General features: G+C 37.2%; 28 non-coding genes across 28 annotated transcripts; all 28 read right to left on the reverse strand.

Annotated features, from left to right (window-relative positions):
* Positions 1 to 13,956: 13,956 nt before the first annotated feature.
* TRNAT-AGU lies at positions 13,957 to 14,029 on the reverse strand. Its single transcript has one exon. It is a non-coding gene; the product is annotated as a tRNA-Thr (tRNA).
* Positions 14,030 to 15,292: 1,263 nt separating this feature from the next.
* TRNAT-UGU lies at positions 15,293 to 15,365 on the reverse strand. The gene has a single exon. It is a non-coding gene; the product is annotated as a tRNA-Thr (tRNA).
* Positions 15,366 to 15,930: 565 nt separating this feature from the next.
* On the reverse strand, positions 15,931 to 16,003 carry TRNAT-UGU. Its single transcript has one exon. It is a non-coding gene; the product is annotated as a tRNA-Thr (tRNA).
* A 581-nt stretch (positions 16,004 to 16,584) lies between these two features.
* TRNAT-CGU lies at positions 16,585 to 16,657 on the reverse strand. Its single transcript has one exon. It is a non-coding gene; the product is annotated as a tRNA-Thr (tRNA).
* An 814-nt stretch (positions 16,658 to 17,471) lies between these two features.
* TRNAT-AGU lies at positions 17,472 to 17,544 on the reverse strand. The gene has a single exon. It is a non-coding gene; the product is annotated as a tRNA-Thr (tRNA).
* A 234-nt stretch (positions 17,545 to 17,778) lies between these two features.
* On the reverse strand, positions 17,779 to 17,851 carry TRNAT-AGU. The gene has a single exon. It is a non-coding gene; the product is annotated as a tRNA-Thr (tRNA).
* A 246-nt stretch (positions 17,852 to 18,097) lies between these two features.
* TRNAT-AGU lies at positions 18,098 to 18,170 on the reverse strand. Its single transcript has one exon. It is a non-coding gene; the product is annotated as a tRNA-Thr (tRNA).
* Positions 18,171 to 18,399: 229 nt separating this feature from the next.
* On the reverse strand, positions 18,400 to 18,472 carry TRNAT-UGU. The gene has a single exon. It is a non-coding gene; the product is annotated as a tRNA-Thr (tRNA).
* Positions 18,473 to 19,054: 582 nt separating this feature from the next.
* TRNAT-UGU lies at positions 19,055 to 19,127 on the reverse strand. Its single transcript has one exon. It is a non-coding gene; the product is annotated as a tRNA-Thr (tRNA).
* A 735-nt stretch (positions 19,128 to 19,862) lies between these two features.
* On the reverse strand, positions 19,863 to 19,935 carry TRNAT-AGU. Its single transcript has one exon. It is a non-coding gene; the product is annotated as a tRNA-Thr (tRNA).
* Positions 19,936 to 20,190: 255 nt separating this feature from the next.
* Positions 20,191 to 20,263, reverse strand: TRNAT-UGU. Its single transcript has one exon. It is a non-coding gene; the product is annotated as a tRNA-Thr (tRNA).
* Positions 20,264 to 22,763: 2,500 nt separating this feature from the next.
* Positions 22,764 to 22,835, reverse strand: TRNAT-UGU. Its single transcript has one exon. It is a non-coding gene; the product is annotated as a tRNA-Thr (tRNA).
* A 1,041-nt stretch (positions 22,836 to 23,876) lies between these two features.
* On the reverse strand, positions 23,877 to 23,949 carry TRNAT-AGU. Its single transcript has one exon. It is a non-coding gene; the product is annotated as a tRNA-Thr (tRNA).
* Positions 23,950 to 24,600: 651 nt separating this feature from the next.
* Positions 24,601 to 24,673, reverse strand: TRNAT-UGU. Its single transcript has one exon. It is a non-coding gene; the product is annotated as a tRNA-Thr (tRNA).
* A 428-nt stretch (positions 24,674 to 25,101) lies between these two features.
* Positions 25,102 to 25,174, reverse strand: TRNAT-UGU. The gene has a single exon. It is a non-coding gene; the product is annotated as a tRNA-Thr (tRNA).
* Positions 25,175 to 25,422: 248 nt separating this feature from the next.
* On the reverse strand, positions 25,423 to 25,495 carry TRNAT-UGU. The gene has a single exon. It is a non-coding gene; the product is annotated as a tRNA-Thr (tRNA).
* A 573-nt stretch (positions 25,496 to 26,068) lies between these two features.
* On the reverse strand, positions 26,069 to 26,141 carry TRNAT-AGU. Its single transcript has one exon. It is a non-coding gene; the product is annotated as a tRNA-Thr (tRNA).
* Positions 26,142 to 26,793: 652 nt separating this feature from the next.
* On the reverse strand, positions 26,794 to 26,866 carry TRNAT-AGU. The gene has a single exon. It is a non-coding gene; the product is annotated as a tRNA-Thr (tRNA).
* Positions 26,867 to 27,283: 417 nt separating this feature from the next.
* On the reverse strand, positions 27,284 to 27,356 carry TRNAT-UGU. The gene has a single exon. It is a non-coding gene; the product is annotated as a tRNA-Thr (tRNA).
* Positions 27,357 to 28,133: 777 nt separating this feature from the next.
* On the reverse strand, positions 28,134 to 28,206 carry TRNAT-UGU. The gene has a single exon. It is a non-coding gene; the product is annotated as a tRNA-Thr (tRNA).
* A 253-nt stretch (positions 28,207 to 28,459) lies between these two features.
* On the reverse strand, positions 28,460 to 28,532 carry TRNAT-UGU. Its single transcript has one exon. It is a non-coding gene; the product is annotated as a tRNA-Thr (tRNA).
* A 564-nt stretch (positions 28,533 to 29,096) lies between these two features.
* On the reverse strand, positions 29,097 to 29,169 carry TRNAT-AGU. Its single transcript has one exon. It is a non-coding gene; the product is annotated as a tRNA-Thr (tRNA).
* A 648-nt stretch (positions 29,170 to 29,817) lies between these two features.
* TRNAT-UGU lies at positions 29,818 to 29,890 on the reverse strand. The gene has a single exon. It is a non-coding gene; the product is annotated as a tRNA-Thr (tRNA).
* Positions 29,891 to 30,329: 439 nt separating this feature from the next.
* On the reverse strand, positions 30,330 to 30,402 carry TRNAT-UGU. Its single transcript has one exon. It is a non-coding gene; the product is annotated as a tRNA-Thr (tRNA).
* A 595-nt stretch (positions 30,403 to 30,997) lies between these two features.
* Positions 30,998 to 31,070, reverse strand: TRNAT-UGU. Its single transcript has one exon. It is a non-coding gene; the product is annotated as a tRNA-Thr (tRNA).
* A 233-nt stretch (positions 31,071 to 31,303) lies between these two features.
* On the reverse strand, positions 31,304 to 31,375 carry TRNAT-UGU. The gene has a single exon. It is a non-coding gene; the product is annotated as a tRNA-Thr (tRNA).
* A 344-nt stretch (positions 31,376 to 31,719) lies between these two features.
* TRNAT-UGU lies at positions 31,720 to 31,792 on the reverse strand. Its single transcript has one exon. It is a non-coding gene; the product is annotated as a tRNA-Thr (tRNA).
* A 465-nt stretch (positions 31,793 to 32,257) lies between these two features.
* TRNAT-AGU lies at positions 32,258 to 32,330 on the reverse strand. Its single transcript has one exon. It is a non-coding gene; the product is annotated as a tRNA-Thr (tRNA).
* Between the last annotated feature and the right edge of the window lie 39,759 nt (positions 32,331 to 72,089).

The raw sequence follows: 72,089 nt of genomic DNA on the forward strand, positions 1-72,089 counted from the left end.
AAAATCGTTCGAATTCGAAAATAATAAATAGAATTTCTGAAATCATAACTGAGGATGCAGGATGCAAAATGTTTGCCCAGGTATATGTGATGTGGTCACAATCTGTAAGTATTCGATGCATTTTATTTCATTTTCACGATGAAAAGGGTCCCCCTGTCCCTTCATTCTAGCCATAGGCCCCTTTAGTGCTTCAGCAATTACATAGCGTGTGTGTCTCGATCGGTGATAGCAATAATGAAATGTTTTGTTGTCGGGAGAGTGAGAAGAGAGCCCAAACAAAGGGTTCTTATGATAATTTCTTTAACACCTTCCCCTTTCTTTCACAAAGAGGTGTGAAAAAGCCCAGATCAACTATTTTCCGCATTCAAAAGGAAAAGAATGAGCTACGAAAACAGGGTGTCACCTGACCAACATGGAATGGGGGACCGCGAAGGGTAGGGGAGACTGACCAAATGTTAACCACCCAAATGACCCCGAAATTAAGTATTTTCAAAATTTTAGAAGTACTTATCAACGTAATTATATTTTGATGGGAGATCTATACGGGCACCAGTTTAAAAAAAATGATGTGATGTAATGAGGGGCAATTATTATGTAGAGCAGAGAGAATCAATTATGTCATGTATGTAGAGCAGAGAAGAGGGTGCTCCGTGTTTGTGAAACGGTGAAAATCTCTCGATAATAACAATTCTTTTCTTTTATCCCAGCTCTCTTCTTTCTCCTCCTCTTCCTCCTCGTACTTCTTGGTTATCATGTGTTTTGCTTTGCATTCTTCCCTTTTCCTCTTTCCCTTCTCGTAATTTTTCTTCTCCCTTTTCGTGTTCATTTCTTCGCCATTTAAAATGTCCCCGCAACTAATGTTTACATGATATCTAGGGGTGTTTCACCCCCACGCATGCACATAATCCGATCTTCAGTATATTTCAGGTAACTCTGAAAATATGATTTCTCCACATTTTTATCAAATTATTAACATTTAAAAAGAATATACGGTAGAAGCGGCATATTTGAAAAGTTCATTAGCAATTACTGCCATTTGCCATGTTTGCTATGGAAAGGGAGGGAGCAATCCTTCCACACGCTGTGCAAGTGTGAAAATGAAATCGATGAAATGAATAATGTTTTTAAGAAGCTCGGCAGGATGCCGCACGTAAAGATCAGTCATCGTAAAATGCGATATTAATGAAATAAACCCAGATCAAAACAGTTTGCAATTGTTACAGCCCCAAATAGACCACACCAAGCATCCCATTTCGCGCGACAGTGCTTCGATTGCGAGATTTGGGGGATTCCTTCTTGCTCATTCTCTATTCAAGGAAATAAATTGGCAGCCTGGGGAACATAAATAATTTGTTTAGCTTTAAAGAAGGCGGGTTTTAATCTTCCAGCTTATGTGATTCCACGTCCTTGTGGAGCAAATTAGGAAGAAGGAAATACATAAAGTCTATTTTAGCATAAATTACTTGTGGTCCAGTTCGGCGAGGAAAAGAAGTCCAAAGATCCAATATGACCAACCCGCAATTTTCCCGATTTTCCAAACACTTAAAGGGGAATCCAACCCAAATAAAAACTTGTTTTTATAAGAAAAAGAAAAATCAGACAAGTTGATAGGTGAAAGTTTGAACAATATTGGACAAACGACAAGAAAGTTATGAATTTATAAAAGTTGTAAATATTGGTAATCACTATATTCATGGAGACTTCAAATTTGCCGCATATGGGATGGCATAGTGATGTAAGGCAAGGACTACTCTTCCATGTACTCCAATACATATTATGGCTAAAATGTCATTTTCCCAAAAGTTTTATTTCAAATTATATTTTTCTTTCATGAGGACATAAAACAGTATTACTGCCCCAGGGGAATTGGTACTTAGGAGAAAACCACAAATCCCTGATAATAAAGTACATGGCCTATGGGAAAGTTGTCCTTGCCCCTTGTCATAATTTACTTACCCAGTTGCCAATATTCTGTTTAATTTATTTTTCTCCTTCCCAAAACAACATTTTATGGCCAAGGCTGGATTCCCTTTAATCCTATTTCACACCCTTCCTCTTTTTTTCTCCCCTCCCTCTTCCCGCACTAAAATATGTATATTTTGCCTCTATCATTAAACTTTGCTCTTCTTCTCATCCAATAACGTGAATAAACATATTTCCATTTCTTAATTTTTTCTTATAACCGTCTCTGTTATATCCCTTTCCCTCTTTGAATGATCCGTTTCCTTTAATTCCCTCCATCTTTTTTTTTGTCCTATACGTTCCCTTACAATCTTTCTTTTATTGTTGATTTTAATAAGCCTCAGTTCTCAAATAGCCCCCAAAATGTTCCAGCGCGCGACAGGCCTTCAAAGGCGTCAACTCATTTGAAATCTGATTTCCTTTCTTTCACACCTATATCACAATCGCCACTAATTATTGTTGGGAAAATGCTCATTATTTCGCCAATTGTTAGATGCGTCAATACTACAGGACACTGGTACTGGCATTATGAAAATTATGATCAATTATTGACGAATTAAGCATCATTATAATGATTAGAGACAGACAGAGACAGTGATCAACAGTTGAATTTCTTGAATTTCTTGGGGATCGACAGCCGCTGGTTATCAGATGTTATACACACCATACTAATCATGATCATCATGATCATCATCATCAGTAGCAGCAGCAGCAGCAGCAGCAGCCGCCGCAACAGCGTCAATCGTCATCGACAACATCATAACAACCACACAATCGAAAGTAGCAATAACATCAATTTAATTTCCAACAGAAAAATATAAAAAAAACAATGATGTATTGCATATGACATAATCATTAACCCACCCTCGATATTACAGCTCACAGCTTGTCCTACATATTTTCCTCATTATAAAAATGTCATCATCCTATTCATCAGTATTATCAATGACCGTACGCAGATTTTTTCTTCTGGGTTGGGGGACGCAAATATTTTTCTCGAAGAAACTCGAAAGCGAAGGAGCGAAGCGACCGAGCTTGTCATGCCATTTTAAAAGTGATATTGAAGGATTTCTTGCACACTTTTGGGGGTAAATTTTATTAAAAATTTCTGTAAAAAATGCAAATTTTCAGAATTTCGGAAGGGGGGGAGGGACTTCACGTCACGGCGTAAGACCAAGCCATGATCATGCGTTGATCACCACCATCAGCATCTTCCATCTCCTTCTTTTTGTTTACTCTTCTTCTTTATCTTTCTTCTTCATCTTCTTCTTCTTCTCCTCCTCTTCTTCTTCTTTTTCTTTTTTTTTCTTCTTCTTCTTCTTCATCATCACTAACACAACACATCTTTTTTGACAAACAAAATACAAATTTCTTCTTCAGCACTAATATCATTCCACGCAACACATTTCTCTGACAAACATTGACAAACGAAACAGAAATGAAGTTAATAGGCAATATTATCATTCACAACCTTCAAAAGGATCGGAATTCAATTTGGATTCAGGTCCATAGGGTATTCCTGTGTTTATTTAATGTCATTTATTCGCAAATTAATTCTTGCCGCTCTGTTCGGCCATGTTTTCGGAAACAATTCCAATGAGAATCTAAATACCAAACAAGGACAACACGACGCCGAAGAAGGTTGTCCTTCCTCGCCCCAATCTGCTAAAGAGTAGCCCAATTATTTCTTTGTTCCTCCGGGGAAAACAGATTTAGATGCTATCAACTTTTCTTTGTGACGTGCTATCAAACAGATATCAGAAGCAATATCTTGGAACAATCGTCGCCATGGCAACGTCAATCCATTACGCAATGTGACCTTGGATAACCTCAGCACGAGCGGTGGTCTCGCGGGGAAGTCTGTTAGATTATAGAGCGCGCCACTTTGTTCAGAATAAACAGAATTCTTCATACACTGACAAGCACAGACGAAACATACGGATCACGGAAGATTGCCCATTGGATCAACTCACCCGATGTTTCATTAGATTAAAAAAATTCCAAGGTTTTTAACATTCTTGAATTTCAGATATTGGGGGAGATAAGAGTAACATAATGCCGATTGTTTCTTTCGGCTGATTACAGTCGGGGAGTCTAAACAAAATGTCTTTTGAAACCGGCCTCTTGAGTCGAGTGCGTGAGTCATATCCAATTACTCAGGACGGTGTTTTACACAAGATGTTACGGAATTGTGATATGTATTAATTAGACGGAGTTTTTTTTTTGCATGAAGAATAGTCATTAATATCTCAGTAAATTGTTGGAAACAATTAACAAAGAAATTGCGGTCTTGAAAAGTAATGCAAAGTCAATACTTAGAGAGCATATCCCCGTAGGCCTATGGCACCTTAAAATTTGATTTGACGAATTTTGAAACCACTTTGATATTAATAAGAATTAAAGAATATCATCCAACCCTCGTAAAAAAAATGAAAGGAATAACATCAAACGACCTACCCAGTGTTTCCATAGATCCAAACCATTTTTTCCAAAACTGAATCCCAAATCATATATACTCAAGAAATTTTTTGTCTTTTTGTTATGAACGAAATTTGAGCTCTGAGCGCTAGCAGAAGATTTTGAGCTACATAATTATGAGGCAAACAATTCTTTAAATATAACATGAATATTGAAAGTTGCTACGTTTAATTGTTTAACGGTGTCGGATTACCCGGAATTTCCTGGGTTTTTTCATTTCCCGAAAATTACCTGGAAATGATCCGGATTTCTGGGAATACGGGAAATTTCCATCAAAGTGGAAACACTGAACCTACCAAGGTGTGAAAAAGTTGACTCGATTAAAAATCAATTTCATTAGTTTCTCAAGTTGAACAGTAGGCCTAACCATAACATAAGTGTATCAGTCGTCGATACCTTTATTTCTTCTATTGTTATTTTATTAATATTTTTATTTATGTCTTTATCTTTTTGACTTACGATGCAAAAACTACGGTGTTGATTTAACACCAGTCCGGAATCTATGTCCACACCAGGGAAGTATTGAAACAACACCAGTTTGGAATTAAACCGATGCTGTTTTACTACTAATTGGTGTTGTATGCACACCTATCTGGTGGTAGACCAAAACGAGACTGGTGTTGTTTAACACTTCTCTGCATGGTGTGGACATATATATAGATTCCGGGCTGGTGATAAATCAACACCAGAGTTTTTGCAGTGTACCCCGTGTCTCTTTCTCCGTCTAAACCTTGTATTTTGTCTATATTTCTGTCTCCATTGTGTGTGCAAGTCTCTCACTCTATCTCCCTTTCTTGCCCCCCCGCCCCATTCAAAGGACGTTTGCACCCTCCTCTCACCCCTCTCCCCATTCCGTTCCAAATTCGATTCCTTTCATCCTCTTACACCTGCATACGTGAAGAATCTGTCCAAAGTAGCATTAGAGTAGTGGAAATGAGATAAAGATAATGATATTCTTTTCACTTTTAAAAGAAGTCGTGCACTAATCTCTTATGACTTCTCACATGCTATTATAGCCAGAATATTTCACACCTTCGGTGCTATTTACACACCTTTCTACCCGAGATCGTATATCATTTTCATTCTACCCACTACAAAAAAATATTACAATTAAACAGTGGTTTGGTTTAATGGTACCTTGGCTTTAAATACACAGCTAGATCAACTTTTCTCTACTCTCCCGTGATCTGGCTTGCAAAATAAAGTCGCTTACAATAATCATTATCGACGGAGTCTCGTCGATCGCCTAAATACCTATCAAAGTTATCTCTTTTCTCAATAGTATTTCTTTGATTGGATTAATTGTACTTTTGTGGAGCGATCTTTCACCTCCCTCCTTCTTTTATCGATTTGACTAGTATTTGATGGACATACAGCGCGCTAAGTCCGTTTCATCATTTGCCCTTTTGTGTAGTCCGACCTATTGAATTCATTGTATATGTTGGCGATTTTTATTCAAACTCATCTGTTTCGAACGAAGTGAATGCGCAAAGCGCGTTAAAACCTTTCCATCGCTTGTGTTCAGAAGAAGCACAATACGAATTCTTCGAACAATAAAAGCGTTTGATATTCGTGAGGGGATTCTGGAGGTATTGAGAAGGTTTTATTCCACCTTTTCTTTTCCCTTTCTGCTTTTTAAAGTAGTTTGGTGTGGCGGAGCACGATCAGAAGTAATTGCTGGTGAGTGTTTTTGATGGGGGCGCCCGGAGAATGAATGGGTACCACTTCTCAGGATTTCCATTGACCCCCTCCGTTCGGGAAAAAAAGGGATCTGGTATCCCCATGTGCTGGGCGCTGAAGAGAAATTGGATCGGAATATGGTGTCAAAATCTCTATTGCCTCCGGCGGCAAAAATGTGGTCCATTGTTGGAGAGTGTTTGTAGAGACCCGTCCGTGTTTACCGTTTGTTTTCAAAGCATCTTATGTAGCCTATCTATTCAAAATAAATCCAAACCAATTATTATTAGAAGACGCTTTCATTCGATGAACAACTATTAAATGGATTCGAACCGATCACTTCGAGGTCGGAGCAGATTATTACACCGATGATAAAACTCTATTTCGTTTTCCAATCTCATGCAGTTAGTTTTTTCTCTTTCCTTAATCACCACGCCCCCTCTCTTTCTCTTACCAGAAATCCCCATCTATTATTTTCTGACGCTTTTCTTTCTGAGAAAAACTATCAACAATAATCTACTTACGTTACCATGTTATTTAAAGGAAAGTCACTCACAAAAATAGCTTAAATTGATTAGAATCCTCGAACAACCTCGGAAGAACATTTTTAAATCTTGAAATGGTTAAAAAGTTCCAAGGAATCAATAATGAAATAAACAGACTTTTCTCTTTAATCTCTTCAATAGAGGGACTTTTTTCATTCATGTAATCATAATAATTTTGTAATATTTATTGTATTTCGAAGAGTTCTATATAAAATGTCATGTATCATAATAGGCCTACATACATAACATGTATAAAATATCAAAATAACATAAATACATAAACATTTACATGTTTTTCATTAGTCTCTTACGTACCTCATAGTAACCAAAAGCGAAAAGAAATTCTATTAAATCTGCCAAGTAATTTAGAATTATCCTTCACGAAACATGTTCTAAATCTGACTGAAAGAGCTAGATTTTTTAAAGTCTACAAAGATGATTGATTTTTGAAGCTCTATTTAACATTCATGTGGCTAACTCATAGGAAATTGATTGTAAACATTACCCTAATCCTTCTTCGATCTAATGAAGAATGAAATCCACAGGGAGGTATCCGAGGCTAACATTTAAGACGAATCCCCGAACCGTTTTCTTTTAAAGCCTCTAAATTAAAATCAAGGAAAATAGGCATCGATTTTTCATTAGGAGTCACGCTGGTAACTACATGTATTTCGAAGTTTTCGTCAGCCGGCCGAGCCGTTGTACGGTATAACACGATATGTAGTGGTCTGTTTGCAAGGCAGATGATATGATCTCATTCTCAATTCGTCTAACACCATCAAGGCTGCTAAACCAAGTTGAGTCTCTTTTCAATTTGGCATAACTGTTTGGTCCAAGCATCACTTGGTTTTGAACTACTCCCTTCCTTTTTAATAGACTATAATGCATGTCAAATGAAAATTTGGTTTGAAAATAAATTTCAACACAATGAATTGATTATGTCTTATCCTCATGATATTGCGGTCAGATTTGTTCTATCTGTAGCGAATTTCACAAGAGGGCGTTTACATCGCAAATTAATGGTCAGGTGGATGCACCGTGGCCACTTGGGTCGCTTGACTCTCCTTATGAAAGTCCGGGGTTCGATTCTGGACAGCACACCAATTTTTCCCTTGAGCAAGAAAGTTCGTCGATGTGGTAGCTTTATCGTATATCGAAATCATCAAGAAAAAAAAGAATTTGTCAAGTACTACTAGCGCGATGTATAAAAATGAATCAATAGGAAAAAACGGCCTTTTATGTAAAGCTAGAACTCAAGAGAAGGAGATAGGGTTGATCATCATGTTTGCTAATAACTATGAAAAAATATGTAAGTCTTATACCTTGGTCACATTTGTTCTACGGCGGCCGTCTCGCGAGTCGAAAAAAGCCGTTTTAAACATTTTTTGTACCAGCTACATAAGGTGGTTTCAATAAAAATTAATAAAACGGCTGTTTTCGACTCGCCGTAGAACAAATATGACCAAAGTATTACCGATACACAAGAGTCACTTTGAAATGTCGAATCAAAAGATAATTATAAATCGATCTTTTCAATGAAACCCATTCAGAGAAGAGGACAGAACGTATGAACAGAGTCAAGAAGAAGACGATGATGATGACTTCGAGGACATCAATTTGACCTGACAGCAAACATGACCTCTGACCCCATAAATGGTCATTACTCTGATTCGGACAGATTCAGCGATGACAATCGTTGAGTTGGCTAATGGCTACCGAACTATTTAGGTGTATTAAACATACCGGACAAAGGAGATAGATCATCATCGTCGTCGTCAAATTAAATAAAACCATACATTTCCTACCACAGCTAAAATGGTGTGAAAAGCATAAAATGTAAATCTTATTTAAAAATTTGAGTTGTGAATCGCATCCGAATTAAATAAAAAAAATTATCATTAAGATATAAACTCTCTCTGAACCCCCCCCCCCCCGTACACAGAATGAAGTTTTGTTTGCTATAATGACACTGACCATGTATTTTTTTTTTTTAATAATAATAATAATAATAGTACATTTCTTAAATACGCATAACACCTACAGGTCTCTATGCGCAAGTGACTAAATCAAACATTCTGAAAAAGGTGGGTTTTTAATTGAACTTTGAATTTCTCAAGCTGGGTAATATTTCTTAATGTCGATGGAAGAGAATTCCATTGTGCTGGTGCAGCTTTCTGGAAAGCCCGATCCCCATATGATTTGGTCTTGACAGTAATTTCAGAGAGAAGATTTTGTGAGCCAGAACGGAGATTACGCTTAGGTTTATGAATCTGGACAAGTTCTTGAAGATAAGCAGGGGCAATACCATGAATACATTTGAATGTTATTATGAGAAGTTTATATTTGATCCTTGATCGAATGGGTAGCTAGTTTTTTTTTTAATTTCTTAGGTCAGAGTAAAAGTTTTATTTTTCGTCACCGCTTTATTCAATACCTTTTAAACAATAAACCGAAGTAGCATTCCCCGGAATCTCAAATATTCTCAAGTCACGGAGGGGGCTTCTGGAGTTAACGAAAGATTTTTTCCGATCGTATCTCTCTAGCCAATTTTTCAACACCACATTCGAAAAACAAATTTGATTAAACAGACAGGGAGGTAGCGAAGTATGCAGTGAATGATATGATTTATCAAATACAATGAGAAAATGGAATAATAAATGGGCAGTACAGGCAAGGCTGAGTGATGTACAAAATCGGAGGGAGAAAAAGGGTTTGGAAACTCGTTCGTTTGGCGAGGAGATGCTATAGAGATGGCATCCAACAAGCATGAAGGAACACTCTAAAATCAACATTTGAAAGGTTGGAGGAGTGACAACATTTTCCAAATGTTACATCCAACCTTGTATAAAGCTGAATACAACATTTTAAATGTTGGGTAGAACCATTTAAAATGATAAATGCAACATTTAGAAAACGTTGTCACTCCTCCAACCTTTCAAATGTTTAGGTAACATTTCCTTTTTTTTAGAGTGAAGAAAGTCAGAATATAATGACGAAATAAATCCTTGGGTCTGTATTATGAACTCGGGATTAAATTAAACTCTGGTTGAAAGTTGTGGTTTAACTATGGCCTTGCAAATTGTGGCACTTTTTTGACGAAAAACATTCTCGATTTACCAGCCCATCTGTTACTCAGGTCTTTCCTATAACTACCTGGGAATAACAACTGAATCAGTTTTCTTCAACATGAACTGCTGGTGAAAGAGCAGTTAACTAACATTTTCGGATTCCCATAATTTTAGCACAGAGTTAGAATAGGGAGTTGGACCACGGCCTAAGTTAACCCTTATTCCAGAATACGGCCTTGGAAATTGATATAAAAGGAGGATTTTGCAAATTATGCCCCCAAAAAAAAATATATATATATATATATTCCTGTTACTCTATTTCTTTTTTTTGGGGGGGGGTCTTCAAAACCAACGTAACATCAGCATGAACTGATGAACAGAGTGGATTATCGGTGTGGGGATGTAATGGAAGACGAATCCTGAATAAGCTTATCTCAGTGTTGTAAGTTTTGTAGGGATATATAGAGTAAGAAGTTTTATCCCCCTCCTTCTGATTTCTATATTTTTCCTTTTGGGGGGCAAATCAATTTGCAGGTTCACTGGCTATTTACAGAGGAAAGAATTTTTGATTATTTCTTTAGAATTGAATTTTCTAAAAGAGACGAACATGATAAATCACAATCTTGTGTGGCGTGAGGATCAAATTACCGATATATTTCAACAAGCCGTCATCGGTGATTATTCCAAAAGAAGATTAATCTTCTTTTAATATGACGACCACGATGAAGTCTAATGTCCGTCTTTGAATCTATATTCTGCCATGGGACGCACTGGAGAGATCGCCGAGATAACATTCCGGGTAAGAAATAACCCGTATGCGATTGATGACGTAGCGCCTAACGACGTGCATCCATGGACACGAGATGCGGACCTCTAACGAGCACTATGCGATGATTTATACCATGATTACCATGGTGAAAGTTCTTGTTTCAAACTCAGGTCGAAATTGGGATAGGAGGCCATTGGTCTTTGACTTTGACCTGCTTTACCATGGAATGCACTTCGCCTATAGGTCTCTTGCTTACTTATAGGCCTACACTCGAAAAACTTTGATGTTAAACGGACACACTTAAAAAAACATCGGTGTTAGTTCAACACCAGCTTGGTATCTATTATCGGTCTACACCAGAGAGGCGTTGAAACAACACCAGTTAAGAATCTAACCGATATTGACTAACCAGTGTTTCTTAAATGCCAAATTTGTGTTAGCCTAACGCCAAACTGGTGTTGTTTCACACCTCTCTTGTGTGGACCGATATAGATACCAGGCTGGTGTTAAATTAACACCGGCGTTTTTGCAGTGCACCAGTTGTTATCCGTTGAAGACTGTAAGGCCACAAGGTGTTAAGATTACACCATAGAGTGTTAACAGATCAATCAGTATTAAAAGACCAATCGAGATGGTGTAATATTACCATCGAGTGTTGAACGAACACCACGAATTTACCACCGGTGTAAGACGACCGAAGTGGTCCTCTGCTATTAAACCCTCATCGGATAAGACCAAACAGTTTTTGACGTGTAGAACGGAGGAAGGTCGGGATGCACCGTTTCTGCGATTTCAAATTTGAAATATGTCACTCCCACCATTTGTATGTATTGTTTTTACTCTGGTTGACATGCTAGTATAATAAATTAAAAGTCCAGTTATTATGGTACTTAAACTTCAATATTATGTTTATTTTAAGGAAGAGATTAAGAGCAAAAGGGTGCAAAGGGGAGTTCGCAGTCTATTGTCTTCTCGTCAATCTAAAATTTTGTTTATATTAGAAAGAAAAAAAATCGACTTGATGCTTAAAAATGGAATGCATTCCGCTTGAAATTTTATCAAAACATGTTACCTAATCAGCAATCTTTCATCAATATTTTCAGACCCGATTATTCGGTTGTTTGATGCCCCCTCCCAGCTTTATCTATTCCCATACCAATATGATAATATTTTGTGATCGAGGAATTGTTAAAATGCTAGGGTAATATAGATCAATTAATATCTTGGCGTACACGCTTAAGAATGTTGGGCAACATACTGTCCACACAACAATAATTGGTTAAAACTTTATCCAATTCTGGGTAGTTAGAGTTGTATAGATTTTCTAACCAATTGTTGTGTGGACAGATTTATGGATAGATTGGATAGATTGATTTTTGGATAGATTGTTGGATAGATTTTTTAACCAATTGTTGGCCAAACATTTTGTAGACGGCATCACCTATATCATCCAGGGTCCCCACCCAGGGGCGCTTCGCTCGATCACATAATGGAGAATTACACCCAACGGGTCTCATGAACAGATCGCACACAGTACAAGGATGAGTCATATTTTTCTTATTCTCGCAGAAACCCATTATTTTACATTTTGTTGACGGTTCGTATTAACCCAAATAGATATTGTTGATCTTTCCCCCAAATGACAGCTTTTCGGTACAACTCTTAATGTGGGCCTACTCGAACAAACTTATCCAAATATCGCCATCATTTCCGGTCAACTGAAATTACATCTCATTACTTTATACAAATTAGTACCACTTGATGTGCGTTTATAAACAGATAAAAGCATTTCTAGAATGCTATTTCAAAGAACAGAATGGAATTATATCTTATTATTGTTGTGTGATTGGTGAAAAGGAATCACGTGATTATGGTTTTCTACATTTGCTGATGTCTCAAAACGGTTAACAGCTTTGATAAACAGTCGCCACTGGCTCTTGCCCCCCCCCCCAAAAAAAAAAAATCACTAACAAGAAAAAGAGAAAGTGAAAGGGATAATGGTGAAATATATCATTTTCTGAATTCTATGTCAAAATCTATCACAAACTTGGATTTTTGTACTAAAAGGTGTCAGAATTTTTGCTCAGTCGTTTCGCTCGCTTGCAACTTTTTTTACATCAATATTTTACGCGTTACGCTGTATTAAGTCCCCTCAATTTTTTTTTGCTCATTAGGCCACTGCAGTGTCCCAAATACTTTCTATTATATATCTTATATGCACACAATTTTCAGTCTTAATAAGATATTACATGTATTTGATGCAAAAAGACAACGAGTGTAAGGTAGGCCTAAGTATGACAAAACAAATAAGATGATACTTGTTGGTTTATCCATATTAAGATGTTGGGAGAATGGGCGTGATGCTGTCTATTCCCTTCTACTAGTATCCCTTGATTCCACATTTCTACTGTTAAATTACCATCCCATATGTCCATATATACCCTCTCAATACGTTATGATTAAATCTCTTTCATAAATAGATCAATTTTTATTATTTGATTGGCAGCCAATCGCACTGACATACCACGTCGGTCCATGTTATTTCTATGCTATCTACTTGAGCATGATAAATAACATATCTCGGATGAAAGAACTAGCATAGTACATGGAACCTGCCCGGTCGCACGCTTTGTCAAACTAAACATCCTTCTCCATTTATAGCCAACCTTCCATCTCCATTCACCTCCCCAAATGAAACTTCCACTTACAAAAAGGGCGGGAAAGAAGCCCAGCTTACAATTTGTTGTTGACTTTACGAGCTTAAAGCCCCCCTCTTTAACTCCCCCTTGTGCGCGTCGCTTGCGATATTACTCGATCCGTTGATCGTGAATGCGCTATTTATCTCGCGCGAACGCGCACGCACAGAGCGCCTTTGTTTGCCCTGTCATTCAAAATAACTCCCCGAGGGTGTGCATAAACATTTTCATTACTTCCATTCTTTACACATAAACAAGGATATGTGAGCGCCATTATTAGTTTTCCCATCTTGAGATAACAGAGCGACGGAAGCCTGCTATTACAGGCGATGCTTTGAATGGGAGATCGACGGCGATTTTCACACGGACGCATACAACTTAGGAGGAGCACAAAGTTAGAATGAAAATATTAGACTTGAAAAAGATGAAAATAATGACAACAATTTTTCTTTTGTCATCTGGGAAATGGTTATATCGCACGTACACCCAAAAGTCATTTCAGTGAGGGCAAAAGGATTAGAAATTCCGGTTATTATATTTGTTGGTTTAGAATAACTCAGACTTGGAGTAATAATGATCTCTAACATTCAATAATTCAGCTTTGAAATAATCACATTCCGCGCATCTTTGTAATTCCTCTTCTAAAAAGGAAGAATCGGAGTAAAAAAAAATTGAGAAAGAGATGATGATCATTATTGGAGACTAATTATATTTCATTAGGCTTCAAAACAAATACAAAAAGCGGCATCACCAAATAAAATAGGCACTGCCCGGATTTGAACCGGGGATCTCCTGTTTACTAGACAGGCGCTTTAACCGCTAAGCCACAGCGCCGCTACGAATGTAAGTGTTGATAATAAACTAAATCAGTGCCAGCAGTAAACATGAAATGAATTGGGACTATCAGACTATTGGGACTGTAAATTGTGAAAAAAAATCATTTTTTTAAATATTATTTCATTTCCATTTTCGTACATCTATGATCATTTATGACAAGTTGATGTTGTATGAATTCATATTTAATGTTGTGAAACGGAAGTAATAATTGTATCTGTGAATGAATGAAGGTAAGAATGAATGAATGAATGAATGAAATTTCGATCATGAAAATTTAGTAAATTGTCACTTAATTACCATTTGGACTCATCCCACACGGTGCAATCCTTATTCATATACTTATACAACCATTTCGTCTACTTACCCTTTGGTCTAATGTCAACTTAATAATACACAGCAAAAACTGTGGTGTTAACCGGTGTACATAGAGGACCACACCAATTATTCAACACCGGTGTTAAATTGGTGGTGTTAGTTTTACACCTATAGGTGTTATTTAAACACCCTTGGTTGTTACATTTACACTCTTTGGTGCTATGTTCAATCCTTAGGGCAGAGGTTCTCAAACTACGGCCCGCGGGCCGGATCCGGCCCTTGGAGCTCCTCAATCCGGCCCGCGATACCCTTCTGGGTTTTTTAAAATAATTTTTAAGTCACAATATGAAACATAGCTCAATATGATTACATTGGGTATCCATGTTAGACCTAACCATAATAAAAGTAATGACAGTCAAAACATATGAAACTGTTAAAAATTTGTTGGATTGATTGTATCCACTTCACCCTGGCCCTTTCAGGTTTACTTGGAGTCTAATCTGGCCCTTCAAAGAACAAGTTTGAGAACCCATGCCTTAGGGTGTAATTTCAACACCTCAGGGTGTTGTCCTCTATTAACACCAATTGGTGTCAGTTTTAACACCACAGTTTTTACGGTGCACCGTCTAGTCTTTGGTAAAATAAAAACTGTTTATGAACAAAATTGACGAGGTGAAACTAGATTTGGTGGTTATTAGACCGAGTCTAGTGACGATCAAACGGCAATTAGACCAAATCGATGATAGACCAAATGAGTTTAGCCCATTATAGTATATAGTCAGTATCTGAATAGTAGACCAACTGCTTATAGATAAACGAATGCAAACCAACAATTTATGGGCTTACCCAGGGGCGGAACCAGGATTTAAAAAAAATCATCAAGTACAATTCAAATCCATATTGTTTTCATAAAAATGAAAGAAAATGAACTACCCCGAGAAAAAAAGGCACTGCCCGGATTTGAACCGGGGATCTCCTGTTTACAAGACAGGCGCTTTAACCGCTAAGCCACAGCGCCACTTCTTTTAGTAAGTTGGAAATAACTTAATTGAATTAATGACTTTAAAGACGGTTGAACTTTTTTGTTTCCTTTATTTCCATTTCGACAAAAAAAGTAGAATTTAGATTCATTCTAACGAAATTTTCGATCATGATAGTCATGATAGTTATGGGCTTTTCTAACCCAAGTTAGCAATAATCTATGAATACAAAACATATACTCAGGAACATAAATTGTGAAGTCTTTTTCTAACAGTCCATATGATCAATGTTACTACCTGATGTTGGCGATTACATGTGATACTTTTTTCATTTCATATTTTATCAATTTTACCATATGTTTTTAATGGACAAAACGAAAGTTAATCAAGAGAGGGAGAGAGAGAGAAATAAACTCCTCACCGCATCACGTTTATTTCAAATGAATTTCTCCAAACGGTTGTCAATAATAAAACTTAAGCTTTTAAAAAAACGGTGAAGCCAATTTACATTGCGCTGAGGGAAGAGGAGGGAACGAGGAGTGAGAAGGGGTGAAAGAAAAGTGAAAGAGAAAGAGAGCGAGAAAGAGAGGAGGAAAAAAAGAAAGGCACTGCCCGGATTTGAACCAGGGATCTCCTGTTTACAAGACAGGCGCTTTAACCGCTAAGCCACAGCGCCGATGCGATTGGAAAAGCTCATAATTATTTAGTTAAATTAATGAATTTAACAAGGGTTGAACGTTGATTTTTCAAATATGTACTCTTTGATTAATTTCCAAATCTACAAAAAATAGAAATTATACGGATTAATTTTAATGAACTTTTGATCATGACAATTTTGTAATAATTTATTTATACTGAACTTTCTTAGGGGCACTTTTTAGTTTTGAAGTCTTTATTTAAAAACAGTTCACTTGATCAATGTTACTGCCTGAAACTGGCTATTATATACATGTGATTTCTTTCCTCATTTTACATCAATAAACACTTTATATGTTTTTTTTAATAAATGGAAAACGGAATTCAATCGAATAAAATAAGGGAAATCAATTGAATTTCCCATTGCATCACGTGAATTTTATTACTTTTATTTTATTCCTCCAAAAAATAGTTGTGAAATATTCAAACAGAAAAAAATACAATATGCTTATTCCGCTGAAAGGGGAGGGAGGGGACTCGGAAAGAGAGGGGGGGGGGGATGAGAACAAAAGTGAAGGAAAGATAGAGAGAGAGAGGGGGGGGAGAGGACGAAATAAAAAAAGGCACTGCCCGGATTTGAACCGGGGATCTCCTGTTTACGAGACAGGCGCTTTAACCCCTAAGCCACAGCGCCGCTGCGACTGTGAACGTAAGTTATTACTTAAAAAAATAACATTGAATGGAACAGGATTTTTTGTCAAATTCAAAATCATTTCTTAATCTCCATACTGATAAATAACTAGAAATCAATTTAATTTCTTTTTGAAATTTCGATAATGACAACCCATGGACTTATCCAACTTGATACAAGCAGTTCAGTTTCCATTCGTGGTTTCAGTTCGATGCAAGAAGTCCATTTGATTATTCACCAGATTGACTTTGTACCTGTTGTATTAATTACATACATACAGTCATATTTTTATTTTTTTATTTTCATTTTTCATTATCCAACCTTTTAAATACGACAAAAGTATGTAGGGCCAGTGGCGTATCTAGGAAGGGGGACATCTGGCCCTTCCCCACCCGCCCTTTGAGAGGCACAAACAAATCGCAAGTGGACTTTTTTTTTTGCTTGGAACAAAATGACCTAGATTAGGTCGTGATTTGTTTTGTGTGTGCTTGTCAAAATGTTCCTGTATATCCCCCTACATTTTTTCGTTGAAAATCCTGGATCCGCCATGGATATATATATAGGCTTATATTTTCTGTTAAAAAATGGAGATTAAACTAATCGGAATGAGAACTATGAAATTAAGAACAATTAATTTTGTTGTCTTGACTGTAGTGCACATAATTACTCTTCCCCCAAACAAGTCACTTAACTATTCCAAATTAAGATGAATAAATGAGCAGTTGAAAAAACAATAGTATCTACGTGGAAATTAAGCTGAGGGGAAAAGAGAGAGAAAAGAAGAGAAGGGGGGTCGAAGTCTAAAATAAGAATGAAAAGGCACTGCCCGGATTTGAACCGGGGATCTCCTGTTTACTAGACAGGCGCTTTAACCGCTAAGCCACAGCGCCACTTCTTTTGCGTAAGTTTAAAATTACTTAATGGAATTAATGAACTTAGATTTTCAAATATGAAGTCTTTGCTTTTTTTTCATATCAGCAAAAGCTATAAATTATATTAATTGTTAATAACATTTTCATGATGAGTTACTCATCCCTAAAACAAGTCGTTTAAATATTCAAAATTAAAATGAATTTTAACAAGCATTTAAAACAATGAGATCGAAAGACAAAATAAGACTAAATAGGCACTGCCCGGATTTGAACCGGGGATCTCCTGTTTACTAGACAGGCGCTTTAACCGCTAAGCCACAGCGCCACTTCGTTCGTGTAAGTTCATATTTACTAAATTAGATTAATGAATTTAACACGGGTTGAACTTAGATTTTCAAATATGAACCCTTTGCTTCATTTTCATTGATAAAAGCAAGAAATTATGGTAATTTCTAACGAAATTTTCATGATGAGTTATTCCTCCCCAAAACAAGTCGTTTAAATATTCAAAGTTAAAATGAATCGACAGGCATTTAAAACAATGAGATCAAAAGACAAAATATGAATAAAAAGGCACTGCCCGGATTTGAACCGGGGATCTCCTGTTTACTAGACAGGCGCTTTAACCGCTAAGCCACAGCGCCACTTCGTTCTTGTAAGTTCATATTTACTAAATTAGATTAATGAATTTAACACGGGTTGAACTTAGATTTTCAAATATGAACCCTTTGCTTCATTTTCATTGATAAAAGCAAGAAATTATGGTAATTTCTAACGAAATTTTCATGATGAGTTATTCCTCCCCCAAACAAGTCGTTTAAATATTCAAAGTTAAAATGAATCGACAGGCATTTAAAACAATGAGATCAAAAGAGGCGCTGCCCGGATTTGAACCAGGGATCTCCTGTTTACAAGACAGGCGCTTTAACCGCTAAGCCACAGCGCCGATGCGATTGGAAATGCTCATAATTATTTAATTAAATTAATGAATTTAACACGGGTTGAACGTTGATTTTTCAAATATGAACTCTTTGATTAATTTCCAAATCAACAAAAATTAGAAATTATACGGATTCATTTTAATGAACTTTTGATCATGACAATTTTGTAATGATTTATTAACACTGAGCATGCTTAGGGGCACTTTCTATTTGTGAAGTCTTTATTTATAAAAAAAACAGTTCACTTGATCAATGTTGCTGCCTGAAATTGGCGATTATATACATGTGATATATTTTCTCATTTTACGTCATTAAGTACTTTATGTTTTTTAGTAAATGGAAAAACGGAAATTCAATGAAATGAAATAAGTGAGATCAATTTCCCTATATATCATGTAAACTTTATCACTTATATTTTACTCCTCCAAAAATTAGTTGTCAAATATTCAAACATCAGAAAAAAAGAAGTTGAAAAAATAATATGCATATTCCGCCGAGAGGGGAGGGAGGGGGCTCGGAGAGAGAGGGGGTGAGAGAAAAAGTGAAGGAGAAGATAAATAAAGAGAGAGAGAAGACGACATTAAAAAAGGCACTGCCCGGATTTGAACCAGGGATCTCCTGTTTACAAGACAGGCGCTTTAACCGCTAAGCCACAGCGCCGCCGCGTCTATGAACTTTAATCATTTCTTAAAAAAACATATTGAATCAAGCTGAGGATTTTCAAAAAATTAACTAGAAATTAATATCTAATTTCTTTTTAAAAAAATGATCATGGCAAGTTATGGGCTTATATCCGACTTGATACAAGCAAATTTCAGTTACCATGGTTTCATTTCGATGCAAGCAATCCAATCGATTATTCACCAGATTGATCTTGTACCTGTTGTATTAATTGCATGTGATATTTTATCATTTTTCATTATCCAACATTTTAAAAATGATAAAAGTATCTAGGGCCAGTGGCGTATCTAGGAAGGGGGACATCTGGCCCGTGCCCCCCACCACAACAAACTCGCAAGTGAAAACCCTTTTTTTTTGCTTGTCAAATTTTGCTTGGAACAAAATGACCTAGATTCGGTAGTGAAATCTTTTTTTTTTGCTTGTCAAAATATTCTAGTACACCCCCTCCATTTTTGTTGTTGAAAATCCTGGATCCGCTATGGATATAAAGGCTCAAATTTTCTGTGAAAAGTGGAGATTGAAGTTGTCTTGAGTGTAGTGCATTATGTAAAATATACTATCCTTTTTAACTTATAAGATGCTCGTCCCAAAAGAAGTCGTTTAGATATTCAAAATTAAAATGAATAAGCAAGCAGTTGTAAGCATGATATCAAGCTGAGAGGAAAAGAGGGAGAGAAGAAGGATAGGGGGTCGAAGGACAAAATAAGAATAAAGAGGCACTGCCCGGATTTGAACCGGGGATCTCCTGTTTACTAGACAGGCGCTTTAACCGCTAAGCCACAGCGCCACTTTGTTCGTGTAAGTTCATATTTACTTTATTAGATTAATGAATTTAACACGGGTTGAACTTAGATTTTCAAATATGAACCCTTTGCTTCATTTTCATTCATTTTCATTGATAAAAGCAAGAAATTATATTAATTTTTAAAGAAATTTTCATGATGAGTTATTCCTCCCCAAAACAAGTCGTTTAAATATTCAAAGTTGAAATGAATTAACAGGCATTTAAAACAATGAGATCAAAGACAAAACAAGAATAAAGAGGCGCTGCCCGGATTTGAACCAGGGATCTCCTGTTTACAAGACAGGCGCTTTAACCGCTAAGCCACAGCGCCGATGCGATTGGAAATGCTCATAATTATTTAATTAAATTAATGAATTTAACACGGGTTGAACGTTAATTTTCAAATATGAACTCTTTGATTAATTTCCAAATCAACAAAAATTAGAAATTATACGGATTCATTTTAATGAACTTTTGATCATGACAATTTTGTAATGATTTATTAACACTGAGCATGCTTAGGGGCACTTTCTATTTGTGAAGTCTTTATTTAAAGGGGAATGAAACCTTTGGAACAAATAGGCTTGTGTAGAAACAGAAAAATCAAAGAATAAGAATAAAAAAGTTTGAGAAAAATCGGACAAATAATGAGAAAGTTATGAGCATTTGAATATTGCAATCACTAGTGCTATGGAGATCCTCCCATTGGCAATGCGACAAGGATGTGTGATGTCACTGATGAACAACTTTCCCTTTGGTGGACTATAAAATACCCTTAAAATGTCTCTTTTTGCTTTTTCTTATGATGATGCAAACTCTTTATCCATGATGTATTCTTAAAAAATATGTATTACATGCCCTCATGTAGAAAGAACACATGATCTATGGATAGATGTGATAAAAGAGGCAATTCAAGTGAAATATATACTAAAGTAATGGGGAGAGTTGTTCATCAGTGACTTCACACATCTTTGTCGCGTTGCCAATTTGCTATCTCCATAGCATTAGTGATCGCAATATTCAAATGCTCATAACTTTCTCATTATTTGTCCCATTTTTCTCAAACTTTTGTTGATCTGTTTCTTTGATTTTTCTGTTTTCACACAAGCTATCTTGTTCCAATGGTTTCATTCTCCTTTAAAAACAGTTCACTTGATCAATGTTACTGCCTGAAATTGGCGATTATATACATGTGATAAATTTTCTCATTTTACGTCATTAAGTACTTTATATGTTTTTTAATAAATGGAAAAAAAAATAAATTCAATCAAATGAAATAAGGGAAATCAATTGAATTCCCCATTGCATCACGGTGAACTTTATTACTTTTACTTTACTTCTCCAAAAAAAAATAGTTATCAAATATTAAACAGAAAAAGAAAATTGGAAAAAAATATAATATGCTTATTTCGCTGAAAGGGGAGGGAGGGGACTTGGAGAGAGAGGGGGTGAGAGAGAAAAAGTGAAAGAAAGATAAATAGAGAGAGGGGGGGGGAGAGGACGAAATAAAAAAAAGCAGTGCCCGGATTTGAACCGGGAATCTCCTGCGTTAACTGCGAAGCCACAGCGCCGCTGCGATTGCGAAAGTTAGATATTACTTTTGAAAAAAACACTGAATCAAACTAAGGATTTTCAAATTTGACGTAATTTTTTTTATTTCCATATTGATAAATAACTAGAAATTAATATATAATTTCTTTTTAAAGACGTTGATCATGACAGGCCATGGGCTTGTATCCGACTTCATACATTCAAGCAGTTAAGTCTCCATCCATGTAGTTCTTATATATAAGCAGTCCACTTGATTATTCACCTGATTTACCTTGTACCTGTTGTATTAATTGCATGTGATATTTTATCAATTTTCATTGTCAAAAATTTCAAATACGAAAAAATACTTAAGGCCAGTGGTGGATCCAGGTGGGGGCACATTCGGCTCGTGCCCCCCCCCCTTGAGAGGCACAACAAACTCGCAAGTGAAAACCTTTTTTTGTTTGTCCAATTTTTCATGGAACAAAATCGCCCCTCCATTTTTTGTTGAAAATCCTTGATCCGCCATGGATATAGGCTTATATTTTCTGTGGAAGAAATGGAGAATGAACTATAATAAACAAATATATCAGGCTTTGAGAAAGTATAGTGGAATTATTTATCCGAGGTTGGTCTGGCAATTACTATAGTAATATAGTAGCTTTGCCAGTCCAACCGAGGATTGATAATTTCCACTATGCTTTCGAATGAAACGCCTGATATATTTGTTTTATATCCTACTTTTAATATTTTATAACCAAAATCTATGCGCTGAGCTTGCAAAGTCCGGTTACTTGCGTTGAATTACCTACTTTTCTCCGAGCCACCGCGCTCAGCGGAACGCAGATTAGTGCCTGCGCCGACGCATCACAGGACTTGCCCGGGAGAGAGAGCGCGCTTGCCGGTGCGCCCGAGAGTTTAGCTAAATATCCAGTTTTGTGAAATAATCACGTCAGACCTCGATATATCCCAAAAATATATCGAGATCTGACGTCACGCAACGTCATAGTTGAAATATATTCTGTCACATGATGCTATTTGAACCAATCACTATACAGGATCCAATCTATGTAGGATATAAAAGAAGTTGTCTTGAGTGTTGCGCATTGCATGTATATCCTTTATAACTTCTGAGTTGTTCCTCCCAAAAGAAGTCGTTTAGATTTTCAAAATTAAAACGAATAAACAAGCAATTGTAAAGCAATATTATCAATATGGATATCAAGCTGGGAGAAAAAGAGGGAGAAGGGAAGAAGGGGGGGGGGGGGGTGAACATGTTGAAGGACAAAATGAGAATAAAGAGGCACTGCCCGGATTTGAACCGGGGATCTCCTGTTTACAAGACAGGCGCTTTAACGCTAAGCCACAGCGCCGCTTCGACTATGAACTTTAATTATTACTTTAAAAAAAAATTGAATCCAGCTGAGGATTTTCAAATTTGAAATCATTTCTTCATTTCCATATTGACAATTAACTAGAAATTAATATCTAATTTCTTTAAAAAATGATCATGACAAGTTTAATGGGCTTATATTCGACTTGCAAGCAATTTCAGTTTCCATGGTTTCAATTCGATGCAAGCAGTCCACTTGATTATTCACCAGATTAACCTTGTACCTGTTTTATTAACTGCATGTGATGTTTTATCAATTTTCATTATCAACCATTTTAGATAGATAAAAGTATGTAGGACCAGTGGCGTACCCAGGAAGGGGCACATTCGGTCCGTGCCACTCCCCCCTCCACCCCCTTTGAGAGAGACAAAAAAATCGCTTTAACCGCTAAGCCACAGCGCCGCTGTGCTTTTTGTTCGGTAATTACATTCATAAATAAATAAATCAAACACGGTTGAATGTGAATTTTCAATTTTGAACTCATTCCTTTATTTCCATATTAACATGAAAATATATTAATGTATTTTCTTTATGAAATTTACATTATGAATATCATTGGATTATGTTTCCCAACTCAAGTAGTCCACTTGATTATTCATTTGATTAATATTTTTTTTTCTTCGTGTTGTATGCTATCGCATATGATATCTATTCATTTTTCTATGTCAAATGGAAAAAAAAAATCTATAGGCTTATGTTTTATCTGATAAAAGTAAAATTGAATCAATTGAATCACGAATATGCTATTAAGAGTAATTATATCAAATTCTCTGTGATGATGTTGCGAAGAAGAAATGATACATCTTGTATCTTATTGTATCTATAGCATATCTTTTATAACTTATAAATTATTCTTCCACAAAATAAGTTGTCCAAAATATATATATCCAAATTTAAAATGAATAAACAAAAAGTAAAAAATGTATATATCATGTAATTGAACCGAAAAGAAGAGAGAGGTCAGAGGAGAAGAAAGAAAAGGAGAGACAGAGGGTAAAACAGAGAAGAACCAAAAAAAGTAGGCACTGCCCGGATTTGAACCGGGGATCTCCTGTTTACTAGACAGGCGCTTTAACCGCTAAGCCACAGCGCCGGTGCGATTACAGTTGTCGATAATTGCTGAAACAAATGATTGAATCAGAGGAGGGTTTGATGTGGAGTTTAAATTTTGAAATCATTGCCTTATGATATCCATACTGATGAATAAGCATAAATTAATTTAACTTCTTGATTAAATTTCGATCATGACCATTCAATGACTTACAAAAGGAAGTTTGATGCAAGCAGGCTACTTCATTACTCACCTAATTAATCATGATTATGTCTGCTTGCCTGCCGTATATAGGCTATGTTGCATATTGTTTTTATTTTTTTCATTCTACCAATATTATCACATACAACTATATTTTCTGTGCAAAATGGAAATTGAATTAATCAAATTAAGATAAATCAAATAAAATTCTTTACTATAATCATGTATACTATATCCTTCAAAGATTCCGATTTATTCCTCCCAAAGTAAGTGACAAATATTCAATCTTAACAATGAGTTTGAAACAATGTCATCTGTCATCTTCAGCTCTTCTTCAGAAGAGCCGAAGAAGCGTCCCGGATCGGACGTGAAACTGTCCTCTGTTTCATTCAAAGTAAGACCAGATGAATAGATTTATTTTTTTCCCAACGTAATATCATCTTTAGTTGGGCTGCAAGAAGAGAGGAATGGGGGAACGAAACTGAATAAAAAAGGCACTGCCCGGATTTGAACCGGGGATCTCCTGTTTACAAGACAGGCGCTTTAACCGCTAAGCCACAGCGCCGCTGTGAATAAAATTGACGATTGACATAATAAAACATCAATGCCTGTAAATATTTTTATCTTCCAGTTTAGCTTCTCCAAGATTAGTAGTCAATGTCAAATAACAAAACACGAGAAATTGGAAACAAATAGATTTCCAGGGGGTGCTGCGTGTATCATTATCCATAGGCAGCACCCCCAAGATTCTGGGAGATGTATAAAAATTGAAAAACGGAACCGAAATGACCTTAATTTTGTAGTGATATCGTTTCATTATTTTTTTTTCCTTTTTCAAATTTCTCGGGTACCAATCAATTTGACTTCCATTTTGATGTGAAAACCTTTTTTTTTTCCTTTTTTATTTTCAAATTTATTCAGCACCCTCAGTAAAAAATGTTTCCAAGGCCCTGACAGAGAGAGAGAGTGGGGGGGGGGGAATAAAAAGTAAGAAGGCGCTGCCCGGATTTGAACCGGGGATCTCCTGTTTACAAGACAGGCGCTTTAACCGCTAAGCCACAGCGCCACTTCGTTTTACTACATGCATATTTACTTAATTAATTTAATGAATTCAACAAGGGTTGAACGTTGATTTCCGAATATGAACTCTTTGCTTTATTTTCATATGAACAAAATCAGAAATTATATTGATTTTTAATGAAATTTTCATGATGAGTTTCTTCTCCCCAAAACAAGTCGTTTAAATATTCAAAAATTAAAATGAATTAACAAGCATTTAAAACAATGAGATCGAAAGACAAAATAAGAATAAAGAGGCAGTGCCCGGATTTGAACCGGGGATCTCCTGTTTACAAGACAGGCGCTTTAACCGCTAAGCCACAGCGCCGCTGCGTTGATGTACGTCAGTAATTACATAAAGGAAAACATTGAATCAAACTGAGGATTTTCAAATTTGAACTCGCTGTGTTATTTTTTATATTGATAGATAACTTGAAATTAATTTAATTTCTTTATCGCCTGTTTATGAAATTTTGATGACAATTCGATGGCTTATCTAGCTTGATACAAGCAGTTCAGTTCAAATGGTTACAGTATATTCAGTTTGATAAAAGCATTATTCACCTGGTTAATCTTGTTTCTACCTGTTGCTGTTGCACATGGTATTTTATTAATTTTCAGTATCAAACATAGGCTTATATTTTCTGCACAAATTGAGGTTGAACCTATCGAATTTAGAACTACGAAATTAAGACAATTGATTTTTTTTACTGTCATGACTATAGCATGTATACTATCCTCAGTGACTTCTGAGTTACCTCCCCGAAACAAGTCGTTGAAAAATAAAACAAGCAGTTGAAATCAATATTATATACATGGGCATCAAATCAATCTGAGAGGAAACGAGAGAGGGAGGAATTGGGAAAAGAGAGAGAAGACCCCCCCCAAAAAAAAAAAAAATAGGCACTGCCCGGATTTGAACCGGGGATCTCCTGTTTACTAGACAGGCGCTTTAACCGCTAAGCCACAGCGCCGGTGCGATTACAGTTATCGATAATTGCTGAAACAAATGATTGAATCAAAGGAGGGTTTGATGTGGAGTTTAAATTTTGAAATCATTGCTTTATGATATCCATACTGATGAATAAGCATAAATTAATTTAACTTCTTGATTAAATTTCGATCATGACCATTCAATGACTTACAAAAGGAAGTTTGATGCAAGCAGGCTACTTCATTACTCACCTAATTGATAATGTCTGCTTGCCTGCCGTAGGCTATGTTGCATATTGTTTTTATTTTTTTCATTCTACCACTGTATCACATAAAATACAAAATTATATGCCTATATTTTCTGTGCAAAAGGGAAATTGAATTAATCAAATAAAGATGAATCAAATAAATTTTTTTACTATATAATCATGTATACTATATCCTTCAAAGATTCCGATTTATTCCTCCCAAAGTAAGTGATAAATATTCAATATTAACAAAGAGTTTGAAACAATGTCATCTGTCATCTTCAGCTCTTCTTCAGAAAAGCCGAAGAAACGTCCCGGATCAGACGTGAAACTGTCCTCTGTTTCAATCAAAGTAAGACCAGATGAATAGATTTATTTTTTCCATCGTAATGTCATCTATAGTTGGGCTGCAAAAAGAGAGGGATGGGGGAACGAAACAGAAAAAAGGCACTGCCCGGATTTGAACCGGGGATCTCCTGTTTACTAGACAGGCGCTTTAACCGCTAAGCCACAGGGCCGCTGTGAATAAAATTGACGATTGACATAATAAAACATCAATGCCTGTAAATATTCTTATCTTCCAGTTTAGCTCTCCCAAGATTAGTAGTCAATTTCAAATAACAAAACACGAGAAATTGAAAACAAATAGATTTCCCGGGGGTGCTGCGTGTATCATTATCCATAGGCAGCACCCCCGAGATTCTGGGAGATGTATAAAAATTGAAAAACGGAACCGAAATGACCTTAATTTTGTAGTGATATCGTTTTATTATTTTTTTCCTTTTTCAAATTTCTCGGGTACCAATCAATTTGACTTCCATTTTGATGTGAAAACCTTTTTTTTCTTTTACTTTTCAAATTTATTCAGCACCCTCAGTAAAAGAATGTTTCCAAGGCCCTGACAGAGAGAGAGTGGGGGGGAATAAAAAATAAGAAGGCGCTGCCCGGATTTGAACCGGGGATCTCCTGTTTACAAGACAGGCGCTTTAACCGCTAAGCCACAGCGCCGCTGTGAATAATATTTGACGATTGACATAATAAAACATCAATGCCTGAAAATATTTTTATCTTCCAATTTAGCTTTTCTAAAATTAGTAGTCAATTTCAAATAACAAAACACGAGAAATTGAAACAAATATCATCTATTACTCTGCTGAAAAAAAAAGGGAGTTGCGAGAGGGGGGTAAGTAGAAAGAGAGAGGGGGGAGGAGCGCATGGCCCTGGGAAGCGGGGGTGCTGAAGAAGCACCCCCAAAATTTTCCTTGAGGTGCTGCGTGTATCATTATCCATAGGCAGCACCCCTAGGTATTCTGGAAGATGTATAAAAATGGAAAAAACAGAACCAAAAATGACATTCATTTAGTAGTGATATTCTTGGGGGGGGGAGCTTTTAAAAGTTCTTGCGTACAAATTTAAATTTTGCCTCCATTTTGTAGAGAAACATTTTTTTTCTTTTCTTTTCAAATTTACTCAGCACCCCAGTAAAAATATTTCCCATGGCCCTGAGAGAGAGACTAGAGAAAGAGAGAGAGCTAAAATAAAATTGTGGCGTGCGTCTGTAATCCAAGCTGTGGGGAAGTTACAAATTGATACAGAGGTTCGAGCCCTGGTCACGTCTTTCGGATGGTGACGTTAAAGGTCGGTCCCAGACGTAAATAATCATATCTGATTGATACACGTCTGACAAAAACTCAAATAGACACACACACACACGCAAGAGAGAGACGAGAGAGTGAGAGAGAGACTATAGAGAAAGGGGAGGGGGGGAATGACAAAATTAAAAGAAGGCGCTGCCCGGATTTGAACCGGGGATCTCCTGTTTACAAGACAGGCGCTTTAACCGCTAAGCCACAGCGCCACTTCGCTTACGAAATGCATATTTACTTAATTAATTTAATGAATTCAACAAGGGTTGAACGTTGATTTTCGAATATGAACTCTTTGCTTTATTTTCATATTAACAAAATCTAGAAATTATATTAATTTTTAATGAAATTTTCATTTATTTCAGAGTTTCTTCTCCCCAAAACAAGTCGTTTAAATATTCAAAAATTAAAATGAATTAACAAGCATTTAAAACAATGATATAAAAAGACAAAATAAGAATAAAGAGGCACTGCCCGGATTTGAACCGGGGATCTCCTGTTTACAAGACAGGCGCTTTAACCGCTAAGCCACAGCGCCGCTGCGTTGATGTACGTCAGTAATTACATAAAGAAAAACATTGAATCAAACTGAGGATTTTCAAATTTGAACTCGCTGTGTTATTTTTTATATTGATAGATAACTTGAAATTAATTTAATTTCTTTATCGCCTGTTTATGAAATTTTGATGACAATTCGATGGCTTATCTAGCTTGATACAAGCAGTTCAGTTCAAATGGTTACAGTATATTCAGTTTGATAAAAGCATTATTCACCTGGTTAATCTTGTTTCTACCTGTTGCTGTTGCACATGGTATTTTATTAATTTTCAGTATCAAACATAGGCTTATATTTTCTGCACAAATTGAGGTTGAACCTATCGAATTTAGAACTACGAAATTAAGACAATTGATTTTTTTACTGTCATGACTATAGCATGTATACTATCCTCAGTGACTTACCTCCCCGAAACAAGTCGTTGAAAAATAAAACAAGCAGTTGAAATCAATATTATATACATGGGCATCAAATCAATCTGAGAGGAAACGAGAGAGGGAGGAAGAGGGAAAAAGAGAGAGAAGAACCCCCCCCCCAAAAAAAAGTAGGCACTGCCCGGATTTGAACCGGGGATCTCCTGTTTACTAGACAGGCGCTTTAACCGCTAAGCCACAGCGCCGGTGCGATTACAGTTGTCGATAATTGCTGAAACAAATGATTGAATCAGAGGAGGGTTTGATGTGGAGTTTAAATTTTGAAATCATTGCTTTATGATATCCATACTGATGAATAAGCATAAATTAATTTAACTTCTTGATTAAATTTCGATCATGACCATTCAATGACTTACAAAAGGAAGTTTGATGCAAGCAGGCTACTTCATTACTCACCTAATTGATATTGTCTGCTTGCCTGCCGTAGACTATGTTGCATATTGTTTTTATTTTTTTCATTCTACCACTATTATCACATACAACTATATTTTCTGTGCAAAATGGAAATTGAATTAATCAAATTAAGATAAATCAAATAAAATTCTTTACTATAATCATGTATACTATATCCTTCAAAGATTCCGATTTATTCCTCCCAAAGTAAGTGATAAATATTCAATCTTAACAATGAGTTGGAAACAATGTCATCTATTCTGTCATCTTCAGCTCTTCTTCAGAAGAGCCGAAGAAACGTCCCGGATCGGACGTGAAACTGTCCTCTGTTTCAATCAAAGTAAGACCAGATGAATAGATTTATTTTTTTCCCATCGTAATATCATCTATAGTTGGGCTGCAAGAAGAGAGGAATGGGGGAACGAAACTGAATAAAAAAAAGGCACTGCCCGGATTTGAACCGGGGATCTCCTGTTTACAAGACAGGCGCTTCAACCGCTAAGCCACAGCGCCGCTGTGAATAAAATTGACGATTGACATAATAAAACATCAATGCCTGTACATATTCTTATCTATCAATTTAGCTTTCCCAAGATTAGTAGTCAATTTCAAATAACAATACACGAGAAATTGGAAACAAATAGATTTCCAGGGGGTGCTGCGTGTATCATTATCCATAGGCAGCACCCCCAAGATTCTGGGAGATGTATAAAAATTGAAAAACGGAACCGAAATGACCTTAATTTTGTAGTGATATCGTTTCATTATTTTTTTTTTCCTTTTTCAAATTTCTCGGGTACCAATCAATTTGACTTCCATTTTGATGTGAAAACCTTTTTTTTCTTCTTTTTTCTTTTCAAATTTATTCAGCACCCTCAGTAAAAAAATGTTTCCAGGGCCCTGACAGAGAGAGAGAGTGGGGGGGGGGGGGGGGGCAAAATAAAAAATAAGAAGGCGCTGCCCGGATTTGAACCGGGGTTCTCCTGTTTACAAGACAGGCGCTTTAACCGCTAAGCCACAGCGCCGCTGTGAATAAAATTGACAATTGACATAATAAAACATTAATGCCTGTAAATATTCTTATCTTCCAGTTTAGCTTTCCCAAAATTAGTAGTCAATTTCAAATAACAAAACACGGGAAATTGAAACAAATATCATCTATTACTATGCTGAGAAAAAGTTGCGAGAGGGGTGTAAGTAGAAAGAAAGAGGGGGGAGGAGCACATGGCCCTGGGAAGCGGGGGTGCTGAAGAAGCACCCCCAAAATTTTCCTTGAGGTGCTGCGTGTATCATTATCCATAGGCAGCACCCCCTAGCAGTATTCTGGAAGATGTATAAAAATGGAAAAATGAAACCAAAATGACATTCATTTAGTAGTGATATCCATTTTTTTTTGGGGGGGGAGCTTTTAAAAGTTCTTGCGTACAAATATAAATTTTGCCTCCATTTTGTAGAGAAACATTTTTTTTCTTTTCTTTTCAAATTTACTCAGCACCCCAGTAAAAAATCATTCCCATGGCCCTGAGAGGAGACTAGAGAAAGAGAGAGAGCTAGAGAGAGACTATAGAGAGTGAGAGAGAGACTATAGAGAAAGGGGAGGGGAATGACAAAATTAAAAGAAGGCGCTGCCCGGATTTGAACCGGGGATCTCCTGTTTACAAGACAGGCGCTTTAACCGCTAAGCCACAGCGCCACTTCGTTTTACTAAATGCATATTTACTTATCAATTTAATGAATTCATCATTCTGTCATCTTCAGCTCTTCTTCAGAAGAGCCGAAGAAACGTCCCGGATCGGACGTGAAACTGTCCTCTGTTTCAATCAAAGTAAGACCAGATGAATAGATTTATTTTTTCCCATCGTAATCTCATAGATATAGTTGGGCTGCAAGAAGAGAGGAATGGGGGAACGAAACTGAATAAAAAAAAGGCACTGCCCGGATTTGAACGGGGATCTCCTGTTTACAAGACAGGCGCTTCAACCGCTAAGCCACAGCGCCGCTATGAATAAAATTGACGATTGACATAATAAAACATCAATGCATAAAATCTTCTTATCTTCCAATTAAGCTTTCCCAAAATTAGAAATAAATTTTAAATAACAAAACACGAGAACTTGAAAACAAATAGATTTCCTTGGGGTGCTGCGTGTATTATTCTCCATATAGGTAGCACCCCCAGGTATTTTGGAAGATGTATAAAAATTGAAAAACGGAACCGAGATGACCTTGATTTTGTAGTGATATCGTTTTATTTGTTTTCCTTTTCAAATTTCTCAGGTACCAATCAATTTGACCTGACAGAGAGAGAGAGAGGAGGGGGGGGGGCAAAATAAAAACTAAGAAGGCGCTGCCCGGATTTGAACCGGGGATCTCCTGTTTACAAGACAGGCGCTTTAACCGCTAAGCCACAACGCTGCGGCGCTCGTGAACATTAGTAATTAATAGAATCATTGAATCTAAAACAGATTGAATGTGGTTTGTCAAATTTGAACTCATTGCTTAATATTCATATTGATAATTGATTAGAAGACAATTTTATTTCTTTATGAGAGTTTGATCTTGACAATGATGGGCTTATCCAATGTTTTACACATTTATAATAACCCGGGTTGTTGCAATTTGATTGTCTTTTATCAGTTCACTTTATAAACATTCATTTTAATTTGTTTACCTGCCGTAGGCCATCCTATATAAGGTATTATTCAGTTTTCATTCCATTAAGTAAATAGCAAAAAAATCTATATATTTTATTATATGAAAATTGAAATTTGGTTAATCGAATTAAGAGGAATTACATAAATTTTCTCTCTGACAGAGGGGGAGGGGTGAGAGCAAGCGAAAGAAAGAATGAAGAGAGAATGACAAAATAGAAACAAAAGTAGGCACTGCCCGGATTTGAACCGGGGATCTCCTGTTTACTAGACAGGCGCTTTAACCGCTAAGCCACAGCGCCACCTTGCAGTTTTGAACGGTTACACCAGGCTGAAGATAATTATTATGATATTAACAAATAGAGCAAAATCAGACAAAAAAAAAACATTTGAAATATTTCTTCAAAATCTGACAAGGAAGAACAATATTATGCAGTTCTATACGTGATTGTCTTCATCATGTTTATGAACATGCAATGCATGGGCAAGCCGATGATGTTATAATTCCCACTTATTCGTTTGTTTATATTTTATTTTATGTAATTATATTTATTCTATTTTTGTGCACCAACTTGCAGAATGAGGAAAACGTTGATGGACAGCCTTGCGTAAGCTATTCCCTGCTGCAACTTATTTTGTTATACGACGGAGACATCCGATGCACACGCATGAAAATATGACATAATTTTAAAAGGAAAATGGAGACAGACAAAACGTCATAAGCGCACTTAAAGGGGTGGTCCAGGCTGAAAACATTATTTTATATCTTAATACACAGAGTAGAATTCACTGAGCAAAACGCTGAAAATTTCACCAAAATCAGATAACAAATAATAAAGTTATTGAAGTTTAAAGTTTAGCAATATTTCATGAAAACAGTCGTCATGAATATTCATATCTCACTAATGCCAAATTTTTAAGTTCAATAAATTCGTCATATTTTTAATAAGAATTTATTGAAATTTTCAGCATTTTTATTGTTTTATTTTCCCTCTTAAATCCAAGCAATTGTCCAATGGTAAATTATTCCAAATCAGTGTTGTCAACTCTCTATTTCCATTAGTAGATTTATTGATAGCGTATGAAAATGCTGCATTGTTCTTTTCATATACCCCATATGCTCAACAACAGCCTACTGTGAATAGGACACCCCCCATTGGCATCCCATACTCGGCATTCTCATGATTCTTTTTGTCCGGTTGTTTTTTCCTCCATATGTAAAGCCGAAGTAAGAGCAAAGTTTGAAATCATCTTTTACCGAATTCGACATTGATGAATGATACAGGAGTTGGAAAGGGAACGCACACTAATCCCTTCGCTTCTGGGCCGATGTCTATAAATATACCTCCACAATGAACAACCCCTCCCCTTCCATACATTCTTTTTCACCACGAATCAGAATCAAACGTTGTTTTAATCTTTATTCACAGGGATATACCACAGCAATAGGAGAAACAGCTGATTTTACCACTTCTGTGGTATAATATCACGTTTCAAGATGAAAAAGATATGTCATCATTGTTATACAAAATGAGTGGGTATTACACCTACCCATCTTTTCATCAAGTAGGGGCGGCGTAACGGGTTTTGAATTGATGGGCGGCCCAGAGGGGGGGGGGGCAACTTATTTTTCCTCTCAATTTATTTAACGCTAAAGGACCAATATTGACATTTCCAAGCTCTTCGTTCTCTTCTCTTTCATTTTCTTTCTCCTTTTTATTTTTGTTTCAATGATCGGCACTACTTGAAAAAATCATGGGGCGACAATCCATTGCCCCCAATGTAGGACCGCCTCTGTCGTCGAGGAGCTAAATAACTACGGAGTCAAATGATAAATTGTTGAATTCTGGGAATGTGTTATTCATTGCATTTTTTTCCATTCTCCTTTACCCCCTCCCCCACGGCCCCGAGAATCATTTCCCAACGGTTAATGAGTACCCTTTTTTCTTCAATATTTAGGGCCTATATTGTAAATAAACTATTTTTTGGGGGGGGGTGCAGTATTTCTTGGTCAATCATTCTCAATAGATTTCCCTTTTCTGTCGTCCATCTTTTGCCTTCAAAAATGTGTTTATGTTTGCATTTACGTATATTTCTTTTTGTGTACGTATCGTTTTAAAAGAAACAAAATAATAATTGGTTGGAACCTACCAAAGTTTTGTTGATTTGACCATGGACCCTATGTTTTGACCAATATGACTGAAGGTTGTGACCCAGTGGATTAGTCTCCGGACTTTGAAACAGAGGGTCGTGGGTTCGAATCCCAGCCTTGGCGTAATTTCCTTCGGCAAGAAATTTATCCACATTGTGCTGCACTCAACCCAGGTGAGGTTAATGGGTACCTAGCAGGAATTTATTCCTTGAAATGCGTGTGTGCTGTAATCTTAGTAATTACGGCTGCCAAGCTACAGCTAGGGTAATAATTATATCCAAGTCCTTTGGAAGCGCATAGAGACATTATTCATAATTGTGATATGCACTATACAAGAACTGTATATTATTATTATTCATGCCCCTCCAAATGAACTAGAATTGCGTTTTTCCAGGACAGTACCCCCCCTTCCCCTCAAGTCCTTTCCTTGAAAAAGAAGGTAGTCCCGTTGGTATGGTCCATGGTCCTTTCTTTTACCATGGACCTATAGGTCCATGCTATATACAGGCGTTGCCATTCACGACACATCAGAAAGATGAAATACTAGCTGACTTTATCGGTGACTTTTATATGGCGTTTTACGACATCCACTCGCCTTTTACGACCCAATCGTTGTTTAACCGTGACATTACGACGTTCCGTTGACATCGTTCAAACAATTCGGTTGCTCTATTAGGATAACATTTATCTCCTGATAAGTAGCAGTTTTAAAGTGTGTTTAAGTGCTTATATTTTATTATTATTCGCAGCGATTGCATATAATATGCAGTTAAATTCAGATCGATGAAGAGCTGTAGGGCATGAGGGAGTCCCCTGGATTTAACTGATGACGTCATATCTTCACGCATGCGCTCAAGACTCACATGAGTTGTTTTAGACCGTATCTCAATTGGGCGTAGTAGGAAAGGGTGCATGTACACTGTTAGAAAAAATAAAAGAAGTTCCTGCAGCAGAGTCTCGAGAACACCTGTAATCTTACCGAATTGCGTAATAATCATTCTGTAAATTCATAAAACAAGAATTTTTCTGCAATGTAACAGAACAGGTCTGTTTAAAAAGGGGAAAAGGGTGTTTTATTCAAGGAAATTTGTAAGATTCCATACATCAAATACCAATTTCCTGTAAGATTACGCAATTCGGTAAGATTACAGGTGTTCTCGAGACTCTGCTGCAGGAACTTCTTTTATTTTTTCTAACAGTGTATGGAGTCCTGCTTCATATGTGGGTAAAGCAGATAAAGGCATTTATGACCCGAAATATTTAAATAAAAAAAATGTACATAGTACTTCTATATTTGCCCTATTATTTTCAAACTTCAAATAAACTGTAGGCCCCATGCTTTATGTTAAAGAGATGGTAAACACATAGCATGCCATTATACATCGCCCCACCCCCAACAAAAAGAAGAGAGTATATAACTTTAATGACTCAGATTCAGAATAAGAATAAACGAATGCAATATTTATCTCAATTTGTGCATTATTCGTTTTGGAACAACGCATACCTCTCTCATAAAGAGGGTAACGGTCACACTGGCCAAAATTACTCCAGCAAGATCAAAATCATAGCGTTATTTCCAATGACATGCCATTGATCGGTTTGGAATCCGTGTCTTTAATGTGACAGCAGCAGTACATACCTAGTGCTAAATATTGCCAATTCGTCCACTGCCAACTCGTCCACTCACCACATGGTCTACTTTCATTCAGTCTAATTCTATTCCGTTTATCAACATTTCTGCCAACAATTTGGTCCAATAATAATTTGAGCAAATCATCACTAAGTCTAATCACCAGTTCGTCTATGACCATTTCGTTTCCTAACCAGCTGGTCTAATATTCGTTTTATTTTCATTCATTCTGCCAAATTAACACTTAGTCTAATTAGACCAAAAGGTATGTGGACGAAATGGCTATTGGACCAACTGGTTATGAGTCGAAATGGTGAGTGGACGAAATGGCAATTAGATCATGTGGATATTGGACGAACTGATGGTATACCAAATGGTAGTAGACGAGTTGGCAATTGGACGAATTGGCATTTGACCGAATGAAAATAAACCGGTCATGCAGTATTCCAGACAACTCGTCCACTCGTCGGTCAGTCAAGTCAAAGGGCAGTTGTGAACTCGATGAGAGATGACCATGGTCAAGGAACTCTTTAGAATGGTCATGTTAACGAGACCACAACCTCGTTGAATGCTGATGGCAGGATTGTAAAATAGCATATTAATCAGCTGTAGTAAAAGTTTATCCGGGTTTCAAGGCTGTCAAAACGAAAAAATAATTTAACATCGTTTTTATTTTGGCATCATACATTAGAGTATGCTCGAATATTCTCAAGCCTAACTTGACAAAGAAAATAGTCCTATTTATTTTTAATACATTCATCGACAATGATCGATGAATGCGGAATCTGGAAAAAAAATAACTGCAGTAAAAAGACGCGGGTATAATATTTGTAGACGCCGGTTTGAATTTCCTTTTTTTTTTATTCTCCACCAGCTTGTGGTTGGAATATTTTAAACTTTAACCGTTATCACTGGGCATGCGATGAAATAAAATCCAAACTCAATGTAACTTTTCGAGAAAAAAAAATAATTGACTGGTGTCTTTTTATTTCAATCCGTTCAATATTCCTTAATTTCTTGTTTATATTGCATGAAGGCGAAAGATAATTATATTTGTCAGGTTGGAGATGTGGGCCTGACTGGAATCCTATGTCACTGTGATTCCCATCGTTGTAATCATGATAATGATCACTATAGCCGGTGGCGGATCCAGGCTTTCTTAGGGGAGGGGGTTCCAAAAGGGCCCATTCTTTTCAAAATGTTTTTCAAAATGTTCACAGACTCCATTTACACCGCCCCTCTCTCTTTGACGCCGGAGGGGGGGGGTAGTGGGGCAACGATTTTTTTTAAAAACAATTTTCTTTTCAAAACAGAATCACATTCTTCTTTAAGTGGTGGGCACCACCCCCCCCCCTTTGTCGGTTACCCCCTAAAACTTGCTTGAGACCGGCTTTCATCTTCATCTTTTTCAAATGCCTGTTGTCGACGATTTGGAACAGATAAACATCTAACACATCCTTCACATATCTGCATGCTCCATCACCCTCCCGGCAACAATCCTCAGCTTTACATGTTTCCATTTTCTAATCCTGATGATCATCGCCTCCGGACAGCAGCCGTCATCGCCCTCGTCATCGTCACCATCACCGTCGGCGTCGTAATGTATACACATGTCAGTGACGGTGCTCTGAAACCGCGGAAACCTCATTCCGAAAAATCAATCTGGCGTGCGCAATGAAACAGACGCATTCATTGTTGAATATCAGAGTTAAATATCAGAATCAGAACTTTGAATGTATATACCCTATGAATGAAAGATTGATTTGTGATTAAAACATTTCCAATTACAAGGCTGTGGCCTAAAACGGTTTCAATTCCCCAATTATCTAATTAGGCCTGTATAAATGGCAATTGATTTTCATAGTAGGCCTATATTTTGTTCGGATGTGACGCTCTCTGCATGGAACGACTTGATTTATTTTACAACCCATTTCCTTCAACATGAATGGCATATTGCTAATACACCCTATACTTTATTTCTTGAAATTGTGTTATATTGTATTGATGTTGTCATGCATTATCGACTTAACTAATAATATGTATTTTGATTACTTCTTCAAAATAGTCTAAACAGGGTGAATGAAATTGCAACAAAGGAAATAAGAAACCAACTCATTTTTTTTAAGTTTCAGTGTGACTTTTATTGAAATTTAGGAAGTAAGAACCTTTATTATGAATGTTAGTTTACCGTTTTTTACACCGAAAGGCACATTTTAAAGAAAGAATTTTTTCAGATTCCACTGCTTGGAAGCCCTTGGAAGCCACGTTGCAACAGACTTCTTCTAAATCAATGTCTCCTCTTTAGTGGCCGGTAGAGCGACATATGCAGGCTATTTTCCCCTATATCCCATATTTTCTTGCCCTTGAATGTTCCATCAATAAAAATAACCAGATTCGACGTCATTCAGTTGTTACCCACAATGCCCTGCAGCAGGATGACCCTTTCACGTGACGAGTCGTGACCTCGAGTGACCTCTGGAGGAGCCAAGGTTATTTTCCGCTTTCTATACATGAAATCAGAAAAGGAAAATATTGCTCGATATCTCTAACATCTGGGGACCAAGGGACTACACTTGGACTTCATTCGGTCGTGTTGAAATTCGTTAAAAGTTCGAGTGGAGGGAAAATCAAATTTGATAAAACCAGATAAACTGGTGGGAGGGGCCTAGGGAGGCAAGAATGATGCAGTGAAGAAAAACTGCATTAATTATTTACATGATTAAGAGTAAAGACGCCATATGTAGTCACATGATGTCGTAAGTGACTGATGAAGAACTAAAAGGTCATATCTATATAAGGGATTCGTATATAACTGAAAATGTATAATCGTACACTTTTCCTAGATATCAAGATCAGTTTGAGGAGGGACCCTTTTTGTCGACGAGGGAGGTGTAACATTCTCCGATTCGCTAGGAGATGGGATGCGAAGATGAATAAGGTATATGGAAAATGAGGTGTGACAATAATTGGGAGGTTCGGTAAAGGAACACAACAACGTAAAGATCGTGAGAGTTAAGACAAAGACCATTAAACTACAAATAACATTAGAAATTAGGTCTAGCATGTACATAGTATACACTCTAAAAAAATACGGCAAAACAAACCATATCCCCAGTCCCCTTCCGAGGATAAAACGCTTGAGCGTTATATTTCAAAATTAACAATTTTTATTTCTTATGATTGTTTCTAAATCTCAGTACTTGGGGATATAAGATGATTAAAACTTTTAAAAGGTCTTGATATTGGACTCAACCCAAGATATCCTCGCTTCGACGCCATGACCCCAACCACTGAGCCACTGCGAGAGCCTCGCGACTAGGTGACGACAAAACCAGACGGTCGACCCTCTGATTTCCTCCCACAAAATGTCTGATGTTTAGATTACGAATAAATTGGGCGTTATTTTTATCCACCCGATTCACAATAACGTTTTATTAATCTCGTATCGATACATCAACACTTGATTATACAAACGTCAACACCTTTATGTTTACGTCATCATTTAAGGTTTATAACACATGTCAATGAAGTTATAAAAACAAACCTTGCCCTTCATGCCAGGAGTGTGTGTTTGTGTGGGAGGTGTATCAATGCGCCATAAACAAAATTAGAATTTTACAGAATAAGAAGATGTTTCCCCCTCAATATCCTATGTAATCATTGATATTCATCAGGGAATTTTGATGGTAATTATTGATTGTCGCCAGTGGCGTACCGTGGGTCACGGCATTGGGGGGGGGGCACCAGCAAAAAATTCGGTCACTTAGGGAGCGCGCGAAGCGCGCTCAGTTGTCAGGTATACTGACCTAATAGAGATATTTTAAGGACATGCAGTGCCATCAAACGAATATGAATCTCACTGATTAAATAATGCGAGCGCGAAGCGCGAGCTGAAAATTTTTGATATTGAGGGCTAAAAATTGACATTATAAGCAAATTGTTTTGTGATCATGATACTTAACTGTCTCGTTAAACAAACAATGCGAGCGTGAAGCGCGAGCTAAAATTTGTGTATATACTGACCCTAAACAAGGAAATTTTAAGGATTATATTTTAGAATCCGTTAAGAGTATAAATATCTCACCATAGTCATCTAATGCTAGTGCCATCCTTTGCTGATTTTGTTAGAATTACATCTAAACACAGTCATGAAGCACCTTTTGTAGTCATGTAATCATGATTATCATACGTATCTTACTAATCAAATACTGCAAGCGCGAAAGCGCGAGCTGAAAATTTAGGAAATATAGACCTGAAGAGGGGCATTCTAAGGTTTGTTTGTAGGAATTCTCTAAGACCCTACGTATTTGACTAACCAAATGATGCGAGCGCGAAGCGCTTGCTGATTTTGTTAGAATTACATCTAAACACATGGAGCACTTTTTGAAGTCATTGTCATCATGATTATCATACGCATCTCACTAATGAAACACTGCGAGCGCGAAGCGCGAGCTAAAATTTTTTGATATTCAGATCAGAAAAATTGACATTTTAAGGACTGATTTTAGGAGTTCATGAAGAGCAGAAATCTCACCAATCCACTGGTAATGCGAACGTTAGCACGGACAGGAAATGTTTTATATCAAGACCTTAAAATAGGGCAATAACTTTCAGTAGTCATGAAAAAGAAGAATATATCACTACTTAAAACAATAATAACTCTAATTGCGAGGAAATATATTATTTTGTTGTATATTGATTTGAAAACCGGAGGCTTTAGTACAGCAGTTTTATATATCTCGTTAAAAAGTCTATGTGAGCACCAGGAACAATGAAGACACAATTAAGCAAATAAAGTTGTGAAAAAATGCTTCTTATGTTATATAACATAATATAACACTATGATAAACAACAATTTCTTCTTTCCCCCACTATACGTTTCTCTTCCTTTTCCCTCTTTTTCTCCTTTTCCCCGTTTTTTTTTTCTTTTTTTTGGCCAGCCGATTGGGGGGGGGGGCACGTGCCCCCCATGCCCCCCCGTAGTTACGCCACTGATTGTCGCGGTTCACAATTAACGGTGTATAGTGATCGAACGTGATTACTGTAGCGATGGTAGTTGATGTTTATGGCGGCGATGGTGGTGGTGGCGATTATTATTAGGAGTTGAAGCGGTGGTAGTGGATGGTGGTGGTGGTGGTGCCGGATGACGGCGGTGGGGTGACGTTGAAATAATTGGAAGTCACACTTGGTGATCGTGCATTCGCACTTGCTGCCCCCAAACTATGGAATAGCCTGCAAATTGATATAAGAAGCTCTCCATCCTTGGCTCTCTTCAAATCAAAATTAAAAACATATCTCTTTAGCTAAGAAAATATGCTGTGTAGATATAAGTAAAAAGAGCTCTGAACAAGCGCAGCTGAATATATCCATATAAAAGCTGCGCTATACAAATTAATTTATTATCATTATTATAAGAGGAAGGAGCGGTGGTGACGGTGGTGGTAGTGGTGGCGATGATGTTATTGCCAGGTGGTGGTGATGTTGATGATGATAGTTTGGAATCAACAAAACTACCAACTGTGCCCGAATATAGTTAGGCAAGAGAGACTTGTTATTGTTATGAATATTCATCTTTTATCATTTCACGCATGGAAATTTGCCATGCACTATTTTAAATGGTCAGAAAAAATAAGCGGGAAAAGTGTTCATGGCGAGACAGTTTTGAATTATAATTACTCGTTCACGTGAGCGTGATGGCTTATTTTGTCACACAATAATATGTTATCATAAAATTATCCATTTCTATAACGCTTATAATGGTACCTATTGAAAAATATCCCTGTCGACCCCGTCTCGCCATCAAATTTACGATTACTCTCCGGGGAGGTTCGGCGCTGTCAGGCCGTCGACATACGCTGTATTCATCACTCTCCATCCATACCCTTCTACACGTTCAATGTCTTGGCTTTCTGTGACATTAGATCTTTATACCATGTTTTAAGTGACTTAATCAAAGTGGACATATGTGGAACGCATTAATGCAAGGGAAAGCTGTCGCCGGTGTAAATTAAACTTTTCCATGTTCCTCGTTAGGCGATAAGACGAGATTATGAAGATGTTAGAGGCTGGTTGTCATGGCAACTGCTGATGGGTTTGCTGTATTTTTACGAACTGTCAAACTTTGTATTTCATTAGAAAAAGTTGGGATGAGTAAAGAAGACAAGGGGGTAGAAGAAATGGGGGGGGGGGGGAGTGGAGGTTGTATAGATTATCCCTATCAACAGAGAGTAGGCCTACATACATTATCCACTGAAACACGATCACAATGAGGAGCCGCAACACCCAGTGTCTTAATTTTGCATTGGGCGCCAAATTTGTATTCATATTTTGTTTGGAAAATATATTAATTGATTGATTTTTACATTGATGTTTCCTTTACTACTGCGTCGTATTCTGATTTCTTGTTTCCTATTTCTCTTCCTTATGCACAGCAAAAACTGTGGTGTTAACCGGTACATAGAGGACCACACCAGTTATTTTATACCGGTGTTAAATTGGTGGTGTTAGTTTTAAACCTATAGGTGTTATTGCAACACCTATGGTTGTTACATTTCCACTCTTTGTGTTATGTTCAATCTCTAGGGTGTTATTTTAACACCTCAGGGTGTGGTCCTCTATTAACACCAATTGGTGTCAGTTTTAACACCACAATTTTTACAGTGTGGGGACCTTTCCCTGGTCCAACACAGATCAAAAGCCATACCCACAGGGAGCGCGTAATACAGTATGCAAACATAAACATTATTTTCTCTAATCAACCCAATTGACTTTGTCTCTACCCCGAATGTTTTAACAAATTTCCTTTGAGAATGAGAGCTTTTAAATCAATTTCTATTAGACCCCCGATGGATCATGCATAAATGTGCTATTCTTTGTTGGAAGATGTTTGAGCATATACATGTAATTGGGTTGGACATACATGATTGGCCTAGATTGATATGTCACCCATATGGAGGAGGTGTGGGTCGGGCTGGGATGGGAGGGAAGAGGGTGGGGGGGGGGGGGAATTGGAGCATGCATTTCTTGCCCAAAATTTGTAATGTAACTTCCATTAACATGAGAAATTACAACTCATTTTTGGAGGAGTGAGGTTCTCTTTGGGTTGGTGTTTGAGTGTGAGGGTGTGTGTGTGTGTGTGTGGGGGGGGGGGGGCTTGTCAGGAAATAATGAGGAATCAGGAACCACTGTGTATATGTCCCTGACATAGGAGATATTACCCTGTACGGGGGTGGGGGGGGGGGGAGAGCAAGTGGAAAAGAGAGTGTACGAGGGGAGAGGGAAGGGGAAGACATCATAGAGACTTGCTGCATTTATGACCCAATCAATATGAAGAACTGAGAAATTAAGGATTTATTCCAATGAGTAACATAAAAAAAATCAAAGTTTCAGCAAAGGATTCATTCATTGAGAGGTAGCGTATGACATACCCAGGCCTTCGGATGACAAAGAACGAGCATATACATCATTTTGAAACTTGATAATCATTAAGATCGGGCCGGATTAAATGTCATCAAGTTATTCACCTGGGAAGCATTCGGGGGCAATAAATATGGTGAATATCGTCTGAGACGAGGCTCATTTGGGATTGTGTGTCTCTCTTCGCCCGCCAAAACGTGTGGCCAATCACTGCTGTTTACCCCTGCTACAATAATATACACGCGTGACTTCGGTGTATAAACTCGCCGGCTGAAATTCAATAAATTGGCACGATTGTGTAAAATAGGACAAATAAAATCAGCACAGCAGAGAAAGAGAGAGAAAAAAATGAGAATTTCTCCTTCGTCATTGTCCATGGGCTTCGAATGATATAAAAAGCCAACGGCAAATTTCTAGCCTTCCCTTTAGGCCTATGTATTGAACAACAATTGCTCATTAAAATATCATACTTTATTAGTATTTCCGTTTTCAGAAAATGTGACGTATATTTGGTGTACCAACTTCAGCAATCTTACTTTGAGCGTTACTTTCAAACAGGACGAATCTAAGAGAAGAAAGGGTACTGGGATAGGTCCTGAACACATTCTTTCATGATGCATTTTGTTCAAGTCGAAAAAAACCTGATTTTATGTAATAATTCACATGCAACACAATAATTTCAAGTAGCTTCAAAAGGGTTATATTCTAATCACAATTACGCATAAAACGACTCTATAACAATGGGACCCGGCAAATCAAACCAAGGAAAGGAGAACGCATGAATGCTCGGGACTGTTAGTACATCTTAAGATTTTATAAAAAAAATTAATATTTGCCACTGATTTACCTCGTCGTACGTCTTACCGGATTCCCGTTGAAAATGCCCTCCCCCCCAAAAAAGCAACGATTTGAAAATAGTCATATATCTGTATTTAGGCCCAAGTCGAATGTCCCACTCACCAGACCTTTTTATCTGGTAATTTTATAAGTTGATTTTTTTTTATGTGTTTGATGATTCGAAGTAACTTTCTCCACTCAAACCCCTTATAAGAAATGCGTTCTTCCCTTTTTCTTTTACTAAAAAAATATCAGCCTTATTTTCCCATGGCATTGACGTTTAGGTCCCTTGAAGGCGATCTTTCTCTTTTGATGAAAGATTACTAACAAACAGGATATCGTGTCCCAAAACCAAAAGACATATTTATATCCAGGCCAGTCAGTTGTGTCGATCCGTTTACATAAAACATATCATTTTTCAAATTTCGATGACAAAATTATGCTTGAAGCCTTGACTTTTAACGGATGTTTCGTTTGAAATGGAACCACAACGGTTTCAAGATGTGACGGGAACGGGCTGGAGGGGGGGGGGGGTCGGTTGTTACTTGCCTAAATATTCCAAGGAACTTTTCCTAGCGGTGGAAGAATATATAAAATGTTTTTTAAAGGGAAATATACAAAAGCGACGGAGCAAAGCGACCAAGCTCATTACTAGATAGACATCGTATTTCTTAAATTATAAGCTAATATAAAATGCTGGTGGATGAGAAAGGAATTTCGCAAAAAAATTGTAATACAAAAATGGAGGACTGAACTTTTGGCAACATGGCTAGAGCACCACTCTTGCTGCATGCGATCATCATACCTGTCAAAAATTATGAAATGAGTTCATATTAAGACAAACAGCAAGAAAATGAATATTTTTTTTCGGTGACACAACCCTCCTCATAATGGTGTAATATTCCAAATACGGTAGTGATATTTTTAATCATTAAAAAAAAACGTTCTCGCCCACGTTTACTCGCGGGGGGGGGGGGTCTTACTTTCTTTCCTCCCTTACACCAATTTAATTCATAACTCAATAAAAACAAATCAAATCATATTTGGTAAGTCAGAATGTCAAGTTTGATATCCAACACGTCCTCATCCAACACCTCTCATTTTGCTATCCCGTGTGGAACCAACTGTGCTCCTGTCAGAGCCTAACGAATGTTTATTGAACAAGGTTAAACCAATGATTGACCTTCAACATGCAGACATATTACTTACTTAAATCGGCTTTTAGTTTCCGGGTCACGTGGGGTCAATTGCTCGTTGAACTTTTGAGATCGGCAAGACTCCTAATGATTCCAATTTGTTGGGTTTGTTCAAGACGCTGGGCTCTCTGTCGGCTCCAATTTGAGGCTGAGATGACAGAAAACGCGTGACATCTCTCTTCTAGACGGTTTTAAAGGATTACAGGGGAAAAATATTGACAATAAAAGCAAATAAAGGCCAAGTTTTAAATCTCTGACACCTGTCTAGAATATATTTGATATTGTATTGATGCAAGTGTGTTTCACTCCTTGAGTTATGTTTAAAAATGTGGATAATACTTCCAAAAAGATTTCGTTAACATTCGTTACAAGAATTGGAGGAAATGAATGAAAAATGAGAGTTATGCACAACAGCGCAAGATTTATCTGATGACGACTATAACGTGCACGATTATTTTATAGTATATATATCTCGTCCTCTTATTTTTAAAAGATTCATAAAATGTGATCTTACCCATCTTAACTGGTAAAGAACCGAATTGAAAAATATGCAGTTGTGGAAAAAGTGAAAATTTCGAACTTTGCAGTTGTCGATATAGTAGAGATGCATAGGCCTAAACTAAATCTGATCTAACAAAGAATGTTGGACATCGTGGAGCAGAGGCGACGCGACGGAAGAATATTTTGAAGGGAGGGGGGGGGGAGGAGGTCTTCTCAATCGAATAATAGTGATGATATAGAGTTTCAAGTCCAAGATCTTTCTTTCTGTTGTTCATTATTCATTTGTTTTCCGTCCCCCCCCCTTATTTTGATGCCGCCCATTTGATGGAGTTGCGAGAGCCTCCGGGAGGAATGAATTTTTAGCTTGTTTAAAAAAGCAAGTCAATGCATCACGCACTGTGTGTATACGAGTTCCTATTAATGAAATTTCGGGTTGAAGAGGCCTTGAGAGATTTATGTCAAGTGAGGTCATTCACGGGATCGATCTCCTCCTCCTCCTCTTTGAACTCTTGACGATAACCCCTTGATGAATTGGATTACCAATCTGACAAGGGTTTGAGTAATAACTGTCAGGTCTCCCATGAAATATTCTAAACATCCTCCAATGTTAATGACCAGGAAGAATGTTTCCTAGCTTTCCTTCCTTTAGAAGTCGCTTTGCCGAAAACTGATTACTGAAAGTCACCATTGACCTTGTTTATCCCGTCATTTGTCATTTTAGCCCTACATCATATAATTCGGCCTCAAAACAGATGGAAAGGGAAGCTACAAAGTACGGTCCATGCATGCAATCAGAGAAGTCTTTCCTACATACCCGGTGGGTGTTTCATAAAGCTGTTCGTAAGATAAGAACGACTTTAAGAAAGACTGGTGATCCTTTCTTGTGATAAATGGTACATTGGCGATGGTTAAGCGCGTAAGAAAGGTTCACCAGTCGTTCTTAAAGTCGCTCTTATCTTACGAACAGCTTTATGAAACGGCCCCCTGTTCAAGATTTAAAGGCAATATGCTCGATATCTCGCAAGATATATCGGACAAACAACGAATCGTCTGCTTTGATAAAATTGGAGAACAGTTTCAGGAAAAAAATTGTTGCTAGATGGACACAAGTGTCAAACAAAATATATTCAAGAGGTTTGAAAAAAAAATAACATCATGTTCACATCTAATCAAGATATCGCAACTTCCTTCTTTACGTTACGTCACGACTAAAATCAATGGCACATGGCATAGGAGAGGGCAACCCACAGTTATCCTTCTTCTTTTTTAATGCGTGACGAAAAATAGTGCACCTCTCCTTCATAAATTTAAGCGTGCTGTATATAGCTATTGGCTTACTTTAGTATAGTGATTGCAGCTATATAGCAAACAGTACATCACCTATGCAAGCCTGTTACAAGCTTCAAGCGTTGCTTCAAGCTATAGTCAGTCACGGTAAATTACAAATTCGTCTACTGCCAACACGTCCACTCACCACATGGTTTATCCCCATTTCGTCTAATGCCATTCCGTCCAAAAACCATTTGGTCCAATCATCACTTCGTCTAGTCACCAGTTGGTCTATGGCTATTTCGTCTCATAACCAGTTGGTCTAATATCCACTTCAGTTTCATCCATTTCGCAAAATTTAGCACCTAGTCCAATTAGACCAAATGGTGAATTAGACCATGTGGATATTAGACGAACTAATGGTGTACCAAAGTATAGAAGACGAGTAGGCAATTGGACGAATTTGCTTTTGACGTAATCAAAATAAACCGTCAGTCACTATATAGCTAGTCACCAGTTACCAGTTATCCGCCTGCTTGAAATTTCTGTGAGGGCTACTTCTTCGAAACTCACCTTCCTCTTTCTTTCTTTGTTTGATGCCTTATTATTAACCCACTGAATGGTCTTCACAGCCTTTTTTTTCTTCAAGAAACCAGAGCAAGGCACGGGAAACGATGACGAGTTGTACTCATAAACATGGTAATCATTCAGGCCAAGTAAGTGAATGGTGGCAAAATATTCTCCATTCAACCCCGCTTCATTTACGAAAGTAAATGATGGATTAGAATCAATAAACTAGCTGAAGAATGGGTGTTTTTCGTCAGGCATTGTTTGTGAGATAGGTCGTTAAGAAGGCGTGATAAATCAGTCATAATGTGCTTCTCATGACACTGGTAATGGTAAAGTGTATGATGAACAGAGAAAGTAATCATAGATGACGAGTTTGGATGGTACAGGGGCCCGTTGCAGAAAAAGTTGCAATCAATCGTAACTCAAAAAATCTTGCGTAACTTGATTTTTTAACCAATCAACAGCGCGCATTTGGGACTTGCGTTTAAACGAAACTCTTTCTGCAACGGACCCCAGGAGTAATAGTCATTGTGATAGTCATTTGAATTCAAGTGTCCATCGTAACTTGCTGTATATATATATATATATATATATATATATATATATATATATATATATATATATATATATATATAAATGAATAAAGCTTTACTTGTACAACAGATTTTTGACAACTCTTTTTTATTTAAATATTGTAAAGAAATGGATGAAGATAACAATGGTAGGCGTAGCTTAAATCAAGGTTCCCCAGAGCTATCTACCCTTTGGAAAAATTGGTGATGCCGAAAAAATGTCTCTGCCGGGAATCGAACCCGGGCCCCCAGCTTTGAACGCCGGTGCCTTAACCACTAGACCACAGAGACGGGTTAGTGGCTAGGGTGAGCCCGATCTGATTGACCGTCAGATAGACAGATTTTCGACACTATACCAATTGTATACCACTATACCACTATATAATTGGTATAGTGTCGAAAATCTGTCTATCTGACCAGCTCCATGATCTGACGGTCAATCGGATCGGGCTCACCCTAGCCACTAACCAGTCTCTGTGGTCTAGTGGTTAAGGCACCGGCGTTCAAAGCTGGGGGCCCGGGTTCGATTCCCGGCAGAGACATTTTTTCGGCATCACCAATTTTTCCAAAGGGTAGATAGCTCTGGGGAACCTTGATTTAAGCTACGCCTACCATTGTTCTCTTCGTCCATTTCTTTCACACAATATTCAAATATTGCCAAAGATGTTGTACATGTATACCTTTATACATTTATACACACATATATATACAGTATATATATATATATATATATATATATATATATATATATATATATATATATATGTATGTGAATATATATATCTTTTGATTTGATTTATTGTTTTCTTCTGCATCCATAACATTTGTATAATACATTTTTCATAACATAATAAACATAATATGTTAGCATTTTTTGGCATAAATTGTAAATAAAGATTACTAAAAAGATAATTCCAGACAAAAATGATTAACTATATGATGTTCACAATTTGCAGGAGAAGGATTGTCATCATAAGCAGATTGCTTGAAAAAAAATGACAATCCCAAACTTATACTAATTGAATTAATACATTTATAACATTGATAAAGCAGAATGGGCATATTCTTTCAAATAGCTGAGGGTGATGGTGATATGATGATGATGTTGATGATGATGATGATGATGAAGGCCATGGAGATGATGATGGTCAAGATGAAGATATTGGTAATGACTAAAACGAAGGAGGAATAAATTCACGATAAAAAGGATACGACACAGAAATTTTACTTCAAGTATTCTGATAATAACATAGATTTAACGTTTGCCTTAAATGAGTGAAGAGATGAACATTGTTTAACAGGCTCTGGTAGAGAGTTCCACAAATCTGGACCATGGTGTCTTATGGATCTCTGCGCAATAAGCAATTTGGGGTTAATTAAATGGAAATTTGAAGAGTTACGGGTAGGGTATGAATGAATAGATGTATTCAGAGTATAAAAATTGCGGAATGAAGGTGGGAGCATGTTATTTACGTACTTAAACATAAGTAGTAAGCTTTGAAGAGTATTTATGTCAAATACTGTTAGAGTCTTTAGTTTATGGAATAATGGATTTGTGTGTGATAAATATTGGGAATCAGTAGATTCGAATTGCTTTTTTCTGTAATAAGTATATTGTATTAATTTTAGTTTTTGTACATGTTGCCCAAACTATGTTGCAATACGATATATGAGGCAATATTAATGAATTGTATAGTATGACAAGAGTTGTATGTGGAATTATATTCTTCATTTTGTAAAGTATACCAACGTTTCTAGAAATACTAGTAGTTATACAACGTACATGTTCATTCCAATTTAAATTTTCATCTATTGTGACACCTAAAAACTCTTGTAGGTAGAATACTGTTGTGAAAATTATCATATTTTTTTAGACAGGAAGACAGACGTTAGAAGGAAGAAGAGGGGATTCACCCCCTTAATATACATCAAACCCCCCCCCCCCCTGTGTGTACACAATCAACTAAAAATTGAATAGGTTCGTAATGTTTAGGCCTTCAAATGCATTTTCACTCGCACCCCCCCAAAAGAAAAGGACACACAATTTGTCGATCGCAATCACTGTCTTATTATCTGTATAGACATGATAGATACCATATTATTTTCAAATAGGTCTTTTAAACATGTTAAATGTGTGATGGCATAAATGCTGTAGGGATTTTTTTTTGGAAATAGGATGTTTCCATTTTTACTATAGAATTAAGCTAGTATTTTTAGTTGTTGTTTTGGTGTCTTTCTGGGGAGGTACATTAGTAGATTATTTCAAAGTGAAATTTCTCTTCATATTGTACACACTACTTGGGCCGGGAAATGGCGGTGCAACAAGAACACCCCAACCTCGATCATCTGCTCATATAAAATTAATGTATCCCCCTTCATCCTCGGGTTACGCATGTTATGCGAGGTTCTAGATGGTATAAAAAATTCCCCTCATTTATCTTAAATGGAAATGTTTTATTAATAGATCCGTGTATCATTCATATTTGATGAGCATATTCATTAATAGTAAAGTCACATTTGAGCTCTTACACCTATATATAGTACTTATTGCATGTCTTCTTTTTCTTCATCTACTTCATCTTCTTCCCCCTCTTCTTCTTCTTCTTCTCCTTCTCCTTTATCTATATTCTTCCCCTCCTTATTCTTTATCCTTAAAGACAACAGTCACACCCGTTCTCTCATTTTCTTAAGCCATCTCTTTCCTGTCTTTCTTCCTTATCCCTATTTATTTTCCCTTTCATCTTCGTTCTCTCACTTCATATATCAACAGCACGATTTGATTAAACGCCTACCCCGGTCACTTTCCAATATTGCCCTCATCTAGCAATCAACTTTGATTTAAAACCTCTCCAAAGCAGAGCCTAAACACTATGAATAACCCATATACCTAAGCTTAATGCTATACACTCAACCAGCCATCTCAATGAAACCGACTCCAAACCGACCGACTATACGCCATTCGTAATAACGCATTATCTTTGATCGGTCTGGTGTCGGTTTCACGGGTGTGACTGATGCTTAAGTGGTCAAGGGACGGGATCGCACCAACCCGGCGTCGACGACCGTCTCATTAAGTATTCAAAGGGCTACGAAGATGGGTCGCTATCCGTCTGGATTAGACTATGATGAATGCGACGATGATTCACGGGTCGAACTGGCGACAGACTGGATGTACGAAAGAGATGACTCGGTCGAGAGGGGATAGAGCAAAGGGTCACCGAGGAATCGAATCCAGTCGAAATTTACCCATTCCTCTTGAAGATAAGATTTCATTTTACAAAAAAAAATATTCAAAGCTGTTTCCTATCTTGTTTCGCATCATACAATTATAATTTGCAATATATGATTTCATTTTGGAAAATCAAAAATTTTAATCACTGCGTACGGTTATTCATGGAGAATGCTACTCCGGGCAGAAAATAATACGATTCAATCAGATAAAGAAAGAATCAGATAAACAAAACGCTGTTAAAACTTGATCAGTATCGGACGAGGTATAAAGATGTGAAATGAATAATACATAAATAAATGAATGAATGAATGAATAAATGAACAAATAAACAGATAAAGAAATAAATATATAAATACATAAATGAATAGAGTAATGAATAAATGAATACATAAATAATAACTGCGAGCAAACTGATGATGTCATATCCCCACTTGTTCTTTTGTACTTTATTATATGAAATTAGGTTTATTCAAAATTTTCCCTTCAAGAACTTAAAAAATTGAAATGACAACTGATTTATTGCATTAGATATTGATTGCTGCAACTTGTTTCATTACTAGGGAGACATTTCGTCCACACACATATGAAAAAATGAAACAATTATGATTTCATGTGAGAACACCAGAAAAGGGAAAGTGGGAATGTGACATCATCAGCCCACATACTGAATATTCATGATGAGATAGATGTATGTAACTGTTTTCGCAATAATTGCTAAACTTCGCAATATGTTATCATATTTTGATGAAATTTTCATTAATCTGTGAATTTTACTTTATCCATATTATCTGTGCGGATACAAATATTTTCAGCACCGGGTACCCCTTCAATGTGTAATCTCTTAACCTGCCCCCAACCATAATGATTCTTACAAAATTAACCTGCCCCCAACCATAATGATTCTTACAAAATTATAACCAAAATCACCCTTTTTATTTTAAACCTGGTACGTTCTCTTTAGTTTTTTTTAATAACAATGATGATGATATTAAATTTTCCACATGTTCCTTTATGAATATTTTTTGCATATTCGTGCTACCACAGAACATTGCATGTAGCATCTCAGATTGGATCCATCCGTGAGAAATGTTTTATAAAATCAAATACAGAAGAAATTCACTTTGGCATTTACTTCATCCCCATCCGTTCAAATTGGCGTAACCATGTCACCGAAAGCGTGTACTCTAACACATAAGCAGCACAAATGCATACAAATGAAGATGCTTTCAGATCAAATGAACTTAAAAACCACATGTTATCTTCATACGAGGATGATAAAAACAAATGGCTAAGTGCATCGAGGATGACTCCAATAAATCTATGGATGCCTAAAAGCAAATATACAAAATCTATTCGAGATGGATGGGCTATATTGGATCCGTCTGCATTAGTGAGTGAAAAGGATAACCTGATTTTCCTTATTGTTTAGGAAAAACAAATTCAATATCCTCGGACATCACTTTAGTATTACCATGGCTACGTCAGAGAGCTAAATGCTAAACTGCATGTGTATTCCTCATAAGTCTGAAAAGCAAATTGCCTGGTCAAATTGCTTTACCGTCCTTGATCATGTTGGTCAAGGCAAGCGCTGCAGTTTGTGAGAAATCTTTTTGAGTTTGTGATGAATTCGTCAGACCCTTAAAACTCCGTGTGGTAAAAAAAGAGGAGAAATGTCAAGTTCCATTCAAATACTGTTTTGAAGCCCCGAATGTCACTTCGATTCTCGATCAGGCAAAAAAAAATATCGGGGTTGACTTTTCACAATCTACTGCCTAAGGGCCTGTTCACACGTGAATCTTAAATCATCATTGTAATGGCAATTGCTATTGTTATCGTGAATGTGATTAGCGTTCGTCATTCTAAACATGTTCAACTTTGGTTTCACACGTGCTAAATATTCATCATTAGCCGTATTTTTCACTGGAATCATCATTCAAAATAATTACGATTTTATTTTTTTATCTTGTGAAAGGGCGGCTAGTCTGTCTCGTTGGATGAGGATTCCATGAGGTCTTTTTTTGCTAATTTCCATGGCTATTTTGATAATTTCGGGGAGAAATCACCCTCCCTTTCACACGGTAAAAAAAATCGTAATTTGAATGATGATTTCCATTATTCCAGTGAAAGATGAGGCTAATGACGGATATTTAGCACGTGTGAAACCAAACTAGTACATGATTAGAATCACGAACGCTAATCACAGTCACGATTACAATAGCAATCATTATTACAATGATGATTCTAGATTCAGTCCTGAACATACAAATATTCAGTTTTCTTTTGTTTTCTTTCGCACTTTGCAATCGCTTGCTTACTCTTTGTGTACAGGCCTTTAAGATGAATAAAAGTCTCTTCAATTAATAATCAGACATAAATCTAGCATTGGAAAGCTAGAATGGTATCTCTACATAATTACCATGCTTGCTTTAGATATCCACATCTTGACCTCAATCAAAATCACCGACAAAGATTGGTTCTTCAAGTACTATCTACTCCCTTCCAGCTCGAGACGAGCTCATTAAACACGGTTTCATCTTCATCAAGTCTTTGGTTTCATGGGATGAGACGGACTGTCTTCATAAAAGGCTGCGGTCCCCAGACTACAGAGAGAAATTGGAGGATTTTGATTATAATCAATCGTATGAATTAAGGTCAGTAAATCAAAAGAAGCCGAAAGGATGCGATCCCCGATGTCTTCTTATGAAAGAATTATAAACAGGTTTGTGGTCAGTGTATGTAAAGGGATTATGAAAATTACCTTTTTTACATAAAAATAAAAACAAAATAATGACTTCTTGCACTCTTAAAAATGTTGGGCAACATACTGTCCACACAACAATCGGTTAAAAATTCATCCAATTCTGGGTAGTTTTAACGAATAATGTGTGCTTTGGGTGAAAACTACACAGTTTTGGTTGAAAACTACCCAAAGTTGGATGATTTTTGTAACCAATTGTTGTGTGGACCGTATGTAACATTTTAAGAGTGTTACGGAGCAATGATGGAAACAAATGATCATTACAAAATAATTTAAATCTTGGGATGACAACTAGAAGATATTTTCCGAATCAGGGTCCCTTATACCTTAGTCACATTTGTTCTACGCCAGCCGTACGGCGAGTCGAAAACCGTTTTAACATTTTTTTTGTCCCAGCTACATATAGCATGTTTAGGTGGTTTGAATAAAAATGAATAAAACGTCTGTTTTCGACTCGCCGTACGGCCGCCGTAGAGCAAATGTGACCAAGGTATTACACAAGGCTTAGCGATCGAGTGCAATTATAAGAGATTGCGCATTGCGGTCAATGTACAATCAATCGTCCTTCGATCATTAAAGCTTTATTTTATAGGGCCCTAGAGAGGCATAACACTTAATAACATATTAAATGAATATTGGAACAATTGGACATGTTGATAAGTTTTCAAGTGAATATCTTTCATATATTCAGACATAAGATGCGACGAGTATATTCGAAAATATTCGAAAACAAACAATGTAGATGCGGGTGGCATTCGATGTCAAGTTTGCATTCAAACTTTCATTGGAGCATTCTGCGCATGACCCCGGGTCAGGGACGAGGTCAAAGGTCGAATAATCCGTCACATTCTAAGGAGGTATGATGTAAATCTCCGTTGCTAAGCCAGCTGTCACCATGAACAGAGGATGACATTGGGTGCAACTGTAACAATAAAAGTGAATACGCAATGGACATTCCTGTATATCCATTCTGTAATTGACCATGGTTTTTCATCAAGGGTACGTAATACTTTAATAATCTCGAAATTGGATGACTGTCTTCCAATTCATGACGAACAGTAAGCATTTGAAGATGACGTGATAAAGAGTGCTATGTCAGTGCGGGGAATCCTCTGGCAAGGAAGCTTTGGGCGAACTGATTAGGAAGAATTTGTGTATATTCTTAATAACAGATAAGAGATATGGTTGGAAACTAAACTACAAAACAAAGTACGTGTATCATTGATGCAAAAGAGAATTCTTCACGCGAATTCGATTATTTCTTATCGGATAGAAAAACAATTATATGAAATTAAATTCATACAAGGTAACACATTGTTAGACAATTTACACTTTTCCATTTGTCATGCCCATGATCATGGCTGTACGCAGAACGTTTTGATTCGGGGGGGGGGCAAGAATACGGCAAACTAAAAAAAAATCATACAAGAGAGATGGAGCGAAGCAACCGAGCTGAGTGATGGTTGAAAACATGATTTCGAAGGATCTGGTTGACTTTTAACATGTTTGTCTGAAAACTGAAATACAGAGAATTGTGATTTTACGAGGAGGGGGGGGGGGGGCTGTGTAAAATGATGTGACATGGCTGTAAAGTTATTCTTATTGGTATTGCCGTTCTTAGCACTTTGAAATTGGACCGTTTGTAACGAGGGGAAAAAAGTCAACGTGCTGATATGGCTATTACACCTGTCAATGATATTTAATGAGAAGTCTGCAAGAATTGAATTATTCTTTTATGAACCATTGTAGGATGGATGACTGGCAGTTCGCTTAGGTATGTGATGTGAACTTGAAAAGAATGGTGAAAGAGACGGCTTTTCCATTATTGTTATTTTATTGCGTATTATTTGGTTTGTGACAGCTATTTGGATTCACTTTAACCTTGTGTATTCCATCCTGTGCATGAATCAGTGTATTAAACTTAATCGCTATTGGAAAAAAAATATCAAGAGAAATGTAAGAAAAGGGGAAAGGATAGATACAGACAGAGAGTGGAAGAGGGAAAGAGGGGGAGAGGGGAAAGAGAGGGGCGAGAAGAGCGGGAGAGATCGAAAGACAGAGAGTGGGAAAGAGAGATTGATAGATGGGGAGAGGGATGGAGAGAGAAAGATGATAGAAGAGGGAGAGTGGGGGAGAGAGAGAAGGGAGATGAAGGGTACATGTTCTATTTATTCATTTCGATCGCCTTGTTCCCTCGATTTTCTTCATTATGAACAAATGTACTCTTCCCCCCTCCCCCTAAATAAATCGGTAGAGCTCTTTAAAAAACTACACCACGTGACACCTTATGGACATACGGATTACAATCTTGCACTGCACACAGCTTTCGCACAAAATATTGCATATTTTCTGTGATAAGATGTACGCCATCCTTCATAAATCTGAAATAAATGTGGCACTTTCATCATTTAGAAACTGAATTATGATAACCAAAGAGGAAGAAAGGAAAGGAGAAAGATTTATTTGGAGATAAAGTATCACAACAACGATGTAGCTCACAAAGACAATTTAGGTCACGTGATGTAGTATGATGTAGTATACGCCCAAATTTCTTTTTCTTTCTTCAAGCCAATATGTATAATCGAATAACTTTGGTAAATATTTACGCGGATTCTTTCAAACATGGGAAGATTTATCCGTTTGAAAACTCAACCGGGGAACTCGGACCAAAGAAATACTGACCGATTAGTCTTGGTTAATAAATCTTGGACTTGGACGTGGCAATGAGTAGTATCCTACAAGACATCTTTAAAGTTGCATGCTCTCATGTATAAACCTATTTTTTCCTATAGGTGTTGGTATCAGAGAGATACCCCCTATGTACCTTGGTGGATCTATATAGATTGTTCTGTATTCCCAAAATCAGAATCGTACTGAATGAACCTTTTCAGAATACAAGCTGTATTTTATACGACGATAAATGTTTTGAAAATTTCACTGATTTCGTCACCAACTTCTTTGAAATTCCCTTTTACCTACCCACTTCCCCAGAGTCATTCAGACATCTTAAAGGACAAGTTCACCCCAACAAAAACTTGATTTGAATAAAAAGAGAAAATTCAACAAGCACAACACTGAAAATTTCATCAAAATCGGATGTAAAATAAGAAAGTTATGGCATTTTAAAATTTCGCTTATTTTCAACAAAATAGTTATATGAACGAGCCAGTTACATCCAAATGAGAGAGTTGATGACATCACTCACTCACTATTTCTTTTGTATTTTATTGTTTGAATTATGAAATATTTTGATTTTCTCGTCATTGTCATGTAAAATGAAGTTTCATTCCTCCCTAAACACGTGGAATTCCATTATTTTAACACTTTGTGCTTCAGGCAAAGATGTCCTAATCATCAAATTCGTAAAAATTGAAATATTGTATAATTCAAACAATAAAAAAACAAAAGAAATAGTGAGTGAGTGACATCATCGACTCTCTCATTTGGATGTAACTGGCTCGTTCATATAACTATTTTGTTGAAAATAAGCGAAACTTTGAAATGTCATAACTTTCTTATTTTACATCCGATTTTGATGAAATTTTCAGCATTGTGCAGCGTTAATGGCAGGAAATCAGGTATCTGAATTATTATACCTGCCCTTTCTGATTTTTTTTTTTTTGGGGGGGGGCTGAAATTCGAAAAGTCAACAATCCCTGACGGAGCGTTACGAAAAGGTACATAGTTCGTCATTCGAGGCGAATCGTTTCCAACTGTCACTCCAAAGTCAGTTGAAGAGACTTCGCCCTTTAAAAACTGATCTGGAGAAAATTGAGACGTTATGACGGTGCCCGACCATGGCTGTATAAACCATTATAGGATCGAGAAATTATCAATTAGAGCCAATATATAGGTCTGGCATTCTCCTCGTGAAGGCTATACTGATGCGATCTCGGGATGGTATTGCACGAAGAGGCAGAGGGATGAGACTGAGAGAGACATCGTAATGAGTTGATTTAACAGGTGTAATGAGATGAGGATGAGAGTTTGATAGCATCCATCAGATGTGTATTTCCTTGCCAATGTTGTTGTTGCTTTTATATTTATTATCATTATTCTTTGAAATTTCCCGCCTCCTCCCTCCTCATGTTCTTTATCGTTCAATTTCCATCCACCACAACATAATACATGTTTGTAAATTATCGAAAGGCTTTTGATTAAATGACTAGAAGGAATCTCAAATTAACTTAATTTTCATTTTCAAGCTATACCGTGATTAAGATTATGCCAAACCTTTGAAATTCTTTAATTATAATGTTGATGATGATTCTAGAAACACATTACTTGGAATATCAGAATTAGACAGAAAAGTTAGTTGAGTCATGGACCTCCACAGATGGAATAGATCGCGTATAGAGGAACTTCTATGAATTGGAAGCCTGTACACAATACAGCAAAAACCATTGTGTCAATTGGTACATGCCTATACTCACAGAAGACAATGTCAGTCATTTTAGACCGATGTTAAAGTTTCGGTGTTATTCCAACACCTTTGGGCGTTGCTTGGTTGTAACTTTTACACTCTGTGATGTATGTTCAATCTCTAGGATGCAATTCTAACACCTTAACATGTGGTCTGCAAGGGACACCAATGTGCCAGTATATAATGTTTTTAGATTTTAGGGTTGGAGAATGGAGAATATACAAAAATAGAGTAAGATGTGAGAGAGTGAAAAAGAGAAGAGTGAGTGGGAGTGGAAGAGAGAGAAAGAAAGAGAGCGAGAGAGATGAGGAGAAGAGGGGGGGGCATTATTTGTATTCTTCCTATATCATGTTGTTTTACGAGAGAGCGGAGGGGGGATGAGCCCCCTGAGCATTCTTAGCAGTCATGAACCTAATACCAATAGCTGGAAATGGGTGAGAGCGAGCCCTCTTTTAAGTCTCTACTCTACTTTCTTAGCAGTCATGCAAGTTCGAGAGGGGTGGGGTGATTCTCCTTGGCCCCTTTACTCTACCTTTTATAGCAATCATGCAAGTTCGAGAGGGGTGGGGGTGAGCCCCTTGGCCCCTCTACTCTACCTTTTATAGCAATCATGCAAGTTCGAGAGGGGTGGGGGTGAGTCTCTTTGGCCACTCTACTCTACCTTTTTAGCAGTCATGCAAGTTCAAAGGGGGTAGGGGTTAGGTCCTTGAGCATTCTTAGCAGTCATTTTAGCAGTCGTGCAAGATAAAAAGGGGTGACAGCGAGGCCCATGTGAACTCTAAACGGCTACCTTTTTACGGGCCTTTTAAGCAGTCATGTCAGTTCGAAAGCAGTGGGGTTGACCCCCCTCTCTACCCTACCTTTTTAGTAGTCATGCAAGTTCGAGAGGGGTGGGGGTGAGCCCCTTGGCTCCTCCATACTCTAACTTTTTAGCAGCCATGCAAGTTCGAAGGGGGTGGGGTGAGTCCCCTTGGCCCCTCTACTCTACCCTTTTAGCAGTCGTGCAAGTTCGAGAGGGGTGGGGGTGAATCCCGTGGCCCCTCTACCTTTTAAAGCCATGCAAGTTCGAAGGGGGTGGGGTGAGACCCCTTGGCGCCTCTACTCTATCCTTTTAGCAGTCGTGCAAGTTCGAAGGGGGTGGGATCAAGCCCCATTGAACCTTCGACTCTACCTTTTTAGCAGTCTTGCAAGTTCACCAATATTAGTGCTGCCAACCGGGGCCGCAGGGGAGAAAATACAACAAGCCAAAAACCGGTCCATTTAGAAAGGTAGAACGGCCAGGGTTGAGCGGGGAAAGTCAACATCCTTCGCCGGCGGGACCCCGTCCTAGCCTTTTAGCGTTCCGCTCCAATGGGAGGTCGGTATGCGGACAAGCCTCAGTCTCCCATGAACGTGGTGAACGCAATATATATATACACACAAGTATCCTGATCAATCAATCTTCTTTATAATCTGTTTTCCTGTTTTCACAAATTCTTATATCAGGTCTGCTGCTAGCTGATGCAACTATTGAGAAGACCTAATCCCTGTAAATCAAGGCTTCGTTTTTTGAGCAATTTTATATATCTTTTTCTAGAGAAGATAAAGTTTCTTTCAAAAGTTTATCAACACGGTCCGACATGATTTCCCTCCCGGGTCTTCCTCTTACTTTCGTTTTACTCTCTTTCCTCGTACAGGCCTATTTAATACCTCCACCCCAACCTCTTCTTCTCCCCAAAACCTCCCATTAACCCCCTATAGTCTATCTTTCTTACACTCTAAATTACAGGGATTTAAAATAAGTCCACATGGACTGTAGTTAGGGACCAATCGAATTCCGGATTTAGTTTGAATCCTTAAGATTCATTTTTAAATCTCGAAAGATTTAAATTTAAATCATTTGAGATTTAAATTTAAGTTTTTTTTGGATTAAAACTAAATCCAGAAATCGATTGGTCCCTAACTACAGTCCATCTGGACTTATTTTAAATCCCTGTAATTTAGAGTGTAGATCTTAAAGGGGTACTCCAGGCTGAAAATAATATTATTATTTAAACAGCTTAAGACAGATCAGACAAAATAAAAACACCAGAAATTTGATCAAAATCGAGCAAGGAATAACAAAATAATGGCATCTTAATGATTTGCATTATTACGGTGAAACAGTTCTCGGTATATCTTCATGAATATTCAATGAGCAAATTGGTGATGTCATATCCCCACTCGTTCTTTAGTATTTTATTATATGAAATTAGGTTATTCAATTGTTGTCCTTCAAGAACAAAAAATATTGGAACAACTGATTAAGTGCATTAGATATTCATTACTCATTTTAAGGGAGACATGTCATTCACACATTATGAAAAAATGAAACAATTATGATTTCATGTAAAAACAGAAAATAAGGAAAATGGGGATATGCCATCATTAGCCAATCTAATGAATATTCATGATGACGTGCATATAACTGTTTTCACAATACATCTCTAAACTTTAAAATTCAATATCTTCGCTTTTTGTCGTCAGAGTTTAATTCAACTTTCATCATTTTGCTCTGTGAATTTTAATCTATTTATTTACATAATTATATATATTTTTAGTCCGGAGAATTCCTTTAATTGTCTTTATTTTTCTCTTGAATATTTTGAACTTTACCCCCATATTCTCAAATGTTCTTGTTATTTTCTATCCCCTTCAATGTTATCCTCAGTTGGGTTCCAGCTAGACCTGAAGAATGTCGCCCTCTTGACGATACATGGTGCAGAGGATCGGTTGAACAATGACCTTCCTTAAATTGCAAAGTACATACAGTTGCGCGCTATCGTTCCTGCTGATTTATTTACGATCATGGAACGATCTATAAAACAACAATTTGGAGTCGAATTTATCGGATTCCGGAGCTTAAAATTCTCCCCTACAAGCATTTTTACAACAACAACAGCAACAACAACAAAGATGAATATGTTGCCATGAACTTCAGAGCAATGTGAGTGGTAATTCACAAAATTGGTCACTATATGTATATGCACAAAGTATTACATGCTCTATTTCTAACTATTTCATTAAATGTAAGGTTATTTTAATCTTCGGAAAATTCAAACTATTTGTTTTCAACGATGCGTTTTCGGAAATGTATTATGCTGGACACTGAACATCCGTCCGAAATCTGTCAAGCGAGTTCAAGTACAAAATAACTGATATGGGTTGTCATGGCAACTGATACGAAGCGCAAACACACGTCGTTTTTCTGTCAGCTCCGTGCAAAACCTACATTCGTTTACATTAATCACGACATGCGATGGGGACCCAACAGCTGACAATTCGACTCCTAAGAAATAGTTATTACCCCTGATTTATTTTTGTCTTACATGTCTTAAGGTATATGCGCTCTGGTATTGGTAACCAGTAGTAGTATAATAATCATAAGTGTGACTGGGTATGCTAATAACGAGGAGTTTAATATCATTAGCAGCATCATTGTCATCACCATCATAATGATAATAAGAAGAATGAATAAATTATTGTATACCTCTCCTTGATCCCCATTATCCATATTATCATCGTCATTGGCAGCAGCAGTCATCATCATCATCATCATCATCATCACCATCATCATCATCATATCATCATCATCATCGTCGTCATTCGTCGTCATCATCATCATCATCATCGTCATTCGTCATCATCATCATCAGCAGCAGCCATCATCATCATCATCGTCATCGTCATCATCACCATCATCATGATCATTATAATCATCATCATGATCATTATCATCATCATCATCATCATCGTCGTCGTCATCATCACCATCATCATGATCATTATAATCATCATCGTCATTCGTCATCATCATCATCAGCAGCAGGCATCATCATCATCATCACCATCATCATGATCATTTTAATCATCATCATCATCATTATTATCATCATCATCATCAACATCACCACCGCCACCATCGCCACCACCATCACCTCATTGACTTTCACTAACTATTCTTCACAATCCTAATTATCATGAACTTCATCTTCATCATCATTATCATCATCACCATCATCATGAGCAGCATCATCATCATTATCATCATCATCGTCATCATCATCATCAACATCATCATCATCGTCTTCTTCTTCTTCTTTATCTTTATTATCATCACAATCACAACAAATCAGTAAGAGTAAAAATAGCATAACACGTGTATAATGATCCTGAACCCATTTGATAATAGATTTTCACACATCAATGGAAATGTTAATTTTCATTGTCACAATGACTGACACACTCCACAATAATTGCAAATGTAATAATTGCGAATGGACGAAATACTATTGATTTTGAATTCACTGCTGAATGACATGCTTAAATAAGAATAACAACAACTATCTACCCAGATGGACTTGAATCCCCCGGGCAAAGACTAGCAATGACTAGCAATACCATTGAATAACTTTGACATCCATAAAAAGTTGGGGTTGGTAATATTCGTACACTGTTATCCATAAAATAAAGACGTTCCTGCAGCAGAGTCTCGAGAACACCTGTTATCTTACCAGATTGCGTAATCTTACAGAAAATTGGTGTTTGGTGTATGTAATCTTACAAATTTCCTTAAATAAAACACCCTTTCCCCCTTTTTAAACAGACCTGTTCTGTTAAATTTCCTGTTCTCTGAATTATTGCATACTGCAAAATCTTCTCTTTTTTCTGTAAAATCGCGGTTTTTGTCTCACCTGCGAAGCAGTGTGAGACTATAGGCGCCGCTTTTCCGACGGCGGCGGTGGCGGCGGCGGCGACGGCGGCGTCAACATCAAATCTTAACCTGAGGTTAAGTTTTTGAAATGACGTCATAACTTAGAAAGTATATGGACCTAGTTAATAAAACTTGGCCATAAGGTTAATCAAGTATTACTGAACATCCTATTAGAGTTTCATGTCACATGACCAAGGTCAAAGGTCATTTAGGGTCAATGAACTTAGACCATGTTGGAGGATTCAACATCGAAATCTTAACCTGAGGTTAAGTTTTTGAAATGTCATCATAACTTAGAAAATATATGGACCTAGTTCATGAAACTTGTACATAAGGTTAATCAAGTATCACTGAACATCCTGCATGAGTTTCACGTCACATGACCAAGGTCAAAGGTCATTTAGGGTCAATGAACTTTGGTCGAATTGCGGATATCTGTTGAATTCCCATCATAACTTTGAAAGTTTATGGATCTGACTCATGAAACTTGGACATAATAGTAATCAAGCATCACTGAACATTTTGTGCAAGTTTCAGGTCTCATGATTAAGGTCAAAGGTCATTTAGGGTCAATGAACTTTGGCCGAATTGGGGGTATCTGTTGAATTACCATCATAACTTTGAAAGTTTATTGGTCTAGTTCATTAAACTTGGATATTATAGTAATCAAGTATCTCTGAACATCCTGTGCGCATTTCAGGTCACATGACCAAGGTCAAAGGTCAATGAACTTTGGCCGAACTGGGTGTATCTGTTGAATTACCATCATAAGTTTGAAAGTTTATGGATCTGATTCATGAAACTTGTACATAAGAGTAATCAAGTATCACTGAACATCCTGTGCGAGTTTCAGGTCACATGATCAAGGTCACAGGTCATGTAAGGTCAATGAACTTTGGCCATGTTGGGTTTTTTTGTTGAATAACCATCATATCTCTGTAAGTTTATTGGTCTAGTTCATAAAAAGTGGACATAAGAGTAACCATGTATCACTGAACATCTTGTGCGAGTTAGAGTAGTATTCAAAGTCAGCACTGCTGCTATATTGAACCGCGTGGTGCAGGTGAGACGGCCAGAGGCATTCCACTTGTTTAAACAGTGTAGTCATAAGTTGTAGACTCGAGAAAATATACTTTTTTTCGTGTCGAATTCATATATTTCCTTCCCATATGATTTATATTGCACTAAGCAAGATTCGAAAAAAAAGTATTGGCTTTGGACTCCAACAACAGATTGGGATTAACATCGGGGGGGGGGGGCGTATTCTCCTATTGTTCCGCTCCTAACAACGCAAATATTAATGACATCCCAAGTTGTCGAATGATGTTGTTTTGCATCACTTTATTGTGCGAAAAGCAATAAAGGAACAGTGTAAGAATGACAATACATATACATTTACATAACAAAAGAGAGACTAGGACATAGTCACATTACTGACACAAGCAGGGCAGATTAACTTAATGTTACAGTTACATAGATAAACTACCAAATAAGATGGAACATTCGGTGTAAGTATAATAAACTGTTCATCATCAAGTTAATTTGTAATTAAAGTAATTATAGGCCCATAGATAATATCTTTAGGCCTAACATAAGTGCCCGAAAAAGAGCTTATTTTGTGAAAACTCACACAATGATACAGGTTGGGCTTGATGTAATCGGTAGTGTACCCCTGTCGGAACCAAATAAGAGAACACCACAACCCCTCCCCTCTAGCAGCCACCCCTCCCCCTACCAACGTCTAAAAGTATATTGACGGCAGATGGCGCTGTTTCACTATTGAGTTATGTTCTATCAATAATGTAGGCTTTTCTTCACTCGATATACCTCACATTGTACAATTTAGTCACTATTCTGAGGTATTATATATTTCCTTGAAAATCTTTTATACACTTAACTGTTGAATGACGGGAAGGTAAAAACCAAAACCAGTTGACCTAACTTGATGAATAGGGAACGGAATTGACATACATGTATTTCAAGGTGATCCTGGACCAAGTAGAATGGTTGTTTTGTCGAGAAAAGGAATTCAGTTGAAGATTCAGTTGAATCACGACATCTTTCACCCCAGAGCAACATCGTCCTAGAGACAAATGAATATCGATGTCGCCTCGTTGATCATTATATCCCCCGGAAATGTCACGTGATGAGTGCCTTCATGACCTCATATCGTGATGACGACATCCAAGGGACCAATCAATAACGTGTTACCATGACATTAATGTGCTTTGTCTCACTATGATGATATTTTATGGGTCAGACATTCACAATTAGATTACTCACCGTTATTTTGGTTATGGCTTGTACACATTTGTGTATTGCTTCAAACGACGAATGTAATTTTCATATCGTTTGACTGATTTCTCGTTCGCCCGAAACAAGGTCAGTAATACTGTAGAAGGAGTTGGATGGAGGAGGAAAAGAATAAGAAGAATAAGGAGCGGAAGAAGATAGAATATGGAAAAGAAGAAGCCGAAGAAGAAGAAGAAAAAAAGAAGAAGAAATGTATGTAAGGGATAGATAGATCCCCTCCTAAGAGAGTGACCATCATTATCATCACCAACACCACCACCATCATTATCATCACCAACACCACCACCATCATTATCATCACCAACACCACCATCATTATCATCACCATCACCACCACCATCATTATCATCACCAACACCACCATCATTATCATCACCAACACCATCACCATCATTATCATCACCAACACCACCACCATCATTATCATCACCAACACCACCACCATCATTATCATCACCAACATCACCACCATCATTATCATCACCAACACCACCATCATTATCATCACCAACACCACCATCATTATCATCACCAACACCACCATCATTATCATCACCAACGCCACCATCATTATCATCATGACGATCATAGTCATCATCACCCGTACATCATCACAATCACCATCACCATAATGATTCATTGCCATCACCATCGTATTATTATCATCGTCCTTATCATCGTCATAGCATTAGCAGCAGCACCGGAATTTGTTTTAGCGATCTCCCTCAAAAACAAAACAAAAGAACATAAAACACAAAGCAAAACATTGTTTGAACAGCCAGACAAACAGTCTGTGGTTCCTCAATGTTTAAAAACAGGAACAGCGCCATCTTGTGCTCAGATTACGATCAATGTATTACTGTTAGATCAGTAACAGTAATGTTGTCACCGCAACTTGTATTGCCATCAATATTTTCATCAACATTTTCACTTATGTCGGGATATTCTCTACCACGAATACCATATTATCACCGTCACTACCACTTTATCACACATCTCATCCACATCCACCTGAGTCACTATCTCAATTACTATCCATTATCATGCAATTATTAATTGAACTAATGCAAAATTAAATCAAACAGGAATAGACTCATTTTATGTTCTTTAATTAATATACATAGGCCCGTATTCTGGAGTCAGGTTTATCTTAGAACATGGTCTAACTCTGTGCTAAAATTATGGGGAGCCAAAAGTGTCAAAATTTGTATCTATGTTTCTTATATTTACTATGCTCTTTCCTGATTCTTCAATGGTGAAGACAAATATACTTCCTTGACAATTATGAATGATTTGAGAGTCAAATGAGCTGAAAATGTGATATCTCTACTGTAAGTGATTTATGTAAAAAAAAAATGGCTATCCAAACTTCAAACCTCAGTTTAAGTTAAACCCGACTTCAGAATAAGGGCCATAGTGTCTATAAATGGTTAACTTGTCGTTATACATGACAGCCAGGCCAAATCGATTGTACAACTAATTTTCTAATTCTCTGAAATTTTATTGACTTCCCTTACGTTCTGAAGGAGTAGAGGGGATATCGCGATCAACATACTGATCAATGGGGATAGCGCGCTGGAGGAGGAGGATGAAAGAAGGGAGAAATAACCTTCACACCAACGGTTAGAATCTAGACTATCCTGTGTGTTGATGACGTATGTTTTGACGAAACAGCAATGTGTAAAAGGTAAATTGCCAATTCGTCTACTTTCAACTCGTCCACTCGTCATGGTCACCCTCCATTTAGTCTAATGCCATTCGCCTGTCAACATAATAGTCCAACAACCATTTGGTCCAATAACCATTTGGTCCAATCATCACTTTGTCTAATCATCCATTTTGTCTATGACAATTTCGTCTCATATGCAGTTGGTCTAATATCCATTTCTATTTTCCTTCATTTCGCCCAAATAACACTTAGTAAAATTAGACCAAATGGTATATTAACTAAATGGCTATTGGACCAACTGGTTATTGAAAGAAATGGTGATAAAACGAACTTGCAATGAGGCAAAAAAAGAGAAGAAGTTTGAGCTTAAAAGAGTGCAAAATGTTTTTTTGACATGAAGAAAATCATCTGAAAATGACTTAATCAGAAGGGTGCGAATTTTCGAAGAGTGTTTCTCGACGAGAAATATATATTTTGATAGAAAATATGTAGTTACTGAAGAACTTGGGTGAGTTTTCAGATTTCAGCTGAATGCTCGAACTATTGATTTCTGTAATGACGCCGTCTACGTTAAAGATGTGACAAGTGATAGGAGCGAGCAAAGGTCTCACAGGCCTAATTCATTCCCCATAGACTCATGTGTTAAATTGGCACTTTAAAAAATTCATAAAAAATAAGGATGAAATTCGGGGGTCGAATGTTTACTACCAGTGGATAGGATTTATATCTGGCAATCCATATCTGACCAGAAAAGGGTCCCTCGACCGGCTCATTTTAAAAATAAATTGGCGTGTTTGAAGACACCGTCGGGGGGAGCAGATTCATCAACTCAAACAGCAAAATAGCCGTAATCCTTCCGCCAGTCAAAATATAGTCCAAAATTGGTGATATTTCTTCCCAATTAGGGAAAAGGAAGTTCAGTAATTACCAAATATAGAATCAGTGTTAGATGGACAATCATATGCATACACTTTGTCAATCAGCCATATCAAAATTAAAAAAATAGCAATGGGTTGGCTCGAATGAATATCTAGGGCCTGCCACTAGTGATTAGGCCCGTGAGACCTGTAATGTATGGCACATGAAGGTTTATTTTTAATTTACCTTCCTGGCTTTTCTTTAACATCTGTACACTCACTTTATCACAAAGAAATGCATGAAATATACAGATGTGTTATGTAATGACCATTTCTAATGTTACTTCTAATGTCTAGTGCCCTATGGATTTACATACATCCTACATGCCTATATGTAGCTCAACAATGGATGCAATGTTAGGGCCCAAATCCTATAATGCAAATTGTAGATATGAATAGAGTGCATATCTGGATTCAAGATCTGCCCACAATATAAATACCAGATTCACATGAGTTTAATTAGATAACAATAAAAAGAAATGAGAATCAACATACAAGCATACTATACATTCACATCTTCCTATGACAAGGGCCCAAGCCATTGTGTAAGAGAAAGAGGCAGGGGGTTAGATGGCTTGTATTCTAAATGGATGGGGGCTAGTCTGGCTAGAAGTCAGTAAAAGTTGAACAAGATAGCAGTAGAACTCATTCTCAGCCCCCCCCCCCACATAGGCCTACTAACTATGCTCCCCCCCTCCCTCTTGAATCCATCACTCTTCAGCCAAATTCTAAAGTTTTTCTCTTCTCATTCCCTTCCCCATGAACCAATTTCACAAGCGCAATTGATGCAAGGCCTATCTAATGTGTACTTTATCTCGTGATGGGTGCAATACACGATTTACAGCAGCGCTCGTCGGTATACGAAAACACACGACAACATGCAAGCAACCCAGTGCACAACACACGCACAGCCTACACAGCCTAGCCTAGGTACACAAACACAGAGTTAGTTACTAATAACAACTTGTTACATTGTACCTGTAGTACCCCTATGTAGCCTTGTATAGCCATGAAGTTCAGTTTTTGGACCTCTTGATGATTGAAACATGTCTACTAGAAAAACAATCTGCTACTGAAGAGTTGGGCAGGTATTTCATCCACTAAGGAATTCCCCATGTAATAGGCTATGGTCAAGGTTACCTATAGGTCTCACAGGCCTAATTCATTCCCCATAGACTCATGTGTTAAATTGGCACTTTAAAAAATTCATAAAAAATAAGGATGAAATTCGGGGGTCGAATGTTTACTACCAGTGGATAGGATTTATATCTGGCAATCCATATCTGACCAGAAAAGGGTCCCTCGACCGGCTCATTTTAAAAATAAATTGGCGTGTTTGAAGACACCGTCGGGGGGAGCAGATTCATCAACTCAAACAGCAAAATAGCCGTAATCCTTCCGCCAGTCAAAATATAGTCCAAAATTGGTGATATTTCTTCCCAATTAGGGAAAAGGAAGTTCAGTAATTACCAAATATAGAATCAGTGTTAGATGGACAATCATATGCATACACTTTGTCAATCAGCCATATCAAAATTAAAAAAATAGCAATGGGTTGGCTCGAATGAATATCTAGGGCCTGCCACTAGTGATTAGGCCCGTGAGACCTGTAATGTATGGCACATGAAGGTTTATTTTTAATTTACCTTCCTGGCTTTTCTTTAACATCTGTACACTCACTTTATCACAAAGAAATGCATGAAATATACAGATGTGTTATGTAATGACCATTTCTAATGTTACTTCTAATGTCTAGTGCCCTATGGATTTACATACATCCTACATGCCTATATGTAGCTCAACAATGGATGCAATGTTAGGGCCCAAATCCTATAATGCAAATTGTAGATATGAATAGAGTGCATATCTGGATTCAAGATCTGCCCACAATATAAATACCAGATTCACATGAGTTTAATTAGATAACAATAAAAAGAAATGAGAATCAACATACAAGCATACTATACATTCACATCTTCCTATGACAAGGGCCCAAGCCATTGTGTAAGAGAAAGAGGCAGGGGGTTAGATGGCTTGTATTCTAAATGGATGGGGGCTAGTCTGGCTAGAAGTCAGTAAAAGTTGAACAAGATAGCAGTAGAACTCATTCTCAGCCCCCCCCCCACATAGGCCTACTAACTATGCTCCCCCTCCCTCTTGAATCCATCACTCTTCAGCCAAATTCTAAAGTTTTTCTCTTCTCATTCCCTTCCCCATGAACCAATTTCACAAGCGCAATTGATGCAAGGCCTATCTAATGTGTACTTTATCTCGTGATGGGTGCAATACACGATTTACAGCAGCGCTCGTCGGTATACGAAAACACACGACAACATGCAAGCAACCCAGTGCACAACACACGCACAGCCTACACAGCCTAGCCTAGGTACACAAACACAGAGTTAGTTACTAATAACAACTTGTTACATTGTACCTGTAGTACCCCCTATGTAGCCTTGTATAGCCATGAAGTTCAGTTTTTGGACCTCTTGATGATTGAAACATGTCTACTAGAAAAACAATCTGCTACTGAAGAGTTGGGCAGGTATTTCATCCACTAAGGAATTCCCCATGTAATAGGCTATGGTCAAGGTTACCTATAGGTCTCACAGGCCTAATTCATTCCCCATAGACTCATGTGTTAAATTGGCACTTTAAAAAATTCATAAAAAATAAGGATGAAATTCGGGGGTCGAATGTTTACTACCAGTGGATAGGATTCATATCTGGCAATCCATATCTGACCAGAAAAGGGTCCCTCGACCGGCTCATTTTAAAAATAAATTGGCGTGTTTGAAGACACCGTCGGGGGGAGCAGATTCATCAACTCAAACAGCAAAATAGCCGTAATCCTTCCGCCAGTCAAAATATAGTCCAAAATTGGTGATATTTCTTCCCAATTAGGGAAAAGGAAGTTCAGTAATTACCAAATATAGAATCAGTGTTAGATGGACAATCATATGCATACACTTTGTCAATCAGCCATATCAAAATTAAAAAAATAGCAATGGGTTGGCTCGAATGAATATCTAGGGCCTGCCACTAGTGATTAGGCCCGTGAAACCCAAACGATTGCATATTCCTCTCGAGTTTCCATTGATATAGCGGCGACAAACTAGCCCCTATTTAATTTTTCAAAAAATACAATTACGCAATTCAGAGAAAGTACTAGTAAATTAATAAGACACACCACGTAAAAGATGAGCGAAAACTCTTCAGATTTAAGATAAACCCAATGTATTTTCTTAGAATAATGCTAACATAGTTACCTAGCAATCGGTCGTCTAATCCGCCTCCTTTACGCCCTCTTGTGATTTTCCAGGCGCATTGTACTCTGACAATTACCATATTATACATCATTTATCGATGATAACCAATAATTCTTACGATCTCAAAGAACATTATTTAACCTAAAAAATCTAATACACACTCTACACTTCTAACTCCGCTTCGAGATGCGAATTTCTATGTGCACAGGTATAAATGGATCCATAGAGTGTTAGCTCCATGATGGATCTATGAAAACAAATGAAATGACAGTCTCAGATTCTTCACATTCATTTTTTAAACAAGAAAGTAGAATGAGCGAAAGATTATATCATTAAAAAAAAGAACCATCAAGTATCTTAAACCATAGCGTTGGCATGTTTGATTTCACTATGGGACAAGTCCACCCCAACATATAGTTGATCTGAATAAAACGAAAAAAATCCAACAAGCATAACACTGAAAATGTCGTCAAAATCGGAGATACAATAAGAATGTTATGACATTTTAAACTTTAGCTTAATTACACAAAACATGCAAATGAAGAGATTATTTTATTTGTATTTCATTATATGAAGCATGATTATTCTAATTTTCTCCCTAATTT

The sequence above is a fragment of the Lytechinus variegatus genome, chromosome 4 (genome assembly GCF_018143015.1).
Source record: "Lytechinus variegatus isolate NC3 chromosome 4, Lvar_3.0, whole genome shotgun sequence".
NCBI classification, from domain to species: Eukaryota; Metazoa; Echinodermata; class Echinoidea; order Temnopleuroida; family Toxopneustidae; genus Lytechinus; species Lytechinus variegatus.